The 65568-nt window shown below is 41.7% G+C and overlaps 1 protein-coding gene and 1 pseudogene across 3 annotated transcripts; one reads left to right on the plus strand and one right to left on the minus strand.

The window, feature by feature from the left end:
- Positions 1–38099: 38099 nt before the first annotated feature.
- On the minus strand, positions 38100–52588 carry rnpc3 (RNA-binding region (RNP1, RRM) containing 3). Of its 3 annotated transcripts, none has more exons than XM_034559739.1 (16): positions 52404–52507; positions 51728–51884; positions 51587–51634; positions 51368–51477; positions 50867–50956; positions 49313–49424; positions 48559–48627; positions 47706–47848; positions 47350–47475; positions 46864–47006; positions 44772–44966; positions 42126–42220; positions 41926–41984; positions 41090–41222; positions 38617–38695; positions 38100–38159 (listed from the first exon to the last, which is right to left on the minus strand). In XM_034559739.1, the coding sequence occupies exons 2-15, from the start codon at positions 51878–51880 to the stop codon at positions 38627–38629; spliced, it is 1545 nt and encodes a 514-aa protein (XP_034415630.1). In that variant the 5' UTR covers positions 51881–51884; positions 52404–52507; the 3' UTR covers positions 38100–38159; positions 38617–38626. The 3 variants fall into 3 exon arrangements, with proteins under 3 accessions (XP_034415630.1, XP_034415629.1, XP_034415628.1); XM_034559738.1 differs by lacking the exons at positions 38100–38159; positions 52404–52507 and adding exons at positions 38407–38474; positions 52530–52588; XM_034559737.1 differs by lacking the exon at positions 38100–38159 and adding an exon at positions 38407–38474 and having other exon boundaries at positions 52404–52579.
- Positions 52589–53683: 1095 nt separating this feature from the next.
- On the plus strand, positions 53684–59515 carry LOC117749921 (annotated as a pseudogene).
- Positions 59516–65568: the final 6053 nt, after the last annotated feature.

Here is a 65568-nt window from a genome sequence, read left to right on the forward strand (position 1 = left end):
TATTCGTGGCTTTAGACTCGGCCTCCAGGAAACTGAACACTGGGCCCCACCACTGATCAATGCCTCTTCAGCGTGCCCCCACCCAGCACAGAAACCACATGTGGGCGGCCAACTGCTTGCCCCCAATCCATAGCGCTCTGTTTATGTATTTACAGCAAATGAAACATTCAGACGGAAAAGACGGCTGACATCGATTGGCTTGTGGGGGACACTATTTTGAGTGACATTTCATAAATGGAGCCGCCTTGTGAAATAGTAATGAGCCAATGGCGATTAGCATTCAACTTTAATATGGCAAGATTGATTAGATATTCAAAGTCCACTTGGCCAAGGTTAAGTTTTAAAGACGAGCATATGAAAACCCCACAAACAATACAGAAACAATTTGCTGTTTATTGGTCAATGAAAACCAAGCTATAAGTGGACTCGAGCCTCCCTGCTGAGGGATCACAGTTTTCTTTGCGAGCTGCTGTGTCTATTTAGGAACTTGAGGTGGGAAACACAAACAACATTGCCGCTTAGTGGAGATAGCGTTCCCTTCCCAGTAGAATGCTTTATTTGAAGACACATCTGGACTTGAACACATCTGTAAAATAGGATTTACTTTCCTGAAGAAAAGCAGGATTATATGCATTGGTGGGTGTTTTGGTCATATCATAGCCATGTTCATAATGCCTTGCCTAGGGGGCACATGTTGCTTTAAAAAGCCAAGGACACAGTGTGCAGTTACACACTTAGTATCCAGCCCTGCATGCAGAGGGAGATTGCACCTGTACAAGCTGTTGGGTGATGTCTGTGTCACTTGGATGACCAGTATCTGTAGCCAAGCATTTCCTTGAGGTACGGAATGGTTGTCTCTGGAAAATCTGAATTAGTCACCGCTGACAAATGCAGAGACAAGTGAAATTACTTTCTTGTGCAATATCATTAAGGAAAAATCAATATGACGAATTGTGGTGGGCCCCGGCTATTTATGTGGCTGAACTAAGAGTAAAGCAGGCACTCTTCACAGCGGCCTCTTGCTATTCCTTTAATTTGTTCTTCACGGAGGGCTCGAGGTGCATCCTGCCGTTTTCCTGCCCTTGTGTGACTGTAAATGTTACCAACTAACTCCAACCAGTGACTCAATTACCTCAAAACGAATCGGCTCATAAGAAATGCAAGTGGCACTTCAAGGTTAGACCCTCCTCACACTTGTCTGCTTAGTGTTCCCATTATCTGCAGGGATTTGAATTAAATTCCTGCACCACAATGTTGCCAAGACATACTAACCAGAAATGGAACTAACTAAAAAAAATAAATAAAATAAAATAAAAATCTCAGGGTCAAGCTTTCGAGCGCTTCTCTCTTTGTGCATGTGAAACGTGCCGGTGGATGAGGGTCGCAACACGTCAATCAAAGAAACAAAATCGTAGCGACATGTTGACGACGTGTCCAAGTAACACAACATAGCCCATGATGCACGGCGTCATCACCATTATCAACAAGGTGATTGCTTGGGTGCAAAAAGCATTTGCAACATGTCGTGTCTGTTCAGTCAGTATGAGCACCATTCTCCCAACAAGTGAGGATGGTCTGGAAATAGAGCGAGAGTGAGTGGGATTTAATATCCTGAAATCCGTAATTGGGGGAACTCTCCGTGTATGATCTCTCCAACGGCATCTTGTGACTGTACTTCCTCTCTCCTTGTTTGAGGTGAGGTCAGGCTCGCTCTATCAAATGTGCACAAGATCACTGAGAATAAATAAGTTTGATGGGTGTGGCGACCCCGATCCCTTCAGCGAGTAGCATTGTTGTGACACCGCAGAGCCACGTCATTCAGCTGCCCTGCTGCTGGCACCATGATAACATCCGCATTTACTTCGACCTACCTATGTGCACTTCATTAATAACCTCAACATGAGGTGGACTTGCAGCTTGCGCTGACCACAATGATTAGTGCTATGATTAAGATATGTTCAAGTTTATTTCAAATGAGAAATTGGTCTTGTAGTTTATGCTCACCCTATTCTACAATGTCTTTGATACACTGCGAGTGCAATACATTTAAAGAGTTATTACTGACACTGAAAGTGGGATTTTGAAGCTTACTATGATGCTCTTCCAATAGTACATTTCGATGCTTGCCTCAGTGGCAAAGCATGTGGGATTGGCGTCAACAATAAATATTGTTTTATTGTTTGCGATTTTACAGAATGTTTTGACTTTAGGAACACATTTACACATGAAATAGGTGACTTGAATGACATGGTCTGACCAATATAAATATGTTTAGTGTTTTTTTCATTAGTGTGTACCATACAACATATTTTCTTTAATAGAAAATAGCGATATTGAAATGGAAAATAATACAGCTATTTTCTTTTAATAGCCCACTGTTCATGAATAGAAATAGAAATAGATATATTGAAAATATCTGTATTTCCTACATTCTTAGTTTATTTAATTTAATGGAGAAGCCTTTATTAAATATAGGCAGAGTTATTGTACATCATCCTGTAAGATTAAGATGATATGATAGACAAGGCAGGGAAACTGTCAGAAAGACGACCGACTATAATAGAGAGCGTGTTCTTGGAAAAGGGAAAGAGTTCATCCTAAAGATTAATTGGTTTGAGAGAAAGGCACCATGTTTCTGATTCAAGGTATGACATTTAGAGCCAACAAGGGACTGAACTTCATTATCAAGATTTATGAAAATGACTCAGGTAGAAGATTCCATTCACCTCTCCTATTATTAATCCCATCTCAAAAAGTAAATTGAATTAAGTGGTGCATTATTCTCTTTAATTTTGATGTCCATATTAGTTCTTTAAAGAAAGAAGAAAAAGAGTGACTGATGCTGAACAAAAGAGATGCAGAACACAAAGCACTGTCACCTGACCCAATGGAAAATGAATTGGCTTTATACAGGAAACTCTTTGTTGTTGGAGTAATGCCACATAATTGGAGAAGGAAGCTCGAACTATATAGTTTTCTTTCTCAGCACAGTGTTGTTTGTCTCTGTAAAGCCATCTCAGGCCATTAGTACACAGGGGAGATAAGGCGTTATTGAACGGTTATTGATTCCACACTGGGAAAGTCTGGTGATTTATATATATTGTCCTTTTCCAAGGTAAGTGACCAATAAGTATCAGAATGGCTGAATTCTAGAGTTTTGTGTTTGTAATTATGACAGTTTATCATTTCCTTGCTTTTGGATCGTATTAGCAGTCGGCCGAAGAAGACGATCACAGTAGAAGTACCATGGAATATTGTCCGTTGCAGAAAAAGTTGGAGAAAATAAACGCAATTGTAATTATGAGCCGTTTTAAAAAATAAAAATGTTTTTGATAGAATTGTTTAGAATGTTTAACAGTCACTAAAATGCTCTTGTAAATACTCTGTAAATACCACGCTACACACAAACACACACCATCATCAGCCATCAGTATGCTGCGACCAGCAACTGTCTCTCGAATAATCTTATTTTGATACAATATACTTTACGGTGATGGCCATTAAAACCAGGTTACAATATTTCCTGGAGATGGAGTGTGAATGATAATATTGTAGCATGTCAAAACCCCGAGCCAGCATTATTTTCTGTCATACCCTATTCAGGAGAAGAAGCCAACATTTACTTTGATTCATTTTGGTCCACATTTGCCTTAATTTGCCATCTGTGCTTGTTTAGAAGGGGGTATCTGGACTCAGATGAGAGCGTCTGCAAATCTTCCTCAAAGTCCTGCTTTCAAAGACCTGGAAGGCCCAGAGAGGACTGACGTGTGTGTGTGTGTGGTGTGTGTGTGTGTGTGTGTGTGTGTGTGTGTGTGTGTGTGTGTGTGTGTGTGTGTGTGTGTGTGTGTGTGTGTTGGGGGAGAGAGAGACTTTCTCTCATGGGTTGCTTTCCCTCTCTGACTCAACTGTTGTTTAATCACTAATCGTGAATCAGTTTCTTCAGCACACATTTTCATCAGCAACATTTGTATGCATCATTTATCAATGACAGCTAAAAAGCAGACTTTTTTCTTCTTCTTTTTTTTAAACAAATCAAAATACTAAATCATCTTTATAATCACATTATCACATTTACCTCCAACACACACAAACACCAGCGTACAAACAAAAGCACTGACAAAAGGTCGGTGCTGAGAAATGGACTGCATTCTATTTCCGCGTTTCAAGGTGAGCACTGTCGTGGAGACATGGGGTGTCTTATTACTTGGCTTAACAGGCTCCCTTATTAAGGATTCTGGTTGGACGCATCTTCTCTGAGAATCCTAATTAGTGTGACTTTAACAAAAGACAGAGGATTGTGCCATCTGCCTCACAAAACGAGGATTCCTCACTAATTAAAAAAACACCTAGGAGAGCAGTTAGGAAGTGATACGTGGTTGGGTTGGTGAGGTTAGGGAGTTCTAATGAACACCAACAGCCGCCATGAGCTCCCCTTTCTTGAGGAAACTACATGTGTATGCAAAAACGCATCGTCCTGTCAGGTTGCTAGACACCTGGAATAGATCCCAGAATAACACAATACATCTCATTTCAAATACAGTATATTCTGTTTTTATATCATACAAAAAAAAATATATATATATAAGAGGGCTGCACCAATGTTTAATGTGTTTGGCACATTGGTCACTTTTCCCAAAACGTAGGCCGAGGAATGACACAGTTCTTAAATCAAAGCCATAGATCGTGGTTGGGGATTCTGCATGCAGTTGTAGCTATTTAGAAATGCCAATGTGTTTGTGTCAGTCCAGACTATAATGTCTAATGAAGTTATTATGAATTGTTACATTTTTGTTCAATGTGATATAACTGCATTTTGCATTAACTTCTATACAACTCAAGGGGAGCTGAAAAGTCAATTACACAAGCGCAACACTGGAGTTGTGCGTTCATATCTTTAAGTGGTAAAGCGTCACCTTCCCGGCTGCTCGTAGCCATCCGAATAATGACAGTAGCAAATATAAAGGACTTATTCTGCATTGAACTAGCCACAAAATGATTTTACTTAGTGAGGAGCAAAGTACATGTCTGCAAGGCCTTAATTGATAGCTGTGGCAAAAAAAAAAAAAAAAACAGTTCCACTTGAAAAGATAATTAGTTAGAAATGAATTTGTCACAGAGTGTTTAGTCCTCTGTGCATGGGGGGGAAAAGAGGGTCGGTAACTATCGGGCCACAACGGCGTCCAATTTCACGGCCATTCTACCAATATCTAATAGGATGAAAGGCATGGGAAATAAATCTGGTAGACCATTATGTATTTTGTAGACAATTAAGTAACACATGGGCATGTGCAACGCTGCGCTGTACACAAGTGCAGTGACCATAAACCAAATGGATTTACATATTGCCATGACTATTATAATATTATAATAGCTGTCATGTTCAAAAGCACTTTTCTTTGAGTTATATTTTATACTGGCTGAAAGCTATCCAACACACACATCTGCATGTGCACGCACACACACACACACACACACACACACATATATCATCTCTACCATACACTGCAAATGCCCTCCAGACACAGGTTTCATTTGAGCACATTCATTACCTTTTAATTGCCTCTAAATTGCAATGTGACCCATCACATCAATAACACTATCTTTGCAACAAGAGGGATGAACCTCAGCGGGGTTACACTGTGCATGCATGTGTGTCCGTGTGTGTGACTGCACGTATTGCAAATATGTGTATGTACCATATTTGTGCATGTGTGTGTGTGTGTGTGGGTGGGTGTGTGTGTGTGTGTGTGAGATTGGGGTTTTCACGTGGTGCCGCTTACATTGTGTAGAGAAGGGGACACGTTGCGTGTGCAGGGTGCAAACAGCAGCGGATGCTCTGCGCCTTCAGCTGCAGTAGTCAGCTAGTTTTTAAAGGAGCGGCCATTAACGCGATGAAGGTGAATCAAAGCGTGTTTCAATTTAATCCCTTCTGATTACACACTGTTGTGCCCTACCTAAGCTTGCCAGCAATGCTGATCTTAGACGTCCCCCCTGACCTTCAGCCTGCGCAGCGGTGGCATCCTGCTGGCTGAAGCCCTTATGCAAGAACATTTGATTAAAACAGCATTACCAATCACCAGGCAATAAGCTACCGATATTATAATCGGCATATTCTTACCACAATGCCAGAGAATAAAATATGTTTAACCCGGAGAAAACTTCAGTGGAACTTTTCACCTGAGTAGAGTCATACTCCTGAAAATAAACAAACAGCTCTCTCTGGGTGGTGGTGGGAGCTGTGCAGCAAGATGATAATTCCACATAAGCAGGTCTCTGAGATACAAGTTAATCTGTTTGTGAACTCTTTCAGTACAAAACAGCTGGGATTTTTCAGATTGCTGAGACTTTTTAAGATATTTGAGCTTGTTGATGTTAGACAGGGAATCAGAACTACTAATCCTCAACAAGTAGTGTAGTGTAGCACCACTGAAACTACTGTTACAACTACTGCTAAACGTATTGATTTAGGTAGACCATTTTTAGACCATTAAAAGTTATACTAGGGGTGGAGTTGTGTTTAAAATTCATGGTTTGGTATGTGCCACTGTTTTGGGGTCAGGGTTTGGTACACTTTTCGGGACAGCGGGAAAAACAAAAGTCTGAATCTGCAGCGAGAGCTGCCTGAACCGTTTATTTAAATTTGTTCCGTTAATTGACATAAATCCATGTTGCTGTCTTAAATCAGATGTTTGAAGTGTATCCAAAGATACGCCCTCAGCCCTTCCTTTCCACACATGTAGGAGAACCTACCAACGGCCTTCGGGTGCATTCACTAAGTGTATATGCCTTCAACAGAAAATACCAATATCTCATATATCAATATGATCTCAACTGCACCAATCAGTCAAAAAAAAAGAAAAATGTGTTGCTGTAATTAAAATTGCATGAAGCTTCTTTGCAGTAAACTGCACGGAGCACACTCGTGTTTCCTATCCTTGTTGGTCTGTGACCAAAGAGGCCAAACATGCACTGGTATTGAGCCAAGCTTTTGACTGCTGTTTAGGAGACACTTTGGATTTCCCTCAGATTCATCATTCTTGTGGGAGGAGAGTTGTTCATGCCCAACAGCAGAATGTCATTTGGGCAACGGAGTGAATTCTTACTGTTTCAATTACTGAGATCGGCCCTATCCTCTCTGAGGCAATGTATCAGAGATGATTTCTATCATTAGAGCACTCATTATCTCAAAGAATATCATAGAATACATGCAGACAGGGCCAACAGTTGCCCAAACACACAAACAGCCACTGTGCCAAACCAAATCTAGTCATTCACAGTCAAGAGAGACATAGCAACATTCTCTTTACAGAAGAAAGCGTTGATAGTTCACCATCCAAAAATTCACAGGAAACTGCAAAAAAAAAAAAAAAAAAAACAACGTTCTAGCAGCATCCATTCCCACGCAGGTAACTCCAGCCAAACGTGGCGCTTAATTTACGGGCCCCTCAAGCATTCCCTCAAATCAAGCTCCTGCAGTGTCCCACATCAGACAGCCACTTTGAACTCTGGCCATGTTGTTCATTACAGCACTGCAGACCTGTGCTGTGAGCGGCATCCCTGCGTCGCCATTACCTTTGGGTATTGCTAGCCACAGAATTAATTAAAGTCTAATATAGCCTCGCCTGGAGAATGTGGCGGTCTGGAAAGTGTTGTTAACAGCAAATCAAGGCTGGAGCACCTCCCTGGATCTGAGAAAATGACTCTTAACTGTAAGGCACAATTAAGTGGCAGAGCAGTGTTACCTGCTAGTGCGGTCTGTAGGGAAATCTTCCGTTAAGCTACACTTTTCCACTCATACCTCAGTGTTCATCACGGCGATGACAGGCTCAGGTTAGACGTTCTGAGGGACTGCCTCCGCGTTAAGATGCTGATCCCACGATGTAATACACAACGAACTGTACCGGCAATAGCACCCTGCGAGTTCATGGCTTGTATATTTGAAATGTAGTTTTGATTTTGCAACTCTGGCGTTGAGAAGTAATTGTTGTGACGCACTCAACTCCCCAGATATCCCAGATGTCAATCACTGTGTGCAGTAATATCAAATCTGTTTAGTTGCACTTGATTTCATTGAAGACAGATGGTTTGACGTGGCCCCGGTTCAGTGTCCAGATCATCTTCTGTTCATTACAAAACAACTGGTACCCACCAGACACTGAGAGAGAGAGAGAGAGAGATTTAAATCTGTGATAAATCTGTCAATAATAGTCTCTGTTTTTAAAGATGTGTTAGAATAAGTAATCAAGTAGGATTTGTTGAAAGGAAATGAAAAAGACAGAATTACACAAATCCAAATTCAGTCCAGCAGAAGCTCAGACTGGAGCAGCTGGGGACATGCATGGCAGCGATACTGCTCATTTGTCCCTGGATTGCTAAAGTAACTGAAGCCAAGCACACACAAGACATGTTGTATCCAAAAGTAGAATTAAAAGACAAGGTTACCTTTTTAATGCACACAACACCACAACCCAAAAGGCTCATATTCTTTGGGCCCTCTCTTTCTTCCTTGAACAACAAGTTATTATGAAGTCATCAAGGCCAGCTGCTTTATATGCATGGTGGTGCACTCTGTCCATTGCATGGAGAGTTCTGTTGAACACAGGTTGAAGCGTCTCTTCCACCACCAAGGCATGTTCAATACACCAGCACGGGTTGAACCTTTCCTTGAGAGGAAGGGAGATCACAAAACTAAAGTCATGGCTGCTTACATATTGCTGATTATGCTTTTCTGTGTAATGAAGCAGACCACTTGGTTTACAGTAAACTACAGGATGAGATTCCAAAACGCTGCCACCATATTTGCGTCAGCCAATCAGACGAAGGTAGACCAGTGACTTGTATTCTAGTCACATTTGCGTCTCTAAATCCAATCCTAAATTCAGAGTTAGAACATTGACAATAAAATCCCAATTCCACACAAACGATATACTATCCTGTAAGTATAGCTCCACTGTTTTTGCAATGAATGTAGGAGTCAACATACCTTCTTGTTTTATTCTAAGGATGCACCGTCGGATGTGGATCAAGCTGTAACATTCTTTTAATTATTTATTTATTTAACATTTTCATAGCTCTCTTACTGCCATCTGGAATTTATGTATAATCCTTGTACCTATGAGTCGCTCTTCCATTCCTTTGCATAAAGCCCTCTGCGAAAATAGTATGTTGTTTGAACACACTCGATATTCTAAACATGTTTAGAGTCAGTTCATTATGTAGTGTAGATTTGAAATGTGTTATTTTCTAAGAGTGCTTTTATAAATGTGGTTAAAAACAACAACAACTGGATGGCTGAAACACCGTATGCTTTCGCCAAAATCATCAAACACGGCTGACTGTGAATTTGTTGGTTGAATATGTAATTTCCCACAATTACATTCAAGACCTGCAATATCCAGATGGCTCATACGGATAAAAACAAAGACATGTATTTAATGAAAGATAATGCCACTGTCTTAATGTTACAGCCAAGTATCTTAAAATCAAAATGTATCAAAAGCCACACTCTGAAACCACATGTCATGTGATCTTCAAGTGGCTCAGGCTCGCCTGCTGATTTCCAGTTTAAGGAAGGACTTAGTCTTCCTTGGAGCAAGTGAAAGCCACATCCCTGTTCTCCACGAGGAAGAGCTAGTGGACTCATCAAAGCCCTCCAAGCTCTTTGAAGGTACCTTGTTCAGCCCATCCCAATCCTACAGCCCTGACAACAAGATCAAAATAGTTTCCAGCGCAGGCGTCATGTACAGGACTTTAGGCATTTAGATCAATAAAGAGCTGAAAAGTGTTATACACGAGTAGAATATTCTGAACGTTCACTTCTGTCTTTAAAATGACGTGTGACTGCATGTGAATATGGTGCTAGATGGAAACAAGTAATTTGGGCGACTTCCTTCTGGGATTACTTCACAGAAAATGTTGAGAATTCTAGCTCGGAGACACTTTCTGCCCCATGTGAAGGTGTTGATTACCTTCACACTCGGTGCCTGTTAGTATGTAATTCATTTTTGTCAGGCCCTCAGGTATTAACTAGATTGTGTAATATTCCCATCTTTACTGCTTCAGCCTCTTGCGCACTTAATCACTCCAGACACGACTCGCTTTATATATCCAGCCGCTCTTATAATTTCTCAGAAATCACAATTTGACTGGCTTTGCCTCTGCCTGAACTATGTTTAGTTATAGTTCACTAGTTATTTATGGTTAGGGCTACACACACACACACACACACACACACACACACACACACTTACATCGCCACCATGACTAAGTAGGCAGCTAAATATTTTATTCCTCTAGCATCTAAGTCTGGGAAGAAAATGCAGTGCCGGAATCAGGAATCATCCATGATCCAGAAAGAGTGATAAAAAAGGAGGCTATATATAGATGATGAATTACTATCCCAGGGAAAAACTGTTTTTTAAATATTTCATGGGACAGACTTTCATTTTTCTGGTGGAGAGAAAGAAGAATTCCCTACATTCATCAAGAAAAATTCAAATATAGATCTGTTAATTACTTTATCGTCCTTGGAATGGGCCTTCTAGAGATCTAGTACCTCAATATAGATGCAGTCGGAGTCACACACATACTGTACCTATTGTTTTGTTGAGTATCCCTTCATGTCCCACAACTATAAGTAAAGGCTTCACTTTTTGTGGAATTGAAATGGCAGCGACTTTGTGGCAAAACACCAAAAGCAAACAGGTGTTTATGAATCTGCTGCCTCTTGGCTCAGTGCCTAATTTCCATAAGAAGCTGCAATTAACATTTCCCCTAAATATTCAGCCCTTTATACAAGCACCCGCTTGGTCGGTCTTGTTAAGTCATTCAAATGAAATTGTAAAAAATGCAGAACGGTAGTTCGTCCAAGACGGATATGTCCCTGACATATAGGCAGCATATGGCTCTGGGAATACCGCTCATTCAAGTGGTTGATTGATTGTTGCGCCATTGCCATCCGGCTGTCAATCACACTTTTGCTCCACTGAATGAACCATCAGACTCAAAACTCAAAACAATTGTAAATATTAATATTCATGAATGGCCAATCACTACCGTACTGAATGCTGGGTCATGATAACCTGCAGTTTGACTTTGTTGCACTGCAAGCTACTTCTATTAAAGTCACTTGCTGTAATTCATGTTATTGTAATTAATCATAGTTAACTCCTTTTACTGCACCACAACCATTGCCAATGGTAATATATGTTATTTGTCAAAACATGCTTGACCCATGTTTGTTTTTCGAAATATACTTCAAAATATTGCCACCTGTTGGGGGGAAGAGTTGCTTGCTCGATATTACACAGGAACACGTGCCTGATGGAAATACCAGCCTAGTATCGTTGCCTGCTAATGTACACAGCATGGCATGAGGCAACCTGTGAAAGGCAAAAAAAAAAAAAAAGCCCTCTGACAGCTCCCATGATTACACAGTACTGCAATGATGCATCCCTGTGTACTGTGTAATGCTTTCTCTGCAGCCTTGTTAAAGCCCAATACAAGTCAGAATAAAGAACGGTTGACACACGCAAGGAGCCTTCTCTCCTTCACTGGTGTGTTGGTGGGAAGATGCGTTGCAGTTCACCAGGTGGGCAACAGCTGGAGGAGCTGTTTGATTAAAAACAGCTCCCTACTTTCATGAACACTGACGCCTCTCTGTGAGTATCTGGCCGACACAGGGGCCACACACTGGCACGATACATGCATGAGGTAACCTGTTAGTGCCCACTTCCCACTCATTCTGGGGAAATAAGGGTGAAGTCATCTTGCAGGGCTTTTTTGATGTGTGAAATAAGGTGATGATAGTGTGTAATAATCTGCAATTTCATAAATAGCATCAAGGCCCCCAAAAAGGCTGCATTTCTTGCCAGTCGGTGATTAACACTCAAGAAGCATTTACTATTATCCATAGGAGGATTTATTGCACTCTGAGCACCATGAAAGCCAAATGCTTCTCCATTCTTCTTTGGATTTAACTCAGCAGAAAAGAAACTGGAAATTTAGAAATATTTTAAAATAGTTAGTTTGCGGGGGAGGGGGGGGGGGGGGGGGGGGGGGGGGGGGGGGGGGGGGGGGGGGGGGGGGGGGGGGGGGGGGGGGGGGGGGGGGGGGGGGGGGTGGATGGGGGGGGGGGGGGGGGGGGGGGGGGGGGGGGGGTAATTATATATAAAAAAAGATCATGTTACAACCGCCAGATAGCAATTCCATAAAAGTTGGCAGAGAATGTGTCATTGAGGCAGCATGCTCTTGTTTAGTCAAATACCTTCTGTTGTATTGTAAAAGATATCTGACCATCAATATAACTCTGTAAACTAATATAATCCCTGTGTTTTGTTTTTTATGTGTGATATTATATTGTTTAGAAACAAGTAAACTATCTTTTGGTGGATTTTGGGAGACACAATTAAATCTGACGCTGTCCATGGTGTTGAAAGGTCCGCTGAAATAATTGGCCCCTACCATGATGATATGGTGCGTGCATAATGGTTCTTAATGGTTCTAGTTTGAGGGTTTGAAAATATGGTCATAGCCTATAAATCAACAAGAAATATGTGAAGTTCGTCATTGTCCAGTCAAAACAGCAGCTTTTTGAAATTGTGTTTACAATACTGCCTATGACATACCTATATCAGAGGTACAAATGTTTTTTGAATGCAGACTCTACTTGTTCTACAGCCTTTAGCTACTCTACCTTATCATATGCCAGCAGAAAAAAAGAGCAAAAACATTTGGAAGGAAAAGCGTTGTAGCCTTGAACGGTTGACATGGGAATTGCCGCAAGAGCTATAAAGACAAATCTTATCCATCACATTGATTAAATTCCTCTTAGCTGGCGTCCTTGGCCAAGTTAGTTTGTGTGGCTGTGGTGCTAACAGCCGTCCCGTGGAGAGCTGGTGGATTAATTAGAATTGCACCAAACAGACAGTCTTGGAGAAGTCAATCTGCTGCTAGTTACATCATGTCACCTTTCCTCCTGGGCCTCCAGTGTCCAGTGATTGTTTGTAATCTTAATGGGATGAACTGTCTCTTTTTGTAGAACACTGGTATCATAAAAGGATATGTTTATAGATGCTTAGTTTGTGAAAAGTATATTGGAAGTTAAGCAGACTGAAATGCCCAGGAAGTGTCTATCTGTAGGGAGCAGTAAGTATGACAACATCTACAGATCTTAGGCCCCTCCTATGTGAGTCTCTGCAAAGCCACATCCACTCTGGCTTTTCTCTTCATCTCAAGATATTGATTTGATAGCTTATCAACTCCAACTCCAGCAAAATCATCAAGTGACATCATGAACGATTCAATGTGCCGTGCAGAGGGAGGTTAATGGAACCATGTTGAAATTTCAATTCCTCCTTAGCAAAAGCAAAAATGCTGGCTAGAAATTTAAAACAAGTCATTATTGAGTCATTTCTGTTCAATTATGGACTGGAACCACATTTTCTGCCCGTTTAACCTCCCCTCTTCCTTTTTGAAATGACCTACATACCTCGGAGAGGTTTGCTAAGCATGCAGCATCCTTTCAGTAGCGCACACAAACTAGCTTAGTTACACACTTTGTCGCACAACCACAGTCTTCAAGTCTGAGCTGCTCACAAGCTCAGCAGAACAAATGGGTGTTACCTTGCACTTCAAAAATCTATCACGGTATAGGGGCTATTGATATGCACGGCTAACCAAATCACATCTGAACTGCTATAAGATAACTATTACATTGCCATTGACCAAAACAAAAAAATGATACCAACTTTATTTCCCAAGACTGACCATGGTTTTATATTTCAGGGAGTTTCTATTATCCAAAGTTCTGCGACCACACACGAGGAAGCTTGGGCACGCCTCCTGTGGTGACATGCAATCAGCTGCTGTTAATTCATTGTATTCATATTCTCTGGAAGGGTTCAAAGAAAAGATTTCCTTCACACGATTAGCCTTCACTGGGTGTGCCAACTCGACGCTAGTATTCCAAAGGCACATCTTATCGCAACCCCAATCTCCATCTTAAGTGCCCCCAGGTTACGTTCATATTGAATTAGCTCACATCAAAGCGATTCCACATGACAAGCCTTTTAGGATTAAATGCTCTTTTAATTCTCTGATTACAAACAATTTACTCCATTGGGAAGCTGTTACCAAGATGAGAAATGATAAAGATCCTATTTGTCAGTGAAAGGATATCATATGAAAACAACACATTTGAGCAGAATGAAAGAGGAAGATGAGAGTTGGCACGGTGCTTTCTCCAATGGGTCAAATAACGTCATCAGGAATGTTACAGTTACCATTTAAAGCAGGCAGCAAGGTTACAGCAAATGACAGTATGTGGAAGTCCTAAACATCTCAGTGGAGTCACAGACCAACAAGGACACCAAGAAACATTCGGCATCAAATGAGATCCTAAAGCCAGACTCCCTCCCCCCCCCCCCACCACCACCAACCCTCGCCTTGATTTATGATAGTTAAAGGAAAGGATTTATGGAAAACCCTGGGCTAATCGCCCTTTTGAAAAGGCTAATGGTATTAACTGCCTATGAGAAACAAATGCAGGTGGAAGCTAACATGACATGCCAGTATTGTTGTCGGAAGATGGATCACTTAGCTGTCTAATCAGTGATTCGGTATGACCCTTGAATATTTGTCAGAGTCGGTTACACCGTGAGTCACTTGGGCGGTCGCATCAGTAGTTGCAGGCATTCAGTGAGATTGATTCATTTTAAAGAGAGAATTGGGCTCCACCGGTCACCTAATATTGATAGATGAGACCGTTTTGGGAAAGCTGAAGAAAAAGGCCCAGACAGATTATTATGGATGAATATTTTCCTGATGCTGCCTTTATTGCAGACCAACAACTGAGGCACTTAAACGCGTTCATTTTAAGAACAAAAACTTACTTTGGATTAGCTAAGTACCACATGAAATGCCTTGTCTCCTTAAGCTATTCTCCTCCCTCCTTGTCATTAAGCTGCCAATCAGAGTTAGGGAGTGGCTCGGGAGCCAATCAATCATGCTGATTGGGAGTGTCAGGAAGTAGCTGCTTTAAGCAGCCAGAGGTTGCGCCTGTTGCAAACACCATTTAACCGACACAGCAGGTTTAGCCAGCATGATAATTAGCTCAAAGTCCTTGCTCATCTCCTCTCTTAAGCTTCAGACTCAATATAACTCACAGTGCAAATGGCACAGACTCTGGTGCTACTAATATGGGCTTCAAATGCCAACACCGTACTTTATACTGAAAGATATATATGTATATACATACACAATGTTTTGACATTTATATATATATATATATATATATATATATATATATATATATATATACACACACAAAATGTTTTGACAGTTTGGACTGATTTTGTCTTTCTTTACCCAAAATATTGTATGGCACTGTTTCTCTTGTTATCAACAAATACAATTGTGAACAGGCATTAGGGCTGCACGATAAAACAAATGTTTAAGCAAAATATGCCTTCATAAATCATAATGCGCTGCATATTTACAAACGCGGTGGCAAACTCATCGTAAGATGCAATGATTAAGATCAGTGTAATATACAGGGCTGTACAGTGAGACATATGTCGCAAGTGCTATTATAAAAATGTGTCTGTGCGATGAATGAAATTACATCACATTATTCATTATGCCTCAACAATAATTATTATGAGGCGTTCTCAGACAGATAGCTTTTTGTTTGGTGTGTGTGTGTGTGTGTGTGTGTGTGTGTGTGTGTGTGTGTGCTGTTCCGGGTACTGAAACACAGCGGAGGAGAGCGATAGACAGTCTCAACAGTCTCATTTGTTAATAGGCCTGCATGTGAGCATGTTTATTTTTATGGGTTATCGCAGTTATTTATTGGATGTGATCATTGCACATTTTGTAGCGATTTTCATTTCAATAACAAGGAAAATCAGCAAAGTTAAGTACAATACATGTAAGTAATGACCGCAAGTTTAGCCTTGTTTTTTGCTTCTTCTTTTTTTACTACGATACAACCTGCTAGAAAAATAGATTCTGACTGAGATCCATTTCTCTTACTGACTGAGTGAAGGTTGAGAAGCAACTGATGAAGAAGGTTCTTTCCCTTTCTATTCGAATATCATTGAATATTTGCTTCAGTGGGACATTTTAAAACGCCTCGATGTTGTTGTGCACAATAGAGGCTGCATCCCATGCAATCTAATAATGCACTAATATAGTCTGTATGATAATTAACGCAAATCCCCTTTACCACCAGAAATACTTGTACTACTATACATATGGCCTGTATCCAGTAAGAAAGGGGAAAGGGTTTAAACATCAAGGTTAAAATTATTTTATCAAGTGATGGTGTTTAATAATATCAGCCATGCAATGTGCAGAAATACTAATAATATTTTTTTTTAAATACATCGGCCTATGTTTAAAACAATTTTTTCAGTACTATAAATCCTTTAAAAAGGTCAAGAGAAATTACTTTTTAAGCTGTACTTTTCATATACGTCATACAAATGCTGCAATTGTGTGGCCTGGTGCTACAAAAACTTCGATCTTTGTAGCGCCATGGCTGCAAAAACATTCAAATACAGCCCAGAGGCCAATAATTGGGGTAGTAAAAGACAAAGTATGACAGCAAAATAATTAAAACGATAACTAATGAGGTTTGTGAAAAACTAAAAACCTAAAACTATTTTAGCATGAAAAAATTAGGCTTTCGCTTCTCTGCAAAACGTGTGGTGGTGAGAAGGGCGTGTTGAGTATGAATGGAAAACGTGGGTAGATCCGGCCGAGCATATAAACCATTAATATTCACAAAGGACGACTGCTCCGATGGGGCGCAACGATTTGCACAAGAAATGCCATCTTCATTGCAAGGAACGCATCTTGCATCAGCCTTTGGTGTTACTCTCGCATAACTTATCTACAGTATATGGGTTAAATGGTCGTATTGTTCCATATTGCTGTGCAGTTTTCATGTTGCTGTGCTTGAAACATCTACGTCTTTGATTTAAAAGTCATCTCCAAAACAAGATGAATACCACCAAACCACAAAATGAAAACAATGCACAATGTTTTTTTAAGTGCTATTTTTCTTCTCTTGTCGAGGTTGGGTTCTAAATAGTTTAATTACAATAGAGCGGATACGTTCCACAATAATGTAAAAAGTTATGAGCAGAGCTTACCAGAGAGAGCAGGTTTGCATTGATTACCAGAGTATGACCCAAGCCCCTAAGCCATCTCTCCATCTCTCCATCACTCCTCCACTCCTCCCTCCCCTCTCAGCTGAACCAGTGCTGTCTGTCTCCCCGAGCTGTCAATAGAGCCTGATGGGCCTTTTAGACACTTATCAATATTTAACCAGCCTCCCCCATTGACTCAGCAATTACTGCCTAATTGATTTGAGATTGATTATCATCAGCACCATAATGGCAGTGTCGGTCAGCTGCAAGTGCTGATAGAAATCCTTGTTGTAAATTAAATGATATTTTAATGTCACCAGTTTGTGGAGTGTGCGTGTTAGCGCGTGTGTGTGTGTGTGTGTGTGTGTGTGTGCTGTGCGTGTGCGTGTGTGTGTGTGTGTAAAGAATGAAAGATGACTGTAGCCCTTCTCGGCGGCTCCCAGGAACAAATTCTCTTGAAAAGAAGGGTGCCACTTTCAGCTCAGATTTATGTGCTGTTTGTTATTGATCATTTTACAACAAAGCCTGACAATAGATTGCACTGTGTGTGCAATCTAGTTTAAACCATCTTTCCTCCAGCATTTTGAAAAGAGATAACGGTTTAAAAAACTAACCGATATGCACTGCCATAGAGACAAACTGGTCAAATGCAGAACTCCCAGAGATCCCAGAAGTTCCCATAATGCAACTCGATAGGATCTCTTGTAGGACCCTCGCAGACATCCTCCCAGTTTGTATCGCAGGCTCTCAGTGAGAAATGTGGTCTAAACCTGGAGAGAGGTTAATTAAGGGATGCCACTTGAGTCGTTTTCTCAGATGAGACAAAGCCCCCTTTCGGAGGTGAATGTATTGAAATGAATCCATGTAATATAATTTAAAACAAATAATGGAAGGGGGTTGCATTTTGAAAACTATCTTGTGCATCAGAAAACACACAGAGTTGAAAAAACACTTGTGCGTATCAATAACTGAAGCAGACGAGTCATCCCTGTGCTTGATATTGAGGATGGGATGTCCCACATGTATGCATGTCAAATAAATGAGTGATAAGCATTCAAGCATTTCCTCCTCACATAAGTGTGGAGTGATCAACTGACTTCAAATGATTGGGTTATTTCATGTCCTTTTACAGAACTGCAAAGTGGCATCTTGTTCACTTGTTCACTTGTAAAGAGCTCTTTCCTTTTAAGCCAAAATACTCTACATGCCAGTAACACTAATTAAAGCGTTCTACACTGTGTGTGCATGTGTGTGCATGTGTGTGTGTGTGTGTGTGTGTGTGTGAGAGAGAGAGTATTGTGTAGGGAAGATGGGGGAAAAGCTACCGCCATCAAATTCATTCCACTCGGTCCAACGCTTTGGATGTGTCTCTGATGTTCTAAATCTTTCGAGACATCAAGACAGCTAACATTCGTCATTTCAGCAAAAAAAAAAAGTTCACTTCCCAAATCCTTTGTGAAATGCCGTGGGAGTGTAGAACGAATCAATAGGTTGTGCAAGAAGTTGGCATCTCGCGGCTTTCGGTGCAGAAGCCACTGATGCTGTGAACACACTTTGGAAACTGATCAGATTGGAGTTCAAACTGTCTGTTTTCGGTTTGTCCAACCAATTGATAATGAAATGAATTGTTGCAATTGCATCACTAAATGAACCGTCCCCTTTACTGTATAGGTATTAGGTTCACGTTAATATGACGCTCTACCTCTCTAAAACAGCCCTGTACCCGATACCTCCTGAAGACAAATGCTCACACACTCATGTGTAAGCACATTCCCTCACACACCTCTGTGCTCTAATGTACCCGGATGAAAGGGTGAAGACAAATGTGTCAAATATTGAACATTTCTCTCACTGTATGAACTTAATGGACAACACAGTCCCAAAAAAAATCATAAAAGCAGAATTTTGTATAATATACAACTATTATATATTACTTTTATATAATCTAAATGTTCTGACTTATATACAGATACGGATAAAAAATAAATAAAAAAGAATTGCACACAATGAGCCAAACCCAAAGTGACGCATTCTTTGCATGGGCCGATATATAAATCAGCTCGCTAACGGTTAACCGTGTGGCGACATATTGCTCAGTTCAAACATATCAAATTCAACTCGACAAAATAAGCTATTGACGGTAATGTGGGTTTCTCCGGTTGACACGTGACATGGTATCATGGCGCCCAGTGTAACTTGAGCTACAACTGCTACCAACACCCTGAGAAGCAGCCATGTTTGGCGAATTAATAACAAATTCACAGATAACATTAATAAGCACCAATTACGAGGTCAATGGTCATAACTTTCTTAGATGCAAAAGTGCAACTCAACCAAAACCTGCTCATCAATTATTTGTATAGAGAACAACATCGTGTTTATTCGTCATCGTCTTGACAGCAGACGCTTAAAGCACAAGCTGTCAGTTCTCATCAGCGGCGTGGACATTGACTCCACTATACTGGAGTCAGGCCCATAATAATCAGTGATTAAAATGCGGTACAAAGCCGTGTTTAAAGAGGTTGGATTCAACTCCATTGCGTCCAGCTGGCTTACATGCATCAATAATTCACCCTTGTAGTATATGTGACTCTCTAAAAGGAGCCAGAAGAAGCTCCTTTATACTTCGGTGCTTGACAGAAGATCTGCGTATGAGTACTCTGTGTCTCTGTGACATAAAGGGTCTGTAGGGTCAAATAACAACACCAGCACAACACATGTGATAAGTATATGTATTTAGCTAGAAAATAATTACTGAGTAATCGTTTTGTGATTCGCATAGTGGTTTTAGCTGTTAACATTAGCTGCTCAATGACTTAAATGCATTATTATTTATGAATATACAATGCAGTATGAATGCCAGTGAAAACACTGGAATGGACATTAAAAAAAACACCAAAATTAAGAAGTCCAAAACATTTGCCAATCTTAAAACAAAGATCAAAGACAGTCCACCGAAGAGCTCAAATTATAAGACAAGACATTAATCTGTCAGCTCTCATTGCTTGCAAGCATACCATTTCCCAATATCACACATAAGCACATGTGCTTATGGGACTCAGTTCTTTGGATGCATTATGCAGAAAAAACCCATCATATTTACCCACAGGGCCACAGGGCCACAGGGCCACAGGGCAAGAGGTTAGGCACAAAGTAAGTGCTATCCATTGCTCCTCTCTGAACATGACAGCTTAGTAGAAGAGGCTGACTGTGAGGACCAATGCAGGTCATTAGCCCGCTGAAATACCTTCAGCTTAATTTATTTCTGAAGTGATTATGACTGCACGATAGGCTAATTAGGAACTCTGCTTAACATTTTACAGAGACGTTTGTAAAGCATTAACTTCCACTGATTAAATACAGACTCCTTGATGAGTGCTCGCCTGCGTGTTTGACAGAAGACCTTCTCCGAGTGCGTGAAAATTCAAACACTGCATTTAGGTGGAATTGAGCAGTGCAGTTGAAGGTCAATTACTGTGCAACGGCTATTGGGTGTGTGACATACAGGCAAAAGTGAACGCTTCTTCCCAGATACGAAAAGACGAAAAATATAGACTCTCAAGTCAAAATCTGAAAAACAGTGCCAGACAGGAAAGGTTTTTTTTTTTTTAGACGTCATGTTATTTTTTGTGTCTCATATTTTGTCTCTACCTTTTCTGCTTAAACCTATCTGCTTACTCTGATATGATTTTTGGTCCATTCCGCCATCCCCCCACCTACACCACCATGGTCTTTTCCTACCATCCTCTACTGTCCTTCACTTATCCGTTCTTTAAAAGTCAATCTCGGGTTAGCTGGAATGTCACATCGCTCAAGTGTGCCCTCTGGGGCAGCTACCTGTTATTTTAAGGGGTCATGTACATTTATCCAAGCAATGAATAGGAAGCACCCACGGGCTGGAAAGAGAGGGCGGAGTCGAGCCACAGCTGAAAAGGACCAAAAACATTTCAACGTGGAGCTTTTTAAAGGTCAAAGTTCAAAGATGGCCGCCACTGTCATTAGCTGCCTTTTGGCCCTGGCTCGAGGGACTTTTGACCATTTACCCTAGACACCATAACTGGTGACTTCCAGAGGCTTTCTATACGAAGGGAAATGTGTTGGAGTGCTTTCATCAACAGCATATGCCCACTCTTAATGTGTGAGCCTCCAGAAAGCATTCAGACCATCCCAGCCCACTAAATGTCCACTCAAGTACACACTAATGAAATTCTCTCAGGGTCAGCGGCTCCTTAAGGCGACGTGACACCTGTCCAATCGTAAGGGAAACTCGGTCAGAACTGAGTCCATGCCATGGCTCTCCTTTGAACCCGCTCAAATGATGTTGACACCAAAACAATTACGTCAAGTTGCATATTTTTACAGTGCGTAAAGATTTTTAATGAACTCAGATGTGTCAGAGCACACAAGCATGAAGAAAAGGCAAACGAAAGCAAGCGGAGCTCTTCATTTTGAGCATTTGCCGGCGCTGCCTGGAATGCTTGCCAGTGGGTGTAGTGCTCATAAGCAGTGATACAAAGCACAATCTCATAATGACTAAAGATCTGTTGTCTGGTAAGCACTAACAAAGAGATTGATTCGTAAGCAGAGGAAAAGAGGAGGCCAGGAGGAAAGGGAGAAAATTATAATGAGGGAGAGGGAGAGGAAGGGTGGGGGGGGCGCATTTAGCTGGCAGACAGTTTCCTGATTCAGCCAGGCTGGAGAGCAGGGTAGCTGTCTTCCTCCATGTACCTCATCTATCACTGCCTATTTCTGGGAGACTCACCCGTTTCCCCCCTCCACACACGCAGGTGGAGTGAGAATTCAATCTTTTCCTCGCTTCACAGTCATCTGCAGAAATGCATTCGTTCACCCTGTCGCGGCGGGGGCCCCCAAAAACCTGCCGATAATCGTCCATCGGGGCGGGAAAGAATCACTGCGGGTAGCCGAGCTTTCCTCATGTGATCTATTTCCAATCTGTAAGTCGCACAGGTGGATTAGGGACAAGTGGAAACAGGCTTCAAGGGCCGCGGTGGGTCTTCAACAGCGGGATCCTGAGGGCACTTGTGGAAATATTCGTTTCTAAGGAATATGTTGGTTGTTCTTGTTTTTTTACTCTTTAAGAAAATAGTTAACAAATTTCATAGTTTAATGCTTAACATATCCTCTTACTGAATACAAATATCTGAAAACTATAGAGAACGCGAAGCGCTTCCCTGTTGCAGTAGATCTGATGTGCGTTTTTCATAAATCGTAGTTCAACCTTCGTGCATCGTCCAAAACGTCCACAGTAACATATTTATTTGGCCACTTGGGGGTCAGTTTAAACCATCCGTGAAACTGTGGACATTCCTTTCATGTTGATATGACAAAGCTGTCAACGGACTCCATTTACGTCGTACTCCAGCCAGCATATGGATATGTTTCTGTCGAGTTGGCAGCCACAAAGAGCTGTGACATTGTGTTCCGTAAAAGTGGTATAATTTCATCTTTCCCTGTTTATAACATTGATTGATCAGAAATATGGCTGCTGGCAGGCAGAACGCCAAAAACATGCTGAACCATATTATGGATACAAAATATAGTTGATATGGCTATAGTGTTAGCAACATAAGCATTCATTTGGAGCAGTTGTTTTCTGGCCTCCGAAAGAATTTCTGGCCAATGTTTTTTTTGGTCTCCGCTCAATAAATATAAAAGAAAATATCCGTCTCTTTTAACTGGTACATTTTGTTGTGCAGTGCTGGTCAGGTTAAGAACTCTTTCACACACAGAAACACACCACTATGAGAGCAGAGAGTGAACCAGAACAGCACATTTTATGGCTGGAAAACCACAACGATGAGCTGAAAGTGCTGCGTAGATCTGAGCTGAGGGGATATTTCTCTGTGGCTTCATGTAAACAAAAGTTGATTTTAGGCGCAGGTGTTGAAAACCTGTGAGAGCATAGTGCCATACCTAATATGTCATTGATATTATTTCCAGATTGCATTAGTTTGTTTTCATCAGCGATGTCTTGATCCGAAACGGTGCAAATGTTATGAAAATGTTTAAATGAAATGTGTGAAATGTAGGACCGTGTAAGGTCCTACATTTAGTGCACAAAGAGGTGGAAAGTAGTTGGCACTAAACTAATATTAAAAAAACATTTGGGCGACAGTAAACTATTGAGCCTCCCTTGAGATAACATTTTATATTTTATATTGTTTAGTTCTTTTTAACTTTTGTTACATTTATGTTTTACACAGTTTTCTGATGTTAGTGCAAGCTGTCACATCGACATCTGCTGCACGTCAACGACGTGGTCTCAGCTATTCAAAAGGGAAATCATAATTAAAACACGAGGCTCATCATTACTCTGACAGGAGTCCTTCTGCGCGCTACGTTCTCCCGACTTAAAAGGTTAAGAGGTGAGCTTTTCATCCTGGGACCATCGGAGTCGGGCTTAGAGCAAGGCTGGGTGGGGGGGGGGGGGGGGGGGGGGGGGGAGGGTGAGGGAGGATCACCAGCCATGACGCAACCCTGTCAAAGAAACAATCTCCTTCTGGTGATAGCACAGCACAAAGTTTGCTGGAATCCAGACTCTCCTCCTTCCTCTCTGTCTCTCGCCGCTCTTTATTCATTTGCATAATCCCCTGTGACACTCTGATTAATAACTCCAGTGTGATTTGCATATCTATGCCTGAAATTGAGGACAAGACATTTCGCCACAGTAAACAGTCACAGAGAAGGAACAAACTGTCGAAGTGGCATCGGTGGGACGAGGGCTGAGCGTGGAATACCCTCAGGTCAGAGCAACAACGAGTGACACACACACACACACACACACTACACACACACACTCACACAGGGTACTTTTCAAACTCCTTTTCTTAAGCCCTTGGCCCCCACCAAACACAGGAAGGGCTGGGAAAATGGAGGACCCTTACTACTCCAGCTGGTCCTGCTACAAACAGTAGTTCAAGAACATGCAACTCTCCCCCGCTAAACAAACAACAAAAAAAACGACCAAGGCAGAGCTCTGGTTTACCCGGGTTCCTTGGACAGTGAAGGCAGCGTGGGTGTTTCAGGGATGGTGTTGCTTCAACAGTGCCCTTCAAGTGGGAGAAAAGATTGGTCTCCTCATCGCACTCTTCGGTTAATATCAACAAGTTAAACGTCAATTAAGATACTACTTATTCGAGCTGTATAGAAATAGCAGTGGAAATTGCTTTTTTTATTTATTTATTTTTTTATTATAAATTGTTACATAAACTAGGTTTTAACATTAGGTTTTAACCAGGTGTGTTTCTGTTTCTGAATTTTTACTCATCAAAAAAAAAGACTGACAAGGAATCGAACCAAATGTATCCTCACATCTAATGATATGGAGCCTGTCTCACTCAACTTGATTACATGTACCAGCTGTGGCTGTCTTTAAAAAAAAAATAAAAACCTAATTTCAACCAATTACAATATAACAATTAATTCATATGCTAGTAAATTGATCACAGTTATTATATTAATGATGGTTTGAATGGAGAGTTTCAGTTTCAAAAATCTAAACGGAGGATTCTACACCTCATCTAAACCTTTTTGGGGGGGAGGAGGGGGGAGTGGTTGCCATAACAAAAAGCAACTTTTGAGATACATAAAAGTTTTACCATCAAAACCCCAAGAGTGAATCCTCCCCACCACTGTGTAGACCTTATGCATTTGTGTCGGGTGACTGAGTTACACACACACACACACACACACCACACACACACACACACACACACACACACACACACACACACACACCTTCACACGCATACAAATCCTCGCCGCCTCTGGGAGACCAAAGGCTGGAGACGACAAGCCTGCAATGAGGTAATGACATTTCCTCCTGCGTAATGTGGCCAACGGCATCTCTCCCTCTCTCTCTCTCTCTCTCCCTCTCTCTCTCTCTCTCCCTGTGTATTTATCTCTCTCTCTCTGTGTGTGTCTCTCTCTCTCTCTCTCTCTCTCTCTCTCTCAACGACAAGACGGAGATATCTGGCCAGCTCCGGTGACAAGCCCCGCTCTAATCGGCAGGTACAGCTTTCTCTGCAGCTCAGGACCGAACCACAGAGTAGCAGCTAAATAATTGAACAGGTGCAATATGTTGAGGCCGGGTGGGGGAGGTTCGTGGTAGGTGAGGGGCTAGACGTGGAAGAGGGGGAGGACTCGCCCAAAATGTCTGCAGTGTCCTCTGCTTGGGGTAAAAGTCATCAAATGTTGGTTTGGGGAAAATGTCAAAGTACTTGCTTCACATTTTGTGGTCGAGCAACACGCTCCCTTCCACTTGATTCCCCCAAACGCACCAGCTGTCAGCAGCTACTCTTTTTCTTTTCTTTTTTTTCCCCTTTTGTTTATTTCATTTATCAGATTCTCCACCACACGGTCCCTTCATGCCACGTTTTTGTAAAAGCAGATGATTTATTACAACGCTTTTGTCTTCTTTTTTTTGCCCTGCTTGTGCGTTTCTATTCCTCCTTCCAGGTTTCCATGACAACAAATTGGGATGTCATGCTGCCATCTCACCCTTGTCTTACCTCATGTGCACGACGACTTCACGGCCATACCGAATCCCTGATTTCACGGGAAAGGTTGTCAGCGGTGGGAAGTGAGGCAGAATAGGTGTGTGTGTGTGTGTGTGTGTGTGTGTTGGCTTAACTGACCTTGGGAGGACTGTCCCTGTGCAGGTTTTTAGGGAGAGGGAGGAATGGATTCAGAGACCGAGATGCTGTGAAGCAGGTATCCAGCCTCCCAGCCACACATGGCGAGTGCCACGGCTGCAGTCAGCTGAAACCGACGTGGCCTCTTTGTGAAGGCGAGGCGTTGCCCTCTGACACAAACAACAGCACTCCTGTGTGCTCTACTGGTATCTCTGTGGACAGGACATTAATGATCGGGCTCGATGATGAAGAGCCCAGGAAACTTGAGAAGGTATCAACAAAAAGCCAGGACAGAGAAAAGAATCAGAGGGCTTCCAAAGAATGCAGAGAATGAGAATGTTATTGTTAAATGATTGTACGTATTGAAGTCTCCAATTCATCGTTTTCCAAAAGATGCTCTGATGGAAATACAATTGATTCCTGGATTCTATTCACCGACAAAGTTTTTTTTTTTTTCCCAGGGAATGAATAATATAAAATGAATGTGTGTGTCAATGTCCTCTGTGCCACCTCTCACTCCAAAAAGTTTGACTGTGCCAATCAATCAAATGGGACGTTAAGGCGGAATAATGTGTGTTTCCTCTCAAGAATGCCCGTCAAAGGAGGCATTGTAGTGGAAACCTCCTCTGGACCCACAAAGGTGTCACAGTAAGCAGCGGTTGTCAGAAGCTTGTCACTGCCGGGTGGTTTGAAAGCATGAAAAATACCCTCTCTGGGGACGGAAGGAGGACGAGTGGTAAGGAGAGAGGGAGTGTGTTGATGCGCGAGTGTGCGAAGGCCTTAACTCACTTCAGCCTGTTGCATCAACCCTTGTCAACCCTCTAGACGATAGGTCTCCATCCGCGCAGCGGGCGGTTTTTCACCTTCAGGGGTGACAGCTGTATTATTCGGCTTGACAAGCTGTGCCAAGGGGAGATCAAAATCTTTGCCTAATTGAATGATGACAGTTTAGGTTCACTCACACTCCTGGCTATACCAAGACTGATGATTTGACTGAATAGGATTATTATGGGGTGAAGATCCCAGCAAAAAGCAATTTTGTCAGACTGAGGGTTCGGATTCGACGTCACTTACAGCCGACAGGAAAGCAACTTTGACACAGCTGACAGCTCTGCCTTTAGGGCAATATCCACCTCGCTGGAGATTTAGCATGGGCCTCTTCCCCATTTTCCTTTTGGCAGCCCAAAGTGGCAGGGACTGATGACAATTTATGTTTCTAGAACATTTAAAAGGCTTAATCACAAAGGAATCATGCAGCATTAGAGCGAACTGCACCCCCCCCCCCCCCCTCTTCATGGGCCGAAACATCTTTTGGGGTGGATCGGATGGTTTTTTTCAGCCAGTGTTGTTGATGCAGCTTGGTGCACTTGCAGATATTAATCTTAAAAAGATCAATATTTTACAATTTCTTTGACGACAAGTTGGATTTTAAAGCCATTAATGCATTACAGCACACATACCAATGGGGTTGGTGTTTACTGCTTGAGTTTTTATACTTACACTACATCGTCTCTCAAAATCCCATATATCCATCTTGTAATTATTTATTTACAGAACAATATGCCAGAATCCAGCATCAAAGTCCAGGAAATACAAGCTTACAGGCTCTTGAGTTTGTTTTACAGCTCCAACAACTGACTGAAGGTAAGAGAAGCCATTGAAAAAGCAAATGATTATATTTAGAAATAAATAGCAAGCAAGTCAAACAAAACACAGTTTTGAAATAACCTTAATTATTTAAAGTTGCCTGTTTAAAATGTTTGCCTTTTGCAGCTTTAATTTGAATTATTTGTTGTCACTAACAGTCTCTTTAAAGCAGCTCCCTGGAAAACAGCTTTTTTTTGGCGCATATAATATGATCAGACTAGCCTCATTCCACAGGTTCAGTAGCACACTGGAGCCAAAATATTGTCCCGTCACAGAATCCTCAAATTAAATGTCTTACCAGCAAACAAAAAGAGACCCACAGCACAGTGACTTTCTTATACCCCCCCATGTCATCTTTAAGCAATACAAGCAAAGTGTATAGTACTTGTTGATCTTTACAAACCAGACTGAACAGTGCTGCCCCGGTTAATAATGCAAATGTAAATTCTCTGTAAATGGCTAATTCCGACAGAAAAGAGGTTCTTGAATATATATATATATATATATATATATATATATATATATATATATATATATATATATATATATATACTGTACCTTTTTGGAAGAACCTTTTTTCTGTCGGAATTAGCCATTTACAGAGAATTTACATTTGCATTATTAACCGGGGCAGCAGCACTGTTTATATATACAGTATATATATATATATATACTGTATATATAAATATAGATATATCTATATATCTTGTGCCAAAACTATGACAGAAGTCATCCTCCTCGAGCCAAGCATGGCAGTTTTTGATAAGGGACCAGTGGAATAGATTATGCTTTTTCAGTCAGGGGGTTGGCTTGGCTCCTGTTAGAATTCATTTAGTCACATAGCCTCTGTAGATTATCCCTGTTTTAGGGGCCTTCATTTCTGACAGGTCATTATTGTACACCACACTGGGACCCACTGCAGAGAGCACCACATAGCGAGCCCCACCATGCCTCCACACACACACACACACACACACACACTATCAAACATGCCAAGCAGGGGTTAAGATATGCGTGCTCATCTGAGTTGGTAGTTCAGTCGTGGACCTGATAGATCTCCTGGCCGGGCTCTCTGTGATCATTACTGCTGCTTCACAGACCCAGGGCCAAGGAGGACTCGCTCACATGTACACACTGAGAGCAACGTGCAGAATGCTTGATGAATAGACCTGAAGCCTGCATTTAACTAATAGGAAACCTGTGTCAATATCAAAGGAGGAAGGAGGTGGGGGCTAAGGTTGACAGGGTCTCTGTCTTTCACATGTATACTCACACGCACACACACACACACACACACACAGACACATCTATGCTATACTGCTAACTATTGTTCCTTTTTTTGCAAACTTGGTCAATGCTGTGCATATCTCACTTTGCTGCAGGTTTGAAGCTAGAACACGCTAGAAATGTTTCTGAAACTCAGAAAGTGTAACATTTTCCATCGGAAGTGAAGTACAATGATACTTACGGTCTGGGTGAACTGACACAAGGAGATGTGCATTTTATTAACTGCAGAATGCCATACTATACAGCCTATAGACATTTATACAAGATGTCATTGCAAGACACTAAGCAGCTAAAAATCCCCGCCTAAAAGTGTTATAGAGTGGTGAGGTAGAGGGGGACGAAGCACAATATAAACATGATCAGAGACACCACTAGTTCATTTGAAAAAAAGTTATTAATTATAGAATCAATAATAAAAGATTTACTATGCATGCTACAATACCAAATACAGCTCAAGTACAATACAAACTGATGTGCTCAGACCATTTCCTTTCCGCAGTCACCATGAAAAACTGGGGATAAGGGGGGGAAAAAAGGCTTGTCTTTCCAAACCATTCATGGAAAAAGGTTAGGTTTATGACGTATAAACAGCCTAATAGAAGTTAAGTTATATGAATAACCGTTGCAATATTATGGTTAGTTCTCAACAAGTGGATTATCCCTTAATTAACCAATGAAATAGAGATCAAATGTCAAGCAAAGAAATCTCCACAAATGTTTCTAGATGTGTTCACTAAAATACAACAATCACCACCTAAATAAAAGGTAATTCTGATGTAATAATATCTCGCCAAATCAATGATCCAGTCCACGCTGAGAAACATTTTCGGTGAGAGCAGATTTCCGACACACAGGCGCTCACGATGTTCATGAAATGGCGCCTCCGAGAAATGGCCGTGTTTACTTTTCAACATAAATCGCAATTACTCATGGAGAGGCAGACAAGGAGGGCTTGCAGTTCAGCCAAACACGACTTCACTTGACCTCTCATAAGCCAAAATGATTGGGGCTTTGACAGAGACCTGACCTAGCTGTCTAACAGTTGACTGGCAGACAGACTTTGCAGAAGAGTATGCTTTTATCTCCCCAAACCGAGACAGGCTCATGAACAACAACAGACGTCTCATCGCCTCCCTGAAGTGAACGTGCAACTGGTCCTCCCCACAGAGCGTCTCGCTTTGCTGGCTATATGACTCCTAATTAATAAAACAGCAAAGAACCAGGATTTATGTGAAAGCTCAAAGGGAGCATTGTCCACAGAAGGCCATTCAGCGCGCGCTAGAAGTATTAACAAATGACCTGACTCCCATTAAGGAGCATTAGAAGATCATTTCCAGAGGCGCACACAGCTAATATTTACAGCTAATTAATGAGTGTTGGCCGTGACAATAGAGCAGAATTGCAATGAGTTGCCATGGGAATGAGTGGATATCTAGAACGGATCAATGTAAATAAGTGAGAAATTGTTGATGATGAGGTTCCTGGCTGCTGAGGGACTATTCCCAGACCGTGTAGTGCAAAGAATTAAGTAGTTAGAAACTACATTGTACCATTGCAAATCGTGTCAATGAGTACACATTCAGGAAATCGAGACGCCTGTTGAATGTTGAAATGAGTCCAGATGGACAAGCCGAGAGGCTCACTCTGCAAGGTCACTGTTACTGAACCTTCCTGGTAATTATTCTTGATACAAGGATTAATATCTAATTCAAGGCGTAGGCCTCTGTGACTCTTTTGTTATTAACTTTGCTACTGTGGGGAAACCTTTCAGGATTATTTCAATTCAGTGATTGCTTTTGGCCTAGCAGCTGATTGCAAACTGTGCTGGTAGGTTTACTTACCACATTGATTTCCTTGCCAATATTGAGGGTAGAGCTCCCAAGACATATCACCCTGCTTTCACTGCTATACTCTCTGTAAATCTTATTAGAGATGGAAGCTGATGGAAGCTCCATCCCTGCACAATGCTGAGAGAGAGCACAAGGTTAAAAAGAAAAGACAAGTTCGGCTGAGGTTGAAAAGATTTTGGTCTTCAACTTAGTTTTGCCATAGGCGGGAGTAATATGCCTGTATCACTGACACTAAACAAGCAGGACGATATTTTTCAGGTGATTGAACAGTGAATTTCAATGTACAAAATAAAGGTGATTGTGACATTATTTGAACTGTAAATTGTTAATTAGAGTTTGGTTCTATTCAACGCATATCAGTGTGCATTATCCAAACACGTCTTCAAGTCTATTACAACATCATTATCATAAAGTATAACTATTGACACCGTATTGACGTTTCTTAAATAGATTTAAATCAGTTGGACAAACACACAAGAAAAATGACAACACTGTTTACATATTTCATCTGCTGATATTAAATGTTTTGTTTTCCTTCAGACGGGATACTGTTTGTTCCCAGAGCTGTTTAATGTTAGCTTCTTTCTAAGCTTCCTCCCCTTGTCCCACATTACTTGTCTTATTCGTGTAGCTATGCACCTTCTCTTAGCTAACATTATGTCAAAAGGCCATTCATCTAACTACAATAAATCTTTTTGATTAGTCGGCTGACTGTAAGCTACATCTGCTAGCTAGTGCGCTAGGTTACTGCTAGCTTGCTGGACAGCTAGCAAAAGAATATGAAACCATATTATCATAATAGAGGAACATTTCTGTATGTTGTGCTAATGTTTTGAATGCCCTATAGGCAATCAGTTAGAATGATGAACACATAGAGAACTACAACTCTGCACCCGATAACTTTTTTGCCTCTTTTAGCTCATAGTTTTGGTCAAAAAGGCCAGTGCTAACTGTGGCGCCTGAGCTACTGTCCTAAAGGCAACTGTCTCTGGCAAAATACGGGGCAAACCTACTGTATGCTTTTCACCCAGAACCAAAATAATGAAACACAGCGACCAGACGCACAGAATCCCGCAGTTAAAGACCCAGATATTTTACTCAAGAGTTGGTGGAGAGCAGGACGAGCAGAAAATAGAGCTGGAGAAGAGTGAATATTGGACTTCGATTTGATCTGGTGGCCAGAAACACGACTCAGAATTACTGCTAACATTGCAATGTAGTAGGCAACTGTCTGCAAACAAAACAACGCTAATGTGTTGTGGCTGCGTACATCTGTCAGGATCTGTAGTTTGTTTTGTGTCTCCTGTTTTATTTTGAAGTCCTTGTCTCTCGTGTCCTCTTTTTCCCTGCACTTCCTGTCCCTGTGATTTTCCTCCTGTGTCCAATCACCTGCACCAGCCCTTTGTATTTAATCCCTGTTTGTGTCTTTCCCCTTTGTCAGTTCGTCCTGTTAGGATCACCATAGATCACAGGGGTGAGGTAGAACTTTGGATTTTTGCTGCAAGCAATAAAGTTTCCTTTTGTTCCTTTTTTGTCGGCGTTTGGGTCCTATTCTTGCCCTTCTCCCGTGACAACATCAGCTTGTTTTGACATGTTTATGCCCCCTAGTGGCCATTAAATAATGAATGCCGCTTAAATAGTAAGCCCCAGTTACTGCAGAGTAACAACACCTCTAGGCACGATATATTTGTAACACTTTTTTCATAAAGCTACTACAGCTTCTAGTTTAACTATAAACACGCCAAGGAAAGGATACCAAATGTGATATATACACACACATTTGCTGAGTCAGGTCCCTGTTTTGGTGTTAGCTAATGAAACCAGCTCATGGTAGATGGATAGCCATGCGGTGCCTCACTTCAGAGGCGAAGGCCAGTTTAGCCATATTGCAAGCACAACAGTGTCGCCGTACACTGTTTGGCATGCTGCGCGGCCTCTGAGCGTTAGTCACAGAGTCACCCGGGGAATACTTTCTACCTCTACTGATCACCGGCCTGCACCTCCTGGCCCTGAGAAATCAGCAGCCAGGATTTATAGATTTACCTTAGATTGGCTGTCCCGCATTTGTACCCCCATAAATACTTTTACAGCTTTGCTAATGCCACTGTTGGGAATAAACAAGGTTACGGCGGACAAGATGAGGCTGAGATTTAGTTGGTAACTCGGACAGCACAGGGCAGAGCAATGAGAGAGGTGTAATGTCAGAAAAGGGAGCAGGGAAACTCGCATTAGGGATAAGCACTTTATTGCAAAGCTGGGGATACTTTTAAATAAGGACACAGGAATTACAGGCCATGCCATAACTGACAAACATCTTGTGCTCTCACCATTTTCGACCACGTAACTTGTCTGCGACGGAAAAATCGGAACCATTAGGAGCTCGAGTGGGATGTCTAGTTCTGTAGGCTATGCACCACATACCAAACCATTAGGCTCCTAATGTAAACAAGTTAAATATGCAATTAAGATTAATAAATTAACCTCCTGGCTTAAATAAAAGTGATGACCGTGGTTGTAATTTTTATCAAAGACATTATAGATTAATTATTCAAGCACATTACTTCACTCCAGTTTTAAATGCTACTCATTTGGACAACTTCATGAAACTTGCAAGGTTTAAAAGCATGAAATATGCATGGTCAAGCCATCACTCTCTCCATAATGAATACGCGTACCTCGGAATTGACACATTTGCTATCGGAAAGACTGACGACCATACACACACTCTGGAGTTGACTAAGCACTGTGTGTGTGTGTGTGTGTGTGTGTGTGTGTGTGTGTGTGCGTGTATATGTGTGTGTGTGTGTCTTCCCACTATTTGCTTATTCAAAGTCAGCAAAAAGCTCACAGTTAAGTTGGTCCGGGCAGGAATAAAATCCCTGTCTCAGCAGGCCACCAGCGCAGCTGCAGAGCACGGCGGTACATCCATGCTCTAACGCTGCCGTTGAGGAGTACAAAATAAATTTATTGGGAAATGTTTAGGGCTATCATTGATTCCGTGTCTGTCAACTCTGTTAAGAAACAACGGCTTTCTCCAAGCGAGTTTCCCCCGTCTGAGAGCATGTTAGGTGTTGGTCAACCCAACCCTTGTCCACATTAGAGCAGTCCTCAGGCCTTAGTGCTTCCTCTTATCTGCTCCATCCTCCAGGCTCTGTCTTTGCTTACATTAACTTATTTGGTGGGGGCTTGATGTTTTCTGGATTTCTTCCACAATCACTTAATAGATCCCATAATTCTAATTGATACATTTACATATTACATACAGTGTCATTCATTTGATATCACATAATCCATACAGTTATTTATTTGTCTTGACCCTCCAACTTGTAAACTCATCGTAATACATAACCACAATCGCTAGGAGCGCCATTGAACCTAGTTTTCTCACACCTCATTGATGCTGAATGTGACATAATCTATCTACCCAGGGCTGTACTCTTATTCTCACATCAAGTCATCTTTGCCATGACATATGAAATACCCAGGTATTCAGAAGTAGCAAGCGGCGGCAATCATCTAAATGACCTGGAATACTTCAAACACGTATTGTTTCTAAACTGTGAATACTCAATGCAGGCTGGTAGCGTTTATATGTTGTCTGTACACGCCAGTGTAGAGAAGTGTACACGAGGAGATACATGGGTGTTGGAGTAGAGGCAGATGGCAAATAAAGGGTTATTACACCCTGTGCTAAAAAATAGAGATGACATATGCACCATCAAATAAGCAGACAAGATGGGAATCTGGGATTTGTTAGCTCATGCTGCAGGTGATGGTTTCGTCAGTGCCTTACCATCAGCTCTAAGAAATACTCATCTGATGCGTCCCTGCTGTTCTTTTACTTTGTGTTTTTTTTAATTGCTGCAGATTTTCATAACAAGGGTTTCGCATCGAGATGGAGTTTCCAACTAAGTTGGGAGTTTGCACAGATGCGTCGGCGGGACACTTCCAACAATATATACTAAAGTACCGTTATATGGAAATTCACACTGTGCTCACCCAGCCTCTTACTCCCAGCACGTGAACTCTACACACTGCATTAAAATCACGAATGTTAATTCACCCCGGGCAAAGTACGCTCACTGTCAGTTTTAATATCGTCCAATGGCCAGGTTTCCAGTAACGGCATGCTGACAGTCGGAGACAATGTGTGTATGTGTTTTTTTTAAATATATATACACAAAATGGTTTCAAGGATGTTTTCATTCAAGTGGCAGTGTTTTAGTGTGCGTTTAGTTCTCCATCTTTATTTCAGGGGAACAAAAGTAAGTATGCCTATCTGGGCTTTTTTAGGGTTATTACCAAGACTAACGGAATGCTTTCTTTTTTCCAAGTGGTGGCTCCACCCTCCTGGGCTTTATTTCTATGGCAATGTAGACAATCTAGCCCACATCATCACCTGCTGTGTCATAGGTCAGGATGTGCTTGATGTTTTTCTGTGGTGGTAAAATGATCCAGGATGGAAGTATTTAAGCTTTCTACAACAGAAAACCATATTCAAATTAATTGATGTGACAAATAAAAACACATTATGTAAAAACAGGAATAAAATACATAAATAAAACCATTAATGAGAGAGGGGCTTTGTATGTGTTGTTGGCTCACACATCAAGTAAATCACTCCTTTGTTAAAATCTTCTGGCTGAGCCCGATTCACTCGACTAACACGTGTTCAGAAAGCATATTTGATAAAGGGTATTAATACTTCCGAGTAATAATTCCAACTCAATAAGTTCACATGCCATCTATTAAAAAGAAATACAAGCACAACATATTGATGAAAAGGAAATTTGATCTCCTTCATAAATCTTCATAAATACAGTGGAAAAAACAATTTCACAGTAATTTAATTTCAGCAAGCATTGAGAAGCTTAATGGTGCAACATGGTAGATTTACAAAATTGAATAAAATGTCTGCTATTCATCAAAGAAACTCCAGTTCATCATTTGTATTGACGATTACATTGGGAGGGTTTTAATACGCGTGTCTGGTGAAGGGGGATCAGTTCTTCTTTGAGAGAACCCTTGAAGAGCAGAACCTTTTCTTGACAAATCTATCGGTATCATTTGGGTCCATCAGCGACACTCTACATCAGGAAACTGACCTCCTGATGTGGACTATATCTGATGGACCCATTGGGACTAACCAGCACTTCGCCAACACAGATGAACCCAAAGCAACATAGCAAACATGCTCATAGAGTAACGGTCTGCGGGTGGCAAGGGAATGGACTGGCTTCAGTGGCTTGTGAGTGCATTAGTATTCACTTTCAGTGGAAACAGAAGCTGGCTTGACAATACAGCACAGAAGCCCACAGGTAAATTCAGACATCAACGTCGTCATTGGGGAGGCGTCTGGAGATAGCTCGCGGCCCGGGGCGTGTTTATGTTGCCTGGAGGGTTCCTGGCATGTTTGAAACAGATTATCGGGTAAACATCACACTCAATCTGCACAAGTAATATGCCGGCGCAAAAGGCAGGAGGAGTGAGGGCGGATTCACACAGTGGCCCGATGCCGGTCTCCACCCTCACGGACATCCAGCAAAGTATATGAGGGTTTAGGGTTACGCCCCAACCCCCCTATCAAATTGTCGAGTGTTTGATGAACCCTTTACGTAAGTCAGCATTAGATGCATACTTTGCACAAGGGAATTACCCACAATTCATAGACATAAAAAAATAAGTAGGTAAACAAAGACGACAGCACATGAGTAAAATAGGCCGCATGTGCTTGGAGTCCAACACGTGGACATGCACCGGGCAACCCACGGCCTCCAAGCAGCAAAACAGACGCACACCTGGTTGATTCCGAAATAAGAAACTCATTATCGTGGTGTCAGTCGCGCGGGCAGCTGCAGTATTAAAGCGGAGACGGTGCCGAGGAGAGGCACAACATACGTCTCTATCTGCGTCCACTTACAAAAGGTTATCTCTCATAATGCTCAAATGTTGCCTGATAAATGTCCCGGTAACTCTCAATATTTCCTCGGCGGGTGGCACATTTGTCATCGTTGAGACGGCGGGCAGAGTCAGGCACAGATGGGAACTCCTCCCTCAAGCTGGCGTTGACGTATGAGCCGCGGGTCGGACCAGACGAGCATGTGTGATTGATCACCCCACGTGCCTGCTGGATCTTAACTGTGTGTGTGTGGGGGGGGGCCCGGGGGGCTTAATAAACAGCAAGATTTTTACAGAAGAAAAAGCATCACACAAAATGGAAAATCAGGAGAAATGCAATAGTTTTTTTCTCCCCCACGTGCACCATAATCTGACATTTTGTTTTACAAAATCAGACCATTTCTGGAAACCATTACAGCAAATCAATCGTTTTTTTTTTCTTCTTTTTTTAACATACTATAAGATACAGGCAATATGTATTTGGTTCTTATATATTGCAATTGAAGGGGTGGGGGGGGGGGGGGGGGGGGGGGGGGGGCACAGATAATTGTGTAATTATGGTGATCACAACCCTGGAGGATTTGACAATCACACCCCATTAACCCCAGCCATTGTTACGTTGTGCAGATTACTGGTAAATCAACTGGCAGCTACAATCCCTGTGTGCTCTCTCCACGCAGAGGGGAGACGTGAAGAAACATGGCAACAGGATGTCATGCAACAGGATGTCATGCAACAGGATGTCATGCAACAGGATGTCATGCAACGGTCTGTGCGGTGTCAACCAACGCAGGCCGTTCAGCGTCATCAGGCTCCGCAGCCTTGATTGCTGATTGGTAGGTGATGGCAGTGTGTGCTTTGCACAATTTTAAACATGTGAACAACTGGTGGTTAAATGCAATGTGGCATCTTCTAAAGGGGACTATTTTCTCTTAAAAGTTTATTTGTCTAACGCAGAACAGTTTCAGCTATCGCCAGTGCCCTGGTGGCAACCTGCCAACAACAAAAGTGAACCAGGATAAAGATTATCTGAGCCACCAAGGCCAATGTTATCACTTGAGAACAATTTAGGAACAACTGGAAACCAAGCTATTGAATCAGTCTGGCCCTTTATCCTTCTAAAAAAAAATGTCATTGTGTGTGTTTCAGATATTTATATAAGTGTACTAGCAAGCTCCATCGATCCTTTTTTAGAAAATGTAATGTTTAATTTAATGTTTTCCTTCATCCGATGACTCAAAGATCAGACATCCCTAAACTTTAGCTGTGATTGACATGTACCCAGCACACTCACAGTATTGTTTACACCAAAAAGAGGCTGAAAAAAATCTCCAGTTATGATGGCTGCTGAGGGGAGAAGTTCACCCTCCCAAGGTTTACTCTCAATAATCACACAGACGGGGCCAGTCAGTTGACCGACCACCATCTGCTAGAGAGAGATATAAATAAATATATATATATATATATATATATATATATATATATATATATATATATATATATATATATATATATATATATATATATAAATAAATAAAGATAATAAGTTATGGCAGTATGATTGAAGTGATGATGTGGTCGGAAGAAAAACGTGACGAAAGTTATCTTAATAAAATAACCTTTTTTTTATTCAATAATAAAAGAAGAAGATGACATCTGACGACCATCACCTGAAAATCAGTCAAACAAGGTAGAGAGAAATGTAAAGAGACATTTAAGACTTCAAAATAGCACAAGTTTACAGAGTCTACACTTATTTTTCAGAGAACATACTGTGAGAGACAATAGACTACAGAAACAAAGCATGACAGTCTTTTTAAATTGAGACTACAATCCAGACTGTTTCAAGTTCCAATTGTGCCACAAGAACTACAAATAAACTGCCCCCATTTGTCTTTCTTTCTTTTCTTTTTTTTCTCTCCAAAGGATATGCCAGAATAAGGATACAATTGGTTCTGCTGGGCCACAATATCAAGCCTTGGCATCTTGAATAAATAAAGTGTAAACACAAACGTAAAATGAAAACACCATTACAATGCTTGTTCTAAATAAATATATATAGAACAGATGACACTATGACTTTGTGAGAACATTTTCTCTGTGCAGATGCTGTACTCTCTCACTCACCTCGCAGAGGTCATCGTTGTTTTGGGCCTCTCTTGGTAACGGTGTTGTCTTCTTTTGGTTTGGCAGATCGGGCAAATTGCTGCGAGTTTACAGTTAAGGTCTGTAGGCTGCAAACGTTTTCATTACTCACTCGATGAAGCATCTTCCTTTTTAGGCAAGACCTTTCAGCCTCTCTGAAGAAGCAAGGGGAGTACATCAAACACATAACCCTGTACAGGCAACAAGATCGGCTCCTTCATACAGTCCCATTAGTCTTTGATACTTCAAATGTATACCCATCTATCTACAAAAGTAAATACACCAATAGCGCCACAGAGAATATGCACAAACACCCAGACCTCACTGCGAAGCCCATTCCAGTTTCAGGCACAATTTCAGACATAATCGCAGAAATATAGTCTATATTCTCATCCCATCATGTTTTACTCCCAGAATTGTACGCAGCAACAGTGGAAAACCACGGGGGCCTTTTCCTTGTGACACTCGCCCCCTCATAGGAATTGAATTTGAGAAAAACGTTGCAGCCGTTTGCATAAGAACGCCAGAAGACTACTAGCCAGAAGACTACTGGCCAAAAGAAGACTACTGGCCAAAAGAAGACTACTGGCCAAAAGAAGACTACTAGCCAAAAGAAGACTACTGGCCAAAAGAAGACTACTGGCCAAAAGAAGACTACTGGCCAAAAGAAGACTACTAGCCAAAAGAAGACTACTGGCCAAAAGAAGACTACTGGCCAAAAGAAGACTACTAGCCAAAAGAAGACTACTGGCCAAAAGAAGACTACTGGCCAAAAGAAGACTACTCGCCAAAAGAAGACTACTCGCCAAAAGAAGACTACTGGCCAAAAGAAGACTACTGGCCAAAAGAAGACTACTAGCCAAAAGAAGACTACTAGCCAAAAGAAGACTACTGGCCAGAAGACTACTAGCCAAAAGAAGACTACTGGCCAAAAGACGACTACTGGCCAAAAGAAGACTACTGGCCAAAAGAAGACTACTGGCCAAAAGAAGACTACTGGCCAAAAGAAGACTACTCGCCAAAAGAAGACTACTGGCCAAAAGAAGACTACTAGCCAAAAGAAGACTACTAGCCAAAAGAAGACTACTGGCCAGAAGACTACTAGCCAAAAGAAGACTACTAGCCAAAAGAAGACTACTGGCCAAAAGAAGACTACTGGTCAGAAGAAGACTACTGGTCAGAAGACTACTAGCCAAAAGAAGACTACTGGCCAAAAGAAGACTACTGGTCAGAAGATGGCCCTTTTAAGAGTTTGGATCACATGGCCTGCTGGGTAGCCCACCACCTCTGTGACAGCTACCGTCATACACATGAATTGATGAATATCGGATTAAATTAAAGAACAGGGGGGAAAAGGCTACCAGTGCAGTGCTAGACCTTACACTCTAAACTACAAGCATTTCCCCCTCCCATCTTGTTTTTTCTTCTTCTTCCAGCTCCTTTATTTTTGTAGCAGGCTGTTTGAGGATTCTCTGGCAAGTGTCATGCTGCAGTCTCTCGCTAGCACTGAAAAAATCATTACAGGGACTCTAAACTGGGACCGGCTGTCCGCTGCCTATGACTGCTTAAAAAGACATCTGTACCGAGATGAACCTTGCTCGACTTTGTGATGCTCCAAATAGAATAAAGCCCCTTTAAACAAGCCAAGTCTACCTTAAAACACATGTGGAGTACTATTTGCTCCCCTTTGAGCACACTTGCAGTGGTATAATTTCAGATGTTTTTTTTTCTCCAATGAACCACCATACTCCAGTTATTCAAAGCCTGCTCATCACCTCGTTAGTGGCTGAATGTCGACTGAATGACTGTCGCCCGGCCTGGAATATAGCTGCTACATACAGGACACCGTCTCCAACCAAATTACTTTGAACGGGAAGAGTAATAGGCCATCGGCAAGCTAATTGGCTATGGGATGCACATCAAAACACCCTCGAAATCAATAGCCTTGTTCCATTAGACAAGGTCAAAGGTTGATGTGCAATTATGCTGTGGAAGAGCAGGTGGTGGGTCAGGGCTTCCAGAAAAGGAGTCTTCGTCTTCGTAGGGCCAAAGCTAAGCAATGCATCAATGCATCTAATAATCAACACACACCACCTCTTAACTGCCTCTTTGTGCATGTTCAGTGCATCGTATATACCCTGTCTACAGCTTTCTTTTATCAATTGGTTCCTTGTGGGTAACACTCTCCACATACTGTGACATATTGTGCTTATATATCTCCTATATTTAACGGGAAATGGCCTTGTGATATGGAACAGCAGGTGAATATTTCACAGCAAAAGGAGCCTTGACTTTTAGCGCGTCACCAACTTATCCTCTATATTTCAGGGCATCTGTTAGGTAATATATAGGCAGAATCTGTGTGTCCATCTCCTCCAAATGAGGCTGGATTTCCACACTTATGAAATCTTGTCTTAGTTTCATCTTGCGAGAGGGGGGAGGGGTAAAAGGATACGACGACGAGGGGCTTGTCGTAGAGAACGTAGCCGTTGGTTTCCCGCAGGGCTTTCTCTGCACTCTGCCCACTGGGGAGTCCTACAAAGGCCTGCCCTTTCATCCGCCCCTCCTTCATTAACACAATGTCAAACCTGAGAAGAAAGAAAGAAAGAAAGAAAAACCCCAAAGCAGGGAAACATCATTATAACTCCAGGCTTACAGTCAAGACCACATTAAATTGTAGCTATTCAGTATAGGAGGGGAATTGTAAAATATGATCTGCTGCTGTGACCACATAAAACAGTGGCTGTCAATCGTGTATGTGCCCCCATTAGACCCAAGAACCTGCCGGTTTCTATTCCAACCACTTGGTTTTACTGCTTTGCAACTTAAGCCCGAGAGAAGCAACAATCGTGAACCCTACATTACACTTTTAAATGTTTATGGGCATATATAAACAATATTTGGTCCGCCACAATTTAGAGACGGGTTACCCAAAGGCCAAACTGTCTCTGGCAGTTGCATCTTCCCGTTTATCCCCGACATCTGTGTTCATAGTCGGGCCTCTGTCCTCAACATAAGCTTGGTTTGATGACTCAGGCAGAATATTCATTTGAAGTGCTGCTGATGTGCAAGCATAAAATCTCCCTTGTGATCTCTATGTCAGGTTAGGTGCTTATTAATAACACAACACACAGTCAGCATGAATTACTAAAAACTCTCGGAGGAGAGGGACAAATTGCTGGAGTCAGAAATAGCTCAGGAAGATTTTTGATGGGGTGAAGCGACACGCAAGGCATGTCAATAAGAAACTCAGCCCGGGTGATGCGGCCTGTTCCTGGTCTGGTTACGTACATGTTTCTCTCGGCTTCTGACAAAGGGTTGACGTATCTCCCATAGATGTACTTCAGGTCCTGGAAGACAAACGAAGAATGTCAGGAAAAATAGAATGCCATATGACGGCATATCTATATCTATAGTAATGAATGGAAACTCCAGAATGAGCATCAACATCAAGTAAACCAAACTGGGTCAAGTGCTATAAATGTACTTACTTTCTCTTCCACTTGCTTTGCAATATTCTTCACGTACAGTCTGCAGGTTGGCTCACCCGCTTCATAGTTTTTAAACACAGACATCCTTTTTATCTCTGTTTTTTTTTTTTTTTTTTAAAGAAGAAGAAAAGGGGAAGAAAAATTAATTAAACTTGATGCGAGGACAAAAAATACAGGTACAAAAGGCAAATCACAGAGCTGCCCGTACATACATAAAAGGCAAATTCAAAGGATCCACAAATGATTTTATTTTTATTTAACCAGGTGAGTCCCATTGAGATTAAAAATCTCTTTTTCGAGGGTGACCTGGCCAAGACAGTTAAAAGAACTCAAAGTTAAGAGACAGAGTTAATTTAAGAAACATTGACATTTTTGGGAACCTGCCTCCATTTGTTTCATTTTATATTTAAAACCAGTAAGTGGAATCAGATCTTTGATTTTCAAAGTATTCTGCAACATATTTCAGTTTGAGGGTGCAGAGTACACAAAAGCCCCTTTTCCCCATTTCTGTTCAGGTTTTTGGGACAGGGAGCATCAGGAAGTCCTGAGAACGCAAAGAGTATTGTCCCACACTTTTCTTCATGATGAGGACACACAGGTAGTTTGGGAGCAGATCAAGGATTGCCTTATAAATGAAGGCGTACCAATGACAGCGCCTACCGGTGGCCAAAGCAGGCCATCCTACCCAAGTGTATAACTCAGTGGTGAGTCAGAGCTTTGCAGTTGGTAATGAATCGCGGTAAGCCGTGTCCACCATACGAAGACAGTTAGCAGAGGCATGTAAAGAAGATCACCATAGTCCAACACAGGTAAAAAAAAAAAAGTAGCAGCAACTAATCGCTTTTTTACATGAGTTGAAAAGCACCGTTTATTTCGAAAATAAAAAAACAGTTTTAACTTTTTTTTTTTATTTAAGACGCCGTGGCTGAGAGGTGAGCCGAGACATTAAAGCAGCGGTTGCATGTTTGATCCAAGCACCTACAGCCAGTTCATTTTTAGACGGGACGAATTGCATTTCAGCGACTTGAATGGGAAACATGCCTGAACGCCACGTGTTGGTCGAGGAAGAACCAAGAATTACACCTAACAGTACTCTATGGTGAATGTGGAGATCATTTTAGAAATGTTCCCACGTTTGAATAAATAAATAAATGCTAGTGTGTGTGTGTGTGTGTATATATATGTGTTCTTAGATTTACATTATAGAAATCAATGGTTAAAAACACAACTATCCTCAAATGTGGATTCAGGTGGTGAACGGTTTTGCAGATTACATTTAGGAACCAAAGCGCTGTTCAAACACAAGTTGTATTCACAAAGCTGTCGCTGCAAATGTAATTGCAATAACCCATTAATATTTTTCTTGCATCCAGAATTTTTTTTGCTGTGAATGGATGTATAAATATTGTTATCAAATGTTTGCATTTAAAGAGATGGAATATCTTCACTTCTCCCTTGTCAACACACCAAAATCCAATGTGTTTTTGTATCCGCGACGCTCCACAATGTTCCCCAGCTCGTCGTCACCTTTGTTCGCGATCCCCCCAGCACCAAACTACATCGGGCCCCTCCTGCTAAAAACAGCTGTTTGAGCTGGAGACGGCCGGGTGAGAGACAAAACAATGAACCACGTACCGCTGAGGGGGAACTGAAGCGTCGGGACAATTTCTCTCTGTGGTTTGTCATCGACAGCTAACCCTTACATATTACTCAGTAATTTGATCCGTTGTTAATCTAAAAATATTGATTGGAGCAGCTTCAGCGCAAGAGTGACGGTGGAGCGCGCTTTTATCCAATTCAAGTGCCACTCCGTTGACAAGCCTTTGCGAGGAATGAACTGACTGAAAGCCTCAATTACATATTGACCAACAAGCCCCAGTAATGTTGGTTTGGCCCCAACTTCACCTGAGGTCGATATTATTTGTCCTGGATACAAAAAAGGTAACGGATGCAGATGACACTGCATCAATAAAAACGATGAATGTTCGGAGTACATTACTCGCTATGGAATTGTTTTTGGTGACAAGTAATCTTTGATGTTTTGCACTCAGCGTTGGGCTGAGACGGCCGCTAACCACCAGCGGCAGATTGCTGTTCCAAAAGCCAAACAACTATTTCACATCTCTCCTCCGTCCTCGTCATCTCGGGGTGATTTTAATCTTAGAACGGTAATGCTGATGTGATACTTTTGTTTCGCTCGTCTTCCCCTCGAAAGGATCTATTGGTTTCTTTTGTCAAGTTTGATTCTCTGCAGTTGGCACTTTTCTTTTTTTGTTTCTGCCGCTGTGGCTCTCGCCGCTTACACGAACTGGCAAATTTCTCTCATATGCATTTCAAACGGAACCCTGTTGCTGCTTCCACTGGTCTTGCATCACTTAGACACAGAACAGGGTTTCTGAGAGGAAAATGCAACTAAATATGGTCACTGTTGGTATCTACGGTGGAATCATCTTCTTTTGAATAAATGAAAAAAATAAAGGGTTATTATTGTTCGCACTTCCCTACGCTGCAACATTTATTCTATCCTGATATTCAAAGTTTTGAAAACTAAGGTCTAGTTTATTGACTTCCATCTCTAATCGGTGGTTTAAGACTAGTTCTTAACCCCTCCCCCCGTGTGGCCCGAGAGCCTCCCTTCGCGTTTACCATCTCTTGACAGCCGTCCTTTCTCCAGCTCCTTTCTGGAGACAACGTCCGAGGGGAGGTCCTGCTCCTCGTCGCTGTGCTCCTCTTCCTGTTGGGAAGCCTGCGCGCTGGGGTAAAGCTTCCCAAAGCCCTCAGCCTCCTCCTCCTCCGCCGCCTCACGCCTGCCACTGGGGGCGAGCTCCCCCTCATCTGCTTCTGAAGGGGACACAAGAGGTTGACATATTACCAAGCAGTCGCCGCGTAACGGTCTTTCGTGCCACTACGTTGGATGATGTACAAACAGGAAGCGGCCACTCCCCCTGCAGCCCAAACACAGACGGACGTTTTCAAAGTGTTTCACGACCGCAGATGGTGAAGTAATCACTTCCAATGTTTTTCGTCTTCAGGAAACCCAAACACGCTCAGGATGGGAAGTGGATGCGAATCCTTCTGGTCAAAATTAGTTTAACAGATTGATTGTTTAATATGTCGAACCGTGACCTCGTTACAAAACGATTGAGTTGGAAATAGGGATTTCTTTGGGCGGCGGTTAATACGATGAATGCAGTCTTTTGCTAGAAATAATGTTGCAGTCAAATTGGTTTGTGCTGAAGAAGCCAGTCTTAAGAGAGTGAGGCGTAAGCACATTCATGTCTATGTCAAATAACACACTTCTGTAATCAAATCAAAATCCATTCCTGTTTTGTAAACATGAGTTTGAAAGGCAGCGGGACACACACACACACACACACACACACGCACAGTGAGCCTGTACAAATCTGAGGAGGCGGCAAAAAAAGCTTGTCATGAGGTGTGTGTGTGTGTACGCACCAGAGCAAGAAGTGTTGGAGAGCTTTACTGATACACTCTCGGCGGAGAACTAGATCACTGCTTTCAAAATTATCCTCCTCCTTATCTGCCCCCACTCCCAAAACTCCCCTTTCCATTTAAATAGCTTGTTTATCGGATCACACAACGCTTTCCCAAAACAAGACTAATCCAAAAAGCCACCTGTCATAGTTTATCTTCCATCTGCTTTTAGGAAATCTTTTGTGTTTGACTTTGAGATCTATTTTCTTCGCCAGAGAGTGAAGTTGTAGCTAGAGAGAGGAGAGATAAGGCAAACGGGGAACTGCACAGCTGACAAGCAACACAGACCGTGCCCCCGGTGACATTTCCCATACTAATAAAATAATGGTAAAACCTTTCTGCTCTGATATACTGGCTGTGCAACACGTGGCTCCATGGTAAGGGCTTTGACTTATAAGTAACAGACCACCTCCTGCTTCTAGGTGATAATAAACATGATGTATAGTAATAATCAAATCCTTATGGTGCCTTTCTTCCTCAAAAGAGACGAGGTGCACTTTTCTTACAGACAGCCACACTGCCAGCCGGGCCAGCTCTTCTCATTTTAGGGACCAGCTGATCGGACTTCCACATTTGGAAGGGTGGCTCGTATAATTTAGCCTGATGTGCATCGGCACCAATCAGTAATCAATAACAAATAAGAGACGGGAATGGGAGAATTTTAATGGATACTAAAGCTGAACGATCAGCAGAGTAATCCTTTAGTCAGTCAACAGGAAATTGATTAGCAGCTAGTACATTTCCTTCATTTATCAAGCAAAAATATTTCAAAACCTTTGCTGATTCTATTCCGTTTGCAATGAGCAATTTTTACTTTTATTACATTAAATGGAAAGTGATTCTCAGGTGAATGAAAATAGTTGTTAAAGACTTCAATATAAAGACTTCAATATATCGATTACAGTCTTTGCAAATACAACAGAGATCAAGGACCTTACCTATAGTTTACGCCTAGCAAAGTGTCAATAAATGGGAACAAAACACCCTTCTAAACACAAACATATTCAAGCTTCCTAAATGTTCAATGGTTAGCTACTTTTCTCAGTTGTTTATCGTCGTGAATTTAGTATTTGGGGGTTTAGAACTGTTGGTCAGAAAAGGCGAGAACTTTAATGCCATCACCTTGGGCTCCAGAAAATTGTGATGGACATTGTTCTGTAAGAATAAATGAATAATAACAACTGCAGGAATACGCTGCAGCAAGTGAATATCTCGGGTCAAAATTCGGAAGCAGAGCACTTACCTCCGCTTTCATCGTCAGGCTGACCCGGCCCACTTCCTTCCACAATGGCCGCCACCTCTGGAACCGAAATGTGGAATTCAATTTTCCTTTGCCCGGCAGGGTGGGGCTGCTCGAACACATCGGAGGGCTGCAGCACTGGCGCACTGAGGACGGCAGAGACAATCAGCATTCCCCTCAACGGCAGCCTCTAGAAAGTACCCACAATAAACCCGGCTCTACAAGAGATATTTCCAATTCCACAAACATGCAGTCTGGAGACACTAAGGCGTGTTATTGTGTGTTTGGTTTCTAAAACAGTTTTTAAAGTTTTTTGAATTAATTGTGGGCTGAGTGTGTGTTTGCATGGGGCTGAAACAATACGCCTCTGAGCCACAAAAGGCTATGCAGAATATTGTCTGGAGGTTTTCGTCCTCCTTTTTGTTTTAGCTGCCTTCGAATACTGTCTATGCATGAGGACTGTGACACGCACGAGTGCCTTTGGTGTACCTCTGAGAGTCTGGTTTGGGAGCATAGAGTAGATCCTTGATCCTGGGCTTCTTTCTCTTTGAAGCCGTTTTTGGTCTCATGGGTCTCTTGCATGCTTGGTTGACCAGGCCCATCAGACGAACGATCCTGTAATAAAGCAAAGACAGGGAATAAGGTGGAAAAAAGACTACCTTTTTTTTTTTTAATCACCCATTTATTAGAGTTTTAAGACATTTCTCTTCAAGCCACTTGTGATTCTAGAAACATTACGTCTGAATGAATGGCAGCGGCAATGCACAACAAAGATGAAAGTGACTCCCTTTGCGTCAAGAAGCTGTTTACACAGAAATGAGTCTTCTCTAATTACTGGGCCCCACCTCTCCTTGTCTTCGTCGTCCCCGCTCTCATACTCTGATTCTTCGCCGCTGGACAGCTCCATCTCCTCCTCTGGCAAAGGAGGGTAGTCGGGGGGGAAGGGAGGAGGCATGGGGAAGGGTGGTGCGGGAGGCAGGAGCTCAAACTGCAGGAAAACGAAACAAACCCGGCTTAGCTTGCAAATGCCTCTGGGTTCAACTGACAGACTTCAGGAGTGTAGTCCGTGCTAGGGGACCTGGTACGCATTCGTCAAAACTGGGCTTGAAGATAGGAGAAGTGATACAAGTATTAAGGCACGCCCGGCCACATGTCTATCACCACAGTTGGGGTGATCGATTATACGAGGCTCAAACTAAATTACAATATGTTTAGACTTATGCAAAGCGCTCAAACGTTACCCCAACCAATAATAAAAGAAGACTGTGCTAAGGGCTGTAGTTTAAAAAGGGCTGTAAGTGGTGCTTATGTTTTACTTCATCAGATTATTCTTTCACAAGAGAGCCCAGGGTGAGGCTTCCACATTTTATCTACATTCTTACAATGTATGCACTGATTTCAGTCAAGTATAACGATGGTTGGTGGCACGAAAGGGTCTTTGGGGCAGTGAATAGCTCCTTGAGTCACCAAGAAACCCAGAGAGAGACTTAATCAATAAGGCACTGATGGTTGAGGGTCCTCTACAGCTGGGAGCTGGTTAACCTCAGCCTTTGAGTTTCCTATACTTTTTCTATAAAACATTTGAATAATGGCCTCTTTATAACAACGCAGATTTTCTTGATTTAACATCAAATAAATTACATTCAAACCTATTCAGCTATGAGCCTGTTCCTCTTTATCCAATGTACACAGGCTTACCATGGGGGGCCGGGCAGTGACCTGGCCAAACGGACACGGTAAATTCATCTTGTTCATCAGATGCAGTACCTGTGTTTATGGAGATAAGAGTATTAGAACGGTGATTGCTGTATCTGAAGATTCATATCAAAAGCTGGATGGGAGCTGGTGATGTGAATATATTGCTGCTCTCAAAACAGGCAGCCGGGAACTCGGGCTCCATATGTTAAACAGATTGCAAGGCTTTTGCTTTTTCATTTAAAAACACCAGGATCAAGGTGAGATTGAGAATGAAGTGAGATGGCAGCGGTGAGGCTGAGCACAGAGGCGGCTTCCCCGCAACACACTAGCACCACCAAGACGCCAAAGCTAGGAGTAACAACAGGAGTGAAAACACAGGCAGAGAGGCTCCCAGGGAAATGTTAAACCTATAACTCATGCCGCCCACTTACGGTTTATTATTAATACTTGCTCCCCAAATTGAAATTTTTAAAAGGCAAATGTTTGCCGTTTGATCTTTAAGAGGTTGGATGCAGTTCAAAAACCTCTGGGTTATTCATGTTTCTATATACAATGGGAATCTGAAGGCTGGAAATGCTGTCACATTTGAATTCTTTCGGTACAAATTCCCACTTTTCCAAACAAATGAGGACATTGTGAATACAAGAACAGAAACACAAATGGAATACACGGAGATGACCAACATATGCATATCAAAGATGTGCAGGTATTGTAGACAGAATAAAATGATATGGAAGAAGCAGTATGCACTCACTTGGACGTAAAATTTTGGCACACTCATGAGGACATGTGTTATATTTGTCAGAATGCCATTAGAAGGTGGTGGGTATAAATATTTCAGAGTGGGATTCGATTGAAACGTCAACCTGTAGGAGAGAGTGAGAAAAAAAGTGAAAAGACAAAATTGCTTTAAAAAAGAAAGTCTGCCGCTGTAACTGGCTGCCTAAAATACAATACCCCCCCCCCCCACACACTTAACAACTCACAAAATATGTCAAAAATAACGGAGACACATGAATATGTGGTCCAGCCGGTGAGCTTCAGCTAGGTAGCTCATTCTTTAGATGACATAGCAAATATGAAAGTCGGCCATTAAGGGATGTGGGGACCAGCATGTCGTGTCAGCACCAACGCTTGTCCTTGTGTAATAATAACTTTTAGAAGCCAAAAGACTCAGAGGCCTAATAAACAAAGACTTCAAGTGTGTGTGTGTGTGTGTGTGTGTGTGTGTGTGTGTGTGTGTGTGTGTGTGTGTGGGGGGGGGGGGGGGGGGGTCCAGTGTATGTTGTTTAATCTGCCACTTGGTCGGATGACAAAGAAATCTGTTAGCAGTTCTGCTGGGACTGAGAAAAAAAAGAAGGGGAAAACAGCCTAAATCTATATCCATAGGATAACTGTGTCATAATGTGTGAGAGAACGCTCTAACTTTTGCTGCAATCATGAAAGGAAAAGTGAGGAAAATTCAAAAACTAAATGAAAGAAATGTAAAAATGTCAATCCCTTTAATTGTATGATGTTAGCCTTTAGCTGCAGTAGTAGTCGTGGTGCCGGTCCATTCCGCCATAGTGCGTGTCTGATTCAACACCAATGAAAATGTCTCTTAGCGTTACTTCAACTGTAGGGAACCCCGAATGATCTACAGCAACACACAATAAGAATACAAAATGTATGGTACCCAATCGAGATATTCTATTATAATATATTCACCTCTACCACTTCTGATAAACAACCCATGGAGTGTTGACCCCACGCTATAAATACATAATGAAGCAAACAACATCAGATCAGGAGGTGGCTGATCCAGATCCAATTTCCGCACACAGCAGGACAGACCGGCAGTACTGGAGCGAGCGTATCAAAGACCACCGGGTACCACCAACTGGCAGGACAGACGCATGCTTCATGGCAGCCCAACCATCTAATTGGACAAAAAGGCTGCTGACGGCTCCTTTGGGACAGAGTGGATCATATGTGCATATCTAATTGTATAGAGTGTCATGTGGATGGGTAACATCCTGGCCGCGGGAGATGGGGCCTGACACGGCAGAATGTAATGTGTAATGTTTTTTTTGCTTTAACCTCACAAGACAGAGCGAGAACAAAGCAGAGTGAAAACCACCTGCTGAGTATAACTGAAGCATTTCAATGTCATCACTTCAGACACAGACAAGTGGCCTTAATGATGCATCAGCCAAACACATCATTAAAAAAAACTGGACTGCCTCGCCTCAATTAGGAATTCAGAAATCATCTCCGACTACATCAGGATTCGCTAAGAACCGTTAATAGACGTGCGTTCAACACTCACCCAAGGCCCGGCGCAATGCCAGCCTCTATGAGGGGAATGTTTGGCTGCTTGGTCTCCTGTTTCTTCGGCTCTCTCTTGAATTGTTTACCACTGTAGAAAAAAGAAAGAAAAAAAGGATTCAAAAGTGTTTCAATGCTACTTGTTCAATTTAGCTGGTTGCTGAGAATATGTCCACACTAAAGCTGAGTGAGATTCACTCGAGCACAAGGTGTAGATTTCAGTTAAAGGCGTGTTTAAATTGAACTTTTTTCTAATTGTGTGTCTGGTACAATTGATTTGTGTTGATTTCTGCCAACTTATGAACAAAAACTTGTGCGTGTGAAAAATCATGTCTGGTCTGTAGGTGCTGACAACAGGATCTTAAGAGCACACAACCCGACACTGAGACCATCTCAATCTCACAGGGAGGTGAACAGCGCATATATTTACAACGTGCAAAAGTAACATTGCTCATAACTATGGCCTGTGCAGATCGAGAAAAAAAAAAAGCAGGCGACTTACCTGTCTGACACTCGTGGGTCCTTTAATACAGTCACATGATCTTGGCATTTTGCAAACTCCACGACAAGTGTATGATCAAGGACCTCCAACTGATGGAGCCTGTTGAGAGCCTAAAACACACACGGTGACAAAATGAGATTCACTTTTAGCTCCGACTGTATAAATAACAAGGCTTCCTCACATGTAATATGACTACAAAACTCTGCACAAACTACTCACTTTTGCTGCTGACTTCTCACTTCTAAAAGTTGCGAAAGCTGCATGTCTCTGTGGAGATGGAGAGGCGTGTTGAGGAAGGACAGCAGATCAAAGTCAACGTGGAGACATGACAGCTTGGTATTAGTGAGGCACGGAACCTACCAGGCGACCCGTGTTTGAGAAGACCCTGACCGACTCCGCTCCAAAATACTTCAAGAGGTCCTCCTTCTCGTCCTGTCTGAGCTCGGCTGGCAGGCGGCGGATGAGCAGCGTTTTGCTGACGTTCGTTTGGACCGGGTCCTCACTCGTGTCCATTTCTCTGCGCGGGACAGCAGGCAGAGAAATGCTGCAGTGAGAACCAAACGGGCAACAGTACTGGACAGCGAGTTGGGTCCTCTTCGTTTGTTACCCGTTGTATTGACTGCTGTTGTTATTATTATTATTAAAAGAGTGAGCGGAACAACAGCAGTCCCGCAATAACCACTCAAGCTAACCCGAAACTCGTGTTGTCCCTCGCGCAAATGAGAGTGGACAAAACATTACAAACATCTTTCAGTAGCTAAGTTACAACTGTAATGTGTAGCGTGATGTGGGATCATTAGCTATTGTTACTGCCGTATTAAATAGCGCTTTCTTAATTACCCGAAGCCATGGTCTATCAGTTAAATGTATCGTTAATTTCTCCCCCAGACAAGAAAGTTAAACTGGAATTTTTTTGAACAGAGAACCGTGCGACAACCACATAGGGCTAAGCTAGCTCTAACCTTAGCTCAGCTCTAGCTAGCTCACCCTATATCCGAGCGAAGCTAACGTGCAGCAAGCCCCGAGGTTTATTTACCTTATGAATTATGCCGAAGCCAACTGTGAATTCCCTTATGATTCCAAGACATTAGACGCGTACAGTCAAGTAATGTTTAAGCAAGCAATTCAGAGCGCAGTAGGCATATTTTTAGCGCATCGTTACCAGCCCGCCGCGGCTGCAGGCAGTAAACATGTCCACTTCCGCCCTCCTCTTCTTCTTCTACGGTGATTTCGAGATGATGACAAATAGCACCGCCACCTTCTGGACTGGAGTGCGGCGCCGTCCCGTAACATTGGTTCGATCTAGCGCGTGAGATCCGGGGAAACTATAGCGAAGCTTCACGAAACACACACACATTTAAGCAGAGCTGTTTTTATTGGTGATAGTTACAATGGGCCTCTTCTGGAATTAAAGGTGACTGCCGAGTCAAAATATAAACAAGTTTACCTATGTCAGTCTAGATGTAAAGTCCATACTATATATACAATATCCACAGTTCTGCTGTTTGATTTTACTTAAGGACGCCATGTGTGTCATATAAAAGATGAATAGAAAAACTGTAAACCAACATGTCAAAATGTTACCCAATATTTTAACTGTCTTGTATAGATTATTATAAAACCTATACCTGGTCCTTATTCACTATCTTCACTACTTTCTTATTATTTTTTCTAGATAGAAGCTCTTGGGCAAAATTGCTCAGACTAATTGTTGTTGAACAGTTTTTGTTTTTTAATAATGCTTTATAAAAATGGAGGGGAAAAATAATGTTGGCTGTGTTGCAAATACGGATTTCAGTTTACCCCTGATCAGTTGGCCATCGTGTGGAAAGACACGGAGCTAGCGGGCCCAGTTCCTCAGCCACGAGGCCACAAAGCTCACGTCGGAGGTCACCAAGTTGTAAGATATGTTCAGAACCGTGGCCGCAGGAAATTCAGGATGCAATGAATTAAAATTTAACAATATTTAATAGCAAAGATAATATTCATATAGCGTTCACGGCCGTGGGGCCAGAAAGGAAGAACTCTCCACAGACGGACTGCTGCTCTCCAGTCCAATTTAGAATATTTAGGTAATAGGTTCAGGTTTTATTGAACAGCCTTGTTTTTTTTTTATTCAACATCACATAATTCACAATCCAAAAGTGCTGACATGAGGTCAGATTCTCCAAAAGTCCTTCAGTTTCATTGCTAATGCATGGTAAAATGTTCATTCTTAACAACATGCCATGAGTAAGACATCACCTGGAGCCCTGGTGGTCCAGCTGCTGCTTCCTCAACCTGCACTACATCTGCACCTGAATGCATCTCAAAAGGATGCAGGCTTCAACCGCAAATCCAAGGACTCCCTGTCCAGTGGGATCCATCTGCACTGTGGCCTCTGGCGACACGGTGTCCATGTCGCCGGACGCCGACCCGCCACACCTGTCCTCTGTGGACCTCGCCGCTCCTCAATTTTTAGGGGCCAAACCTCTTCCTGGACTCCTCCCTGGAGACGCCCACACAGATGCAGGAGATCCAGAGGCATGCCTCTGACCCTGTCCTGCCAGCTGGCAGCTAGAACACCAATTACCAACACCACCCAAACGCCTGGTCCTTTGGACGGGATAGCCATACGTTCCCCACTCTGTGACCTCCTCTGTCCTGTTCAGATGCTGCTGCAGGGCGTGGGACGCCTTGCCTTCCATGCCACTGAGGGTTCAGAGTGCCTACTGTTTCGTACGCACAGAATCCAGCGCTCCTTCACAGCCGAGACATACTACATGCATCATGCAGTCGCTGGATCCCAAACCAAGGTTTCTTTAAGGAGAGTTTAAAAAAAATTTGATTAGCCTTTATTTAACATATGCATCCCGGGGGCCAGAGCGGGCGACATTGAATCTTGTTTAAAACTGCTGGCTAAAGATGAGCGTAGTTACAGTAAGATTATAATACACGCCGGCGGTAATGACTCCCGACTGCGGCGGTCGGAGGTCACTAAAATTAATGTGGAATCGGTGTGTACTTATGCCAAGACAATGTCGGACACCGTAGTTTTCTCTGGCCCTCTCCCCAATCTGATCAATGATGATATGTATAGCTGCATGTCGTCATTCAACCGCTGGTTGTCCAGGTGGTGCCCAGCAAACAATGTGGGCTACATAGATAACTGGCAGACTTTCTGGGGAAAGCCTGATCTGATGAGTCGAGACGGCATTCATCCCACTTGGGATGGAGCGCGTCTCATTTCTGCGAACATGGCCAAGTTGATTAACGGACATCCATGACCCAGAGTTCAGATCAGGAAGCAGAAGCAGAGTTGTAATCTTCCACCCTTCTCTGCACTTCCATTCGAGCAGTTACCCACCCTTAACCTTAACTCTATAGAGACTGTGTCTGTCCCACGGCCACTTAAATTAATTAAATCAAAAGTAACCAGAAGAGGAGTCATACAAAATAACCTCATAAAGGTTAACATCACTACTGCAACAGTGCAACAAAACAGAATAATTAAATGTGGACTCCTAAATAAAGCTGTATTAGTAAATGATTTAATATCAGACAATCACATTGATTTATTGTGTCTTACTGAAACCTGGCTGAGCAATGAAGAATATATGTCAGCCTAAATGAATCAACTCCTCCAAGTCATATTAATACTCACATTCCTCGAGGCACCGGCCGAGGAGGTGGAGTAGCAGCCATCTTTGACTCAAGCCTATTAATGAATCCTAAACCTAAATTAAACTACAACTCATGTTCTTAGTCTTTCACATCCAACCTGGAAAACATTACAGCCAATCCTATTTGTTATACTGTACCGGCCACCAGGTCCATATTCAGAATTTATATCTGAATTTTCAGAGTGTTTATCAAGTTTAGTCCTTAAAACTGATAAGGTTATTATTGTAGGAGATTTTAATATTCATGTGGATATTGATAATGATTGTCTTAGTACTGCATTTATCTCATTGTTGGACTCGATTGGCTTCTGTCAGAGAGTACAGAAACCCACTCACTGCTTTGGCCACACCCTCGACTTTGTTCTTGCATTACATTACATTACATTACATTACATTACATTACATGTCATTTAGCTGACGCTTTTATCCAAAGCGACTTAAAATAAGTGCATTAAACCATGAGTCCAAACTCAGAACAACAAGAATCAAGCAAGTACAATTTCTTCAACAACGTTAAACTACAGAGTACTATTTGTAAGTGCCATTTAAGTGCTATTAAAGTGCTAAACAACAAAGTGCTATCGGTAAGGGACATTTAAGTGCTACTAGAGTGCTACTACGGCTCTACCTTCCCTATTCAAGGTATAGTCGAAAAAGATGTGTTTTTACTTTGCGACAGAAGGTGTAGAGACTTTCTGCTGCCCTGATGTCAATGGGGAGCTCGTTCCACCAATGAGGAGCCAGCACAGCAAACAGTCGTGATTTTGTTGAGTGTTTAGCTCGTAGTCACAGAGCTACAAGTGAACGGGCTGGGGTGTACGGTTTGACCATGTCCTGGATGTAGACCGGACCCGATCTGTTCGCAGCACGGTACGCAAGTACCAATGTTTTGAAGCGGATGCGGGCGGCCACCGGTAACCAGTGAAGGGAGCGGAGGAGCGGAGTAGTGTGGGTAAATTTCGGGAGGTTGAAGACCAGTCGAGCAGCTGCATTCTGGATGAGCTGTAGAGGTCGAATGGCATTAGCAGGTAGACCTGCCAGGAGGGAGTTGCAATAGTCTAGCCGTGAGATGACCAGAGCCTGGACCAGAACCTGTGCCGCCTTCTGAGTGAGAAGAGGTCGTATTCTCCTGATGTTGTACAGCATGTACCTACAGGAGCGTGTTGTTGTGGTAATGTTGGCAGTCAGGGAGAGTTGACTGTCGAGTGTCACACCGAGGTTCCTGGCAGTCAGAGTCGGAGCCAGCACATGGCATTGACATTGAGCATTTGGAGGTCTTCCCACAGAACCCTCTTCTGTCAGACCATTACCTCATAACTTTTGAGTTTATACTCCCGGAGTATACACCGTTAGTCAAAAGTTTCTACACCAGATGTCTAACTGACAGTGCTGTAGCTAAATTTAAAGAAGCGATTCCTTCTGCATTTGATTCAATACCACGTCTCAATGTGACGGAGGACTCCTGTGCTAACTTTAGTCCGTCCCAGATTGTCGCTATCGATAGTGCTACAGGCTCACTGAGAATGACACTAGACTCGATAGCCCCACTGAAGAAAAAGACAGTGATGCAAAGGAGGTTTGCTCCCTGGTATAACCCTCAGACCCTCGACCTAAAGCAAACTTCACGAAAGCTCGAAAGCAAATGGTGTTCCACCAATCTGGAAGAATCACACTTAGTTTGGCGAGATAGTCTTAAAACATATAAAAAGGCTCTCCGTAATGCCAGAGCAGCCTATTACTCATCAGTAATAGAGAAAAATAAGAACAACCGCAGGGTTCTCTTTAGCACTGTAGCCAGGCTGACAGAGAGTCACAGCTCTGTGGAGCCGTGTATTCAGTAGTAATGACTTCATGAACTTCTTCAATGAAAAGATTTTAACTATTAGAGGCAAGATTGATGATCTCTTGCCCTCAACTACTGCCGATCAAGAGGAGTGGCCTTGGAAACGGCTGTATGCCCAGGTGTATATTTGGATAGCTTTTCTCCCATTAACCTTTAGACCTAAACCAAATATAGAGCTGAGCATTGCTAATTACAATGCACTGAGGGCAGCCTTCTGATTATTCTTTAAACCATTGTATGTTTACAGGCTGAAAAAGAAAAACAACTTGCTTAATGTCTCTCTTTACATTGGGTTTCTCTCTCAACAGGAACATATCCATAGGGAGTGTGGATGCGGGTACCCTTTATATACATTTTAAAGAGCATTATACCAATTTACAAGAGATTGGGGCGAAAATAAAAAATGACCTTGGCACGGAGGAAGAGGTCATCCTCTGTGACGGCCAGGGGAACAGTTTGCTGGATGGGCCGGAGACCACTGGTATGTTATTGTAAAAACTTCATTCCTAAAGTGTATCTTGTATGTCAATTCTTGTTTGATTCTTGTCTAATTAGCTAATTCCTTGGATTAATTTGACTTTTCATTCTATAAGATTATTTCTGATGACATCTAATGATTATATAACCTACTCATTTACAAAGTAATACATTTGAAATTGAAATTTGAACTCCATTATTTTTTCTTTAGGTCTGGGGTTCTGGATGCAGAATGCCTGGCGCATTATTGCCCTGCGAGACAGCTCCTACAGGGAGCTGATGCAGAGAAAGAGGCGGAGGACAGGGTAACAAGACCAGTGTTTAGTGCAATTTCTGAAAGACTCAGTTTTTGTGCCACAATAGGCTCTGAAGAGTGACATGTAAATACACAGATCATAGAGTCTCCAAATGTAGAATGAACTATTTTGAAGTCACCGTATCCTTTTGAACACCACTTGACTCCAACACAAGCACATTGACAGAGACCTCTACATTCATAGTTGCTAACATTCTAGCAAGGCTATTGTTTCACATATAAGTCATATAAGTCATGAATGAAGGGCTCAGCTTGAGAAGGACATCAAGAACTCTGTCAGGGATCTGCTCAGAGCGGCCCGAGGCCATGCAGATGTCATGTGTGGTTTGAGGGCAGAGTTAGGTATGCAAGTAGGGGAAAGTGAGAGCATGCTAATTAAAGGACTTGAGAAGTTTCATAGCCAGGTAGTAGAACAGTTGCTGACCAGTCCGGATGATGAGCTCCAGCATATTCTCTACAAGCAGGTGTATTCAATATTCTCCCACAATCTGGAGAAAATAGCAACAGAGGGAGTCGTAGTAGCCACAGACATGATGGAAATAGATGCAGAGGTGACGTATACCAAATTGGAAGTTGACTCTCACTTACAAGAGTCTAGGCTACCACATGTATAACTTGCTTCTATAAGAAAATAGTTAATAATTGTTTTTTAAGCCATTATATCTTCTACTCCTGATCTTTTCCCTATCTTACCTCTTTTATCTTTCTGTTTGTATCACAGATTTCTCAGGGTAATGATACAATAAATCAATTGCAGCGTTCTCTGACAGGGAACAGACAAGAACCGGATGCGCCACTTCTTGCCGAGAAGCTGAGGCAGTCACATGTCAAGTCGTCAAAGATAAGGCATACCAGTATACAACAAGAGATCGCTCAACTGAACAGTCAGCTTAACAGTTTGATCCTTAAAAACAGGGAGGTGGAGAGAGAAATCCAAGAGGTAAGTTTAGTGTATCATTTCATCAACATGTCACAATAACTGTACCATCATGTTTAATTTTCATTAAAATGCATGTCACTGTTACTGCTTTTTTGTGTTTTCTTGGTAGAAAAATGAAAAGGTGGAGACAGAAATGTAATATTTGCTCCAAACCTTTGATAATGAAATGGAAGAAACGCAGGTACAAACTCAGCCCCCACACAGTAACAAATAATGACGTGTGTATTCTCTGAATACTTTATGTGTCTGTTGATGCTATATTCACGGTGTATAACATGGCAGTCTTTTGGGTCCGTGCTTCTTCAAATTGTGAGAGTTTATGTATCATCCTGCTCTAAAATATAATGTAATACTCAGACAATCTTCACATTATGTTTGCAAAGTTTTACTTTATTAAACAACTGTAACGATTAATTTATTATCAAAATAGTTGCCAATTAATTTCCTGTTGATCAATTTAACAAATATGTTTTCTAGGTCAGTTGTTTTATTTACATCAGTCATTCCCCACATCGCCTTCAGACTGTTTTAATCCAGGACAGATGCCTTCAGGCTATTATATTACCTATTTATAGCAAGGCATTAGAGCATTTATACTGGCTCAATATCTATGAGAGGACCAAGTAGGCCTATAAATCTATGTTTAACCATTTTTTTATATTCATTACTCATTCTATCCCTCACCGTCTCTCACTCTCTCATCCTTTTGCACCTCAACACCATAACTGCCACCATCACCTGTCTCAGTCCAACCTGGAGTTGAAAGGAGTGGATTATGAAAGGGAGGAGGAGCTGAGGAAGCTGGAGAAACCCTTTTCTGTCCTGGAGGTGGAGTGCAACCAGATCCAGGAGAAGCGTTGCAAACTCTTTTGATATAATACCTTGATACTTATTTTAAGTAGACAGATTTGAATGACCTCAGGAAACCTCCAGCATGGCTCTTAACTTTAAAGAAGAAGAACCTGTTCAACCATTCATGTTCTGAAGAACCGTTCATGTTCTGAAGAACCTGTTCAACCATTCATGTTCTGAAGAACCGTTTAACCGTTCATGTTCTGAAGAACCGTTCATGTTCTGAAGAACCTGTTCAACCGTTCATGTTCTGAAGAACCTGTTCAACCATTCATGTTCTGAAGAACCGTTCATGTTCTGAAGAACCTGTTCAACCATTCATGTTCTGAAGAACCTGTTCAACCATTCATGTTCTGAAGAACCGTTTAACCGTTCATATTCTGAAGAACCCGTTCATGTTCTGAAGAACCTGTTCAACCGTTCATGTTCTGAAGAACCGTTTAACCGTTCATGTTCTGAAGAACCGTTTAACCGTTCATTTTCTGAAGAGCCGTTCATGTTCGTTAATACTCTGAAGAACCTGTTCATGTTCTGAATTGTTAATAATAAAGATTGGATCAGTTGTACTTTTTTTTTGAATACTTGATGCGGCCCAGCCTCACCCAGACTCTAGCTCCAGCGGCCCCAAGGTAAATTGAGTTTGAGACCCGTGGGTTAATAAGAATAATCCAACTGTCTCTTTATTTTTCAATTGTCAATATTTATTGCCTCGTGATCAACACATGCTCACTCTTCCATGTAGGAATGGTTGGTTCTAAAATGAAACAGATATAACAAGTAAATGCATGATGTATACAACTGAGCCGCAAATAAACCATGAACATTAAATATCAGAGGAAATAAACGGCATTAAATACATCTGTATCAATAACCTAGTTAATTAACAAAGACACAGGTCAATGTAACTAAATGTATGGTTTACAATGTAAACTTTACATACATGTATACTGCCATCTAGTGGTAGGAAGGTAAACGCTTTACTCGGCGTCACTGTGTTCACTCAAGAAACAGCACAATGAGGTGGAAATATAAATATAAAAACTCTACACACAAGTTACTTTGATTAAACTATATTAGGAACTGAGTTGCATTAAAGAATGCAACGATTAATTGAAAAGTTGATTCTTGCTGTGTACATATATGGGAATGAATATTAAACTGCCTGTCGTCACTACTGTAACCGAGCGTTGTGGGTTCGTGTGCGAGGTGCACTTATAACATGTTAACAAACGGAGTCGGGAGATCAGACAGGTCGTTCAGCCCACGGCTTCACTCTGTATTGATTTGTTTCCCCAAGTCCAGTTACTTTTTCCTCTCTTTTATTTTGACATTCGTTTTAAGCACTTCCGTTTTTCCGGGTACGAACAAAACGTACACGGACCCGGTCGAGACTTGTGCGTACTTTGGACAGCCAATATCCCACAATGCATTTCGCACCAGCGGCGGGGAACAATGGCGGAGGAGAAAATTCTCAACTGAAAGTTGAGAATTTTCTATATACTACTGTTGTTGAGTCACGGAATGTCATTTTAAGATGTTTTTAGACGAGAAGTTATTAGTTGTAGCATCAAATCTGTGGTCGGTTTGTCGAGATTCAGCTCGCGGGACCTGTGAGCCTCGCAGCACCGGGCGGTCAGCACCGGGCGGTCAGCACCGGGCGGTCAGCACCGGGCGGTCAGCACCGGGCGGTCAGCACCGGGCGGTCAGCACCGGGCGGTCAGCACCGGGCGGTCAGCACCGGGCGGTCAGCGCGCAGGCGCGCTCTGCTGCAGCAGAAAGCGTTACAGTGGTCTTTAACCTGCCGCGTGTGTCCTCCGCTGCCTGCCGTGTTCTGCTGTAGGAGAGCGCACACAGCCTAAAAGAGTTGAGCAATAAATGAGCATTAAGAAACATCGATGCTGGTCTGTTGCCGTCATCGTGCTTCGGGAAACTCAAGTCGGGAACGGAGAAGCGTCACAGCGGTCTTCACTATAATTTATAATAATTATAAATTATTATCCGACGGGCCAGATTAAAAAGCCCAACGGGCCGTAGTTTGCCAACCCCTGTTCTATAGGAACCACAAGTAGCCCCGCATTTAGTGAGCGCAGCTCTCTAGTGGGGCAATATGGTACTACACGCTCCTTAAGATATGATGGTGCATCACCAATCAAGGCTTTGTAGGTGAGAAGAATTTTAAATGTGATTCTTGATTTTACAGGGAGCCAGTGCAGAGCAGCTCATACAGGATCTATTTTCTTTGTTGTTGAGAGTACACAAGCTGCAGTATTCTGGATTAACTGGAGGGACTTGAGAGACTTATTATATCAGCCTGATAATATTGAGTTGCAGTAATCCAGTCTAGAAGTAACGCGTAACAAAACCGTGAACCAGCTTTTCTGCATCTTTTTGAGACAAGATGTGCCTGATTTTTTAAATGTTACGTAGATGAAAAAATGCAATCCTTGAGATTTGCTTCATGTGGGAGTTAACCTTTTGAAAACCTTTCTGCTCGTAATAACATACCCAAACTAAAAAAGGTGTATCTCAGCAACCACAAAGCACTTTCAGGATGATTATCTCCCAGGCGAAAAAAAAGTATACTAAGTATATTTAATCTTAGCATACTTGAGTATAATTGAAGCCCTACTTATCATAAGTATATTTAAAGTGTGTAATTTTGGAACAACTTATTTTGTACTTAATATATTTAAGTAGTTATTAAATAGTATTATAAGTACTATATTTTAATATATTTTTGTTTGCTAAATTGGGACTACTTAAAGTATACTTAGTACACTTTAAGTACATGACTATGTGCTAATATGCATGCCGATAGTTCACTTTCTTATTGTATAAGTATATTTGAAATATATTTTAAGTATATTACAAATATGTAATCATCACATTCTAAATATATTTATAGTGTGCTAATAGTATACTTTTGGTGTACTATAATCATATTCTAAATATATTAATATTGTGCTGATAATATACCAAAATTATACTTTTAGTATACTATAATCACATTCTAAATATATTAATATTATGCTAATAATATACCAAAAGTATACTTATTCTAAATATATTAATATTGTGATTATAGTATACTAAAAGTATACTTTTGGCTTATTCCAATTACTAAGAAAGCACACTTTGTTATAAATATGCTATATTACTTTGTACACTACATAATGCCATTGTCCATTAAAGTATTATAAATATATTACCAGTATCCTATAGGCTGAATGAATTTCCCAGATAGTAATCAAAATCACTTTAAAGTTTACATGTATAACTAAACAGAACACAACAATGAACCATCAAACATTGAACCGCAAACAGATCCATATATATATATATATATATATATGTATAAATATATATATAAAAAGGTGTGTGTATATATATATATATATATATATATATATATATATATATATATATATATACATATATATATGTTTGTATACAGTGGGTACGGAAAGTATTCAGACCTCTTTAAATTCATCACTCTTTGTTTCATTGCAGCCATTTGCTAAGATCCAAAAAGTTCATTTTATTTCTCATTAATGTACACTCGGCACCCCATCTTGACAGAAAAAAACAGAAATGTAGAAATGTTTTGCAAATTTATTAAAAAAGAAAAACTGAAATATCACACGGTCATAAGTATTCAGACCCTTTGCTCAGTATTGAGTAGAAGCACCCTTTTGAGCTAGTACAGCCATGAGTCTTCTTGGGAATGATGCAACAATGCAATTTTTCACACCTGAATTTGGGGATCCTCTGCCATTCTTCCTTGCAGATCCTCTCCAGTTCTGTCAGTTTTGTGTAGCACCGTCACTGGGTGCTGATCCTTCTCCTCTCCTGTGAGGGACACAAATCCTTCATGGATGAATGGTTTAAAACCTTTGGATGACCTGGCCAACGGGAGTCACCGGTTTCACTAACGCGACCCCCTTTTGGCTGCTGCCTGGAAGCTGCCCCCTGCTGCTCCCGTCTCCGCGATGCACAGCCTGCCATCAAGTAGCCAGACTCATGACAATTATCAACTTTCTTTTATTTACTTGTGTGCAAGAGATGACTAGCTATGAATTTCCCCTTGTATGGCAACTTGGCATACTTTACTTTTTTGGAATCAAGTATTTTAGTTTTAACATCGTTTGACAAATGACTGACAACAAAGATTTTGGGAGATGTGGCAAAAGAACTCACTAAATTCATGGCTAATGTGACTAGCAATGTTGTCTACAACTCAATGTATCCAAAACAGTTTGTATGTCTTTTACTAAAAGAAACTCTGGTAGTGTAGAACCGGATGCTGTTGTATCTGGGGAAAGGCTAAAGGTTGTATCTGAATACATGTATCTAGGAGTACTTTTTGATTCCAATTTGTCTTTCAAATCCCAGGTGAAAAAAGTTTGTAATCGGGTCAAATTCAATCTATCTAACTTCCGCATCTCACGCAACTACATGTCAACAGAGGCAGCTAAAACATTAATGTATTCAATGGTTATTTCCCACATCACCTACTGTTTAACAACCTGGTCACATGCTAGTGCCACTACTCTTAAACCATTACAGTCATTATATAAGCATACGCTCAAAACTCTTGATAAAAAAAAAGTTCTCTCTCATCACATTCCTATACAAAAAAATATATAACTTGCTTAGTTGGGATAACATGATTAAATATGTGCATGTCTGTCTCATGTACACAATTATACATGGCTTGACCTCTCCTCCTCTCAAACAATTTGTCACCACACAAATTGGATATCGGCTCACAAGAGGTGCAGCAAGAGGGGATTGTATTATTATTATTATTATTATTATTGTATTGTCCCTCTCAGGAAAAGTGCTTCTAGTCATGTTGCTTTCTCCGTACAGGCAGCAGTACACTGGAACTCCATTCCAGGATCAATCACAGATCTACAATCATTCAATTCTTTTAAAGGTGAGACAAAGAAATGGTTCATTAGTACCCAGCTCTGTCAGCGCTAGACTGTTACTGCTCCGACCCGTCCTCAATCTGTCAGTCAATCAGTTTGTCTGTTGACTGTCTGTTTTTAGGTCTGTATGTCTTGACTTTGCTGGTCGACCATTCACTCCACCTGCATGTATGTCTTTTGTTGTTGTTTACCTGTCTGTGGTTATATATTTAATTTACTCTGACATGGATGTTTTTATTCTGTCCATTTTAACACCTTATTTTCTTTTCTTGTACATTGTATATGTAATCTTATGTTTTTAGGTTTGTTTTATAACATCTTCCTCGTGGGACTACATATGAAAAATAGCCTCTTGGCTAACTCTGGCATATTTACAGAAATGTTTATATTAATGTGCACTGTCCCTTATCAAATAAACAAATTTAAAAAAAACATGCTCTGGACCATACAACTGAATATAATGTTGCACAAATGACACAAGAAGTCCATCATTTAGACAAGACAAAATCATTTATGGCCAGACACAATATTGAACTTGACGAGATCAAAATGGACACAGATAGCAGCATAACATTTTGATATAATGGAACTGCAAGCACATCACAGAGGACCAGTGTACAATAAATAGAGCTCACCCTGAGGAGGAAATGCTTACCCTTTCATTAACCAGATCTCTGAAGTAGTCACTTTATGAGGATGGCTATGAGGTCCCACAAAAGAGGGCAATATTAACTGGTTCTTTTGTATGACCCTGAAGTAAACTCAAAACAGGCTAGACCTAGATTTTCAAACCTTTGAAAAGTGGTAATCCATCAATGTCTAACTGCAGTCTAAACACATGTCCATGTGGAACCTTAGACCAGGTTTTACTGAGTGATTAGAATTCCAAAGTAAAAGTATTTCCCACCACCTAAACTTGGCAAGACATGTATAGCTGGAACTCACTGACAGCCAATGAAATTGCAGCATTATTAACGCTGTCCCAGGTGCTGAAAAAGCCACTCTGTTTTCAGCACCGTGGCCTCAAATATCCTCCTGGACACAGGTTCGAGTCCCAGTTGGGCCAAAGCCACACATCAATGATGAAGAGCTATTTATCAATCAAGAAAAGTGCATCCTACTTTGCTGTTTTCGGATTGTCACTTTATCATAGTGGCAGACAGATTATATAAGTACT

This window comes from Cyclopterus lumpus, chromosome 20 (assembly GCF_009769545.1).
Source record: "Cyclopterus lumpus isolate fCycLum1 chromosome 20, fCycLum1.pri, whole genome shotgun sequence".
In the NCBI taxonomy this organism is placed as follows: Eukaryota; Metazoa; Chordata; class Actinopteri; order Perciformes; family Cyclopteridae; genus Cyclopterus; species Cyclopterus lumpus.

Bases quoted from the DNA above. Each gene is read 5' to 3' on its own strand.
- rnpc3 (XM_034559739.1), bottom strand. From the start codon at position 51,880: ATGGACACGAGTGAGGACCCGGTCCAAACGAACGTCAGCAAAACGCTG. The intron at 47,007-47,349 runs GTACACCAAAGG...TGCCGTCCTCAG, and splicing joins CCCAAACCAGACTCTCAGAG to TGCGCCAGTGCTGCAGCCCT. The intron at 42,221-44,771 runs GTAAACGCGAAG...AAAAAAAAACAG, and splicing joins AGGACGGCTGTCAAGAGATG to AGATAAAAAGGATGTCTGTG.